At 48.2% G+C, this 71,889-nt stretch overlaps 1 long non-coding RNA gene across 1 annotated transcript; it reads right to left on the bottom strand.

Moving 5' to 3' along the window:
• Positions 1 to 31,049: 31,049 nt before the first annotated feature.
• On the bottom strand, positions 31,050 to 58,502 carry LOC123480453 (uncharacterized). Its single transcript, XR_006656466.2, has 3 exons — positions 58,232 to 58,502; positions 31,248 to 31,307; positions 31,050 to 31,153 (listed from the first exon to the last, which is right to left on the bottom strand). It is a non-coding gene; the product is annotated as an uncharacterized lncRNA (long non-coding RNA).
• Between the last annotated feature and the right edge of the window lie 13,387 nt (positions 58,503 to 71,889).

Below are 71,889 nucleotides of genomic sequence, written 5' to 3'. Positions count from 1 at the left end.
TGACCTCTGCTGCTCCACCAGGGAGGCCTCCCTTGGTGGTTGGCCCTTGGCGAACCGGGCAATGGAGTTACCAAGCTGGGAGGAGCACTTCGTTTTGACCAGTCACCCAGGGCCTGCAGGGAGGAACACCAAGTCCTGGGATTTTGACGACCAGAAGCAACAGTCAGACACAAGGACATGGGAGGGTAAGCACTGTGTTCCCACAAAGCCCAGAGTCGACGGTTCTTCGTTGTGTCTGTTCCCGTATTATCTCCCCAGGAAGAGGTGGTGGGAAGATGTCCCCCTTCACTGGTAGTCGGAAGGTTCACTTTGAGGGTGAGGATAAGGCTCTGTGGGCTGAGTAAGAAAGAAAGTGCCAAACACCCAATAATTTTTAAATTATGGGTTATGACATATTAATGAGTCCAGGATGGGGAGAGTCTCCGTTGGGCTGTATGATTCAGCCCAGCGAGAGAGTCAGTGCCTTCCAAATGTGCCAACTTGGGTCCCAACCCACGAATCCTCTAGAGTCCAACCAGCTGCTTCCCAGTAACAGAGCCTCCCAAGACAGAGCATGAATCACTCGTGCGGACTATGCACTTGAACCCTCAACCCCTTGGGGCTTGTCCCTCGTCGTGTGAGCATCGCTAACGTGTTCCGATGGACAGGCTGTTCAAGGAAATGAAGTGCAGGTTGAATGTGGTGCTGAGGAATTCTCTCAATTCAGAGCAAACTCACATCTCCTGAGCCGACCATGGACTCCAGTACCATCCCGGGGCTCACCTGCTTCCCTCCACCTGCTTCCCTCCCCGCGTGTTCCCTACTCATGACGAGGTTCTGTGGGTGGCTGTCCGTCACCGCTTTCGTTCCTCACTTGTATATGCTCCCTACAAGGGTTCGGTGAGAGCTGTCAAAGTTGCCCTGTGCACACTCCAGTAATGTCCAAATTCAGGTGACCGGTCAACACACTCCCCAAAACGTCAGCTCACTCAGTAAACGTCAACAGAGAATATACTGTGTTACAAGTCCTGGGTGGAGCAATGGATGCTGGGAAATGAATGAAACTCACTGTCAGCTGTCAGGGCTCCCATATAATTTTATATCCAGCTCCTTACTGAATTTTTCACTCAAACATATAGTAATAACTACAGCAATGATGATGTTTTTAAAACTCTGCTATCATTTGTTGTGAATCTACCAAACCACTCCGTGCCAGCGGCTCCACATGCCGTGTGTTCAGGCCCAGCAAGCACCCAGGCTCGGCTCGCGCCCTCCCAGGCCAGGTGGGGCTCAGGTGTGTCACCCTGGCGCACACTCTCCTCCCAGCCCAGTGGCCAGGCCACGGTAGGTGGTCTTGGGCCCGGTTCCATCTGGATAACGTGCGATTGATCATTTTAGCCTCAATCCTAAGATCCTGGTGGTTCTCATCTGACTTTTGTATTTATGATGAGAAATGTAAAATGTTAGTAGGTAGTCATTTAGGTCCGAAGTAAAAACGCCTTACCACTTTTGAACTGCCAGAGCAGTTGAGTGTCCCAGGATTGCAAGTAGAGATCTTTTGAAAAAGCTACCTTTTGCCACGAGTTCTCTGAGTAGATCATTTTTCTCAATGTTATATAATTAGAACAAATTGTATAAAACGCAAATTGAACTTTCCCCAATAACCCAAAATTTTTGTATTAATTAATTCATACCTCCTTATTTATTCCCAGTGATTAATTTTGTAACTGTTATAAGTTTGAACTTATACATTAAATGTTTGCTAAAAAAATGATGCTTTTATTCATTTTATATGCTAAGGTTCTTCATGAGATTTTGATGAAAAAAACCCAACAAAACAAAAACCTAGTGCCCAAGAAGTTGGAAAACCATGGCACAAACTGAAGGATTTAGCTCTGACGCGAGCCCCCTCCTGGACGGGCCTTGCCTGCACCCTCCACCACACATCCTCTCTGCCCCTCATACGTGCCCTGCACCCCAACATGCAGAGTCACCTGCTCCTCCTCCCTCGGCATCTTTCTTTATCATGCTGTGTCCTTCGCTGGAACTCGCCTCCCCTTTCCCTGAACGTCACCCCCGGGAGCCATCCTGACACCTGCGGACCAAGCTGTGCTGTGTGACCTCGCACCTGCATTCCTGCAGGAAGGCCTCCCCAGCAGCTCCTTTGTCACTGCAGGTTTTTTGCTTGCTTGTTTAGATGTCTGAGTTCCTAGTTGGGAAGAGCTGTAGCTTATTTATAGTTATTTACTTAGTGGCTAGCCCATTATTGGCTCATCATATATACTTAATAAATTTGCGTAGAATGAACAGATAAGCAATTTAGATAAGAGCCCAGATTTAGCCCTTAAAAAAGTTGAGCTTTTAAATTTCTAACATGTCTATACTTGGTATATAATGCTTACTAAACATCAGATACGGCTCCCACTGTCCATAGGAATTGCCTCATTCAATCCTGCAAACCAGCTTCAGGAGGTAAGTGTGATAATTCTTAGGTTAGTTTCTCAGACGAGGAAACTGAGGCACAAGGAGGCGACGTAACATGGCCTCATTCCTACAGCCAGAGTGAAAGGAAAGCCACACGCGGTGATGTGTCCCCTCCTCAGGGTGTCCCGGCTGCTGACACAGAGAGTGCCGTGTGCAATCGAACACCTGGAAGATACGACGATGGGGTGATGGTCCTCGAAACCAGATGCACCTGGGCACAGGTAAGGCCACTCTCCTCTATGCTTGAGGGCCCAGAGTGTGGTCAATTGTAAGTTCCAATTCCATCTTGTCCCCTTTCTTTTGCCCTGACCTTCAAGGCTCGCTTCTCGGGTTGCTTGTCTTTAGAAAGGCCAGGGAGAGATGCAGAGGAGACATGAATCCCCGATGTAGGGCCATCTACTGGCTCGCTGACCTTCTCTGAATCTGTTTTATCACCTTTAAAGTGAGTCCATAACACCAGCGTGACATTGGTTGACACGGGTGTTGTTAGAATAACATACATGCATATGAAATACTTAGCCTCACTTTCCTTTCTTCCTTCCGTTCTAATGGCTTGATTCTAACGGGCTATAGGGTTTGAAACCCAAGGCTGTTAGACGTGTGCCTAACACAAGCGTCGAACAGGCTTCTGACGTGTCGTTCCACAAAGCTTTAGGGCATGTCTTCTCCTGGCGGTCACTCCTGCAGCCCCGGGATCTTGGCTTTCTTCCTCTTCCAGACAGAAGGGGTTGGGTTCAGGACACATGAGGCGTCGTGGCAGTCACGGGTCACATGGCTCACCACTTGGTGGCAGCACCACACACTTCCTTTGTCCCCACTCTTACGTAAGGTGTGAAAAGGAGGCAGTCTACCTACTGGCCGCTCTCTGCTTTTCCAGCTCCTCCCTGCATGGATTTCGATGTCAATTATCGCTTACACTTTTAGGTTAGAGAAAATACTGTTGGTGCGTGTGTTTCTACACCCTCGTTTAGGATGACACGGAGCTCAGCCAAAGCAAAACGGAACACGTGTTATTAGGCCATTTTCCCTGGGAGGTTTTCCTTACACAAAATTATCTGCAATTAAAAATGTAGAGACATTTTCTCAGCGTGGCACAGCTATTTAAAAGACAGGGACAAAGCCTCTATCAAAAAAGCAATTTACAATGCCAGTGATTTTCTACCTCTGTCCCGCCATTGGGAAGCATAGCAGGTTAAAAGGCACTCGGCTCTGGTCTCGCCACTTAGCCTGCAGTCTCTCCCAGGTAATGGCCTGTTTTAACTTCATCCCATGGCCGTGGAAGTAATTATGCCACCGGCCCAGAGGAGCGATTTGCTCTGGAATCAAAGCAGCGATTGGATTCAAAATGAACAACAATCGCTACTATATGTGTCAGGGAAAGAAGCGTGATGAGGTGGGGGGAGGGAGCGGTCCAGGCAGCACCAATTCCTGTGGAAGAGCGCCGTGCCCCAAAGCTTTGAAATGCGCTATCACGAAGAGCACGACGAGAATGCATGAAGTAAGTGAAATAATTTTCCCGCTGTCCTCTTTGACTCTCCAATATTTTTCTACCGCAGCACACGGTTAGACGGCCCCAAATAAAGAGCTCCTCACCGTGCCAAACATTCCAAGTGAATACTTTTATGTCTTTCATAAAACCTTGAAAAAACATAACCCACGGGCTCCGTGGCCGTGGAGCGATCTGAAAGTCCCATCTTGTCCCATTCTCCTGTCTTCAGGGAGGTTCAAAAGGAAACTTTCCCAAGAAGATAAAAGTCTACACTGAAAATACCCTAAAATATTCTTTCTGAGGCCCAACACCAAGATCCTTAAGTGGGAAGGGTCAAATATTTTGTCAAGGACGGCACACGGGATCCAGAGTTGGGGGACCCCCCGGAAATCTCGGCTCTGGGGTTTGCCAGAGCCGACTTGGAGAAGTCATGGGACGTCGGCACACTCCAATGCAAAGATCATAACCTGTCACTACGTCACAGGCTTTTTCCGATGGACAGGGACACCATGGGTATGGAAGTGCTTTGTACACGGGACAGAGCTGGTCCCGTGCTACTTCGTGGTAGCTGTGCTCACCCCGTGGGTGGAGAACAATCCTGCAGCTCAGCAGTGCACATGTGCCACTGGGCTCAGCAGCCAGGAAGGAGGCATGAGCTGAGGCCAAAGGGGGGACGCAAGGCCCACGCACACCCAGCAACGTCCTGCCCCCTTTGGGGGAAGGGAGTCTGTGCATTTTCCCTGGTCCAGCCTTGAGCTAGCGCTGGAACTGTGGGGTGAGTGACAGGAGGTTCAGGTTTGGGCCGCTCTCTTGCCACAAGGCTCTAAGTCATTTATTTACTTAATTTGGTTACTCTTTCAGAATAAATGGTAGAGCCACAGGCTTTTACACTAGGTGGTCTGGATTCAAATTCTGGTTCCACCCATGATGCAAGGGGTTACTTGGGGATAAATGCAAATATTAGCCAGTATTTATTGAGCGTTGAAGGAGGCCAGCGATGTTGCAAATGCTTTGTGTGTATCAACTCATGTGGTCTTCACAGTAACCCCAGGAGGTGAGCCCCGCTAAGACTCCCACGTGCCAGCTGATAAAACCAAGGCCAAAGCGCTTCGGTAACGCACTCCAGGGCCCTTGGCTACTGAGTGGCAGCCTCACACACTCATCACACTTACGGCGAACTCCCCTGAGAGAAAGGTGTCTACACAGCTGAAGTGCTTACAGTGGCATCTGCCACTCGGTAAGTACTCAACGAGAGCTAGTACTTACTGTGTATTCAAGACCCATCATGACCCAGCCACTTGGCTGGATGCACAAGCCCCACCCCCCACACATCACAAACAATAACACCTGCTCTGATTATCCCCAGGTTGTGCTGGAGATCAAGTCAGAAAGGCAAGTGTGCTTCTGAAAGGGGGAAGCAACCGCATTTGGACGGCGGGGTTGGGGTTAGTTGATGTTAGTGGCCCGTGACATGATGTCCTCATGAGGGGAAAACTGAATCCGAGAGATGCATCATCACACCCTTCTTGTGGACTAAACATCCTCCGGTGCCGCGGCGAGCGTCTAGAACTCCGTTTGCCAAAATAACTGCTCTGGCTCTGTGGTTCCTCAAGTGTCACGCTGACTCCGGTGTTGTTGTCATAACTCCAGGCTTGTTTATTTTCCTCCAGAAGAGGACACTTAAAGTGATATAAAGGCCTGTTTTGTTTTCCAGGACTTGCTGGCCCTCTACCAGAATAGCAGAGAGCTAATCTTTCTAAACACGCTATCAACATGTATTTGCAAAACACTGTACTCACGGCTCTATTTGTTCATGCTTTCCTAAATTGATATCTACTATTTGGGGTTAATTCTGTTATAATTTTTATATTACAAGGTCATGGAATAAACCCAACAGGGTCTCCTTCTCCCTTCTGTCTCCAAGGACGTCTCACAGAGGAAAACTGAGCCTAATATAATTTGTGAAAATGTTAAAGAACACCACGGGTCTTTTAACCCAGCAGGCAAATCACTGAGGGAGCGTCATAACACGACATTAGTGTGATTTTAAAGGGCATTTCTTGACCGCCTACTCTGACCTAAATTCTAGAATATAATACAAACCGTGTTATGTTGAATGCGTTACTTAACTTTTTTGGACCTCGGTTTCTTTATTTGGAAAATGGCGAGGCGGGGGGATAAAATAACTTGTGAAGCACTTTCTAGGTATTGATTACTTCATTTAGCCCTCTTGAAAGCACTGCGAAATAGATGTTGTCCCCATTACGTCTGACGACACCGAAGCTTGGCTTCCTGACCTAAGGTCTCACAGCTGGCAAACAGCGAGGCAAACGCTCCGACGCACTTGATTTGCAAAGCCTGTGCTCCTTCCCCCAGCCCTGGGACTAGGAAAGCTCGCGGTGGGAGAAACCAAAAGCCCAAGCAATTGGTGCCAAGTTTTATTATCGTCAACTCCATTGTCCCTCTCCTGGTTATTTGGACACTCTGGCCCCAGAATTTCTTGGTATCTGTGTTTGCAGGTCAGTGCTCCGAGAACTTCTCACAAACAGTTTCAAAACACAAGTGCTGCACTTCAAAGGCAAGCCAAGCCAGACTGACGGTAAGGTCAGAGAGTTCCGTTCCCTCTGCTCCGTGACATGCTTTGCGTGCTAGAGGTCAAGTTTTCCCAGTGATAAGGGGGACTTAACCAGGAAGTCCTCAAAGCAGGAAAGTTGAGCACGAGCGCCCCAAAGGTCATCAGGGGGGACACGACCTTGCCGGGGGGGCTTTATCTGAGTGCACTTGCCACAGAGAGTCAGGCATGAGCAAACACACGCTCTTTTCGCCAAAGGTTGTACAATTAGGGAAACAGCTGACATCACTGGGGTTGCTTCAGACCACGGCGGGAGCGTGCAGTGGCGAGGCAATGCCAGTGTGCAGGTAGGGACTGAACTGAGACACTGCCTTGGGGGAGGGCGGTGGGGCTCAGTGCCTTAAATTCAGGACACTCTTATGCTCCTGCGCCCCCTTCCCCTCCTCTTCCTGCTCCGCCTCCTCCTTCGGTTCCTCCATCTCCTCCTGCTCCGCCTCCTCCTTCGGTTCCTCCATCTCCTCCTGCTCCGCCTCCTCCTTTGCCCGTCCTTTCACTCAACAGCAATTAGTTCATTTTGCTTCAATGCGTGGAACGCAGAGCCTACTCTGTCCTCTATGTTTATAATGTTTCCATTTTACTGAAACCTCATAAGACAGGCCTCACCCCAAGCCCTACTGGGTACCACTCGACGTGACGTGCAGCCATTTCTCTACCCCTGTTTGATAGACTCACTCCTGGAAATGGTAGCTCCTTCAGGTCCTGTTCTTTGCACCGGTCCCAGAGCAATGCTGACGAGTGCTGCCTCCTAACCAGGGGGGTGAGCAGAATTGGAAGGGCAGCAAAGGAAGTTTCAAGAGATGCACTTGGGATAAATACCTGATGAAGTTAGAAAAGTTACCATAGCCAAGGCAAGAGCCAGTTATTATAACCCATGAAGGTAACAGCACTTGCAATGAGAGCCCCGCCATTTATTTCTTTAAAACACCATGAAAAGGGTCCATATTCCAGCAGAATGGAGTGGGAAAGGCAGCAAAATGATGGTTCTCACTCCAGTCCCTTTCCTGTGTCCTTCCCAGAGCCTCTCTGAGACCAAGGAGGCCAGCGTGGAGCCAGGTGTACAGAGGCTGCCCCCAGCCCAGCTGCTCCTGAGCCCAGCCAGGCCCCAGGGCCACTTCTCCTGCTGTCAGGACGTGGCAGAGCCAGCCTTTCCCCAGTGCTGTCCCCACCCTGCTCTTCTGAGAGTCTAAGAGGAAGCCCCCTGCTTGATCAAATGCCGGTTGCATGCAGTCCTGGCAGCAGGTCCGCGGACGCTAAGGGGAAGGCCTGGCGTGTAGGCACAGCCCTGTTCCCTCTGTGCTGGGACCACAGGCCAAATGAGGTCAGGGCTGTGTCCACTTGGCACTGCGGCCATATTCACCCTCAGCCTTCTTGGCTGACAGATTGCAGCCCTCAGAGCCCTTCCCGAGAGCCTCCGTCACCGACCCTCTCCGTGGTGCATCTCGGAGCAATCCACAGAAAGCCTCCCCTTCTTTGGTAACGCGGTGGGGTCCTTTCAGATTTGTAGAACCCAAATCAGTGAAGGCTTAAGCCTTTGTCTACATTGGCTGCCTTTGGTGTTTAAATTCAGCTGAAACTTGTTTGGTTCCCTGATCTATTCTGTGTAGATTTAGCCTAAAATTCCTTAAATTAAAAAAGAATCCCCAGGATGCCTCAAGTCAATCCCAATGTCTCCCCCCACCCCACCCCCCAGTGCCCTGCATTAGTAGCAGCGTTACTTCTGCAGCTAGAAAGGGAGGGGAATCTAATTCTACAACCTGGGAAAGAGAGCATCTCTCCCGATTGTAGCGAGGGAGAAAGAGGTAGAAGGTAGATTATGCCATCGCTGGAGTTAGCATGTGACACCAGCGGAATTTCATAAAAAGAGCTCAGGATGAGAGATGGGAAATTTTTATTTTGTTTTGTTTTGTTTCGTTTTTTCATTAGAGACCCCTTTGAAGACCTAAAGTCTTCAGAACCTTCATCACATACATAGAAGAGTGGAGGGGATGGAAGATTCTGAGCTGGCCCTCAGGGCAACGATCCCTCCCAGTCTTTCTCCACCATCTTTTCTGGCACTAACACCCACAGAGTCCATTCATCTTGCTTTAGGAGGGAAACACCCTGGCAAGTGACATTTTTAATGTTCAAAATGCTCACGGCCCCAGGTAGCCTTGAGAGAAAAAGAGAACAGGGCTTGGGCGTCGAGTCAGCTGGTAGCTGCATCTTGTCCGTGGTTTTCACGGAACGCTAAAATTATCCGCAGCTCCGCAGAGTGCTCTGTGCGTTTCCATATGGTTCATATCCTAGCAATCTAGCAATCCATCAGTGTGTTTACATACTGATGTTATACTTAGATTGATATTTAACTCTGCCCAGAATCTGCACCTTGCAAAAGACTTACAGATGACTGTTCTGTGGTAATGGAGTAGAGCGTGCACGAAATAGAAACTAGCAATCGTTTAGTTACAAATCACGGTCCCTCTCTCTTAATTTACACACGCACAACCTCACTTTGACACACACACACAGGTAAAGCTGGCTATGTCAGAGCCCCCGACGTTGACAAAGATGCGAAATACTGAATGTTGAATTTTTTTTTTTTTAAACAGCAACTACTCTTCTGGATACAAACAGCCTCGAGTAAAAATGTGGGGAAAGCAAATAAACAGCTGTCAATACGCAGATAAAAAAGTGTACACTTACCGTTCTCTTTTTCTACTTGTTTTTATTTCACAGTATATGTCACAGTGGTATTTAAAAATCTGCCAACAACAAATCGCCTTTTTTTCCTACTTCTGTAGCTTTACAGAATCTTAACGTTGGAAGGATTTGGAAGGTCGTCCATGCTGTCCTCCGGCCCAAACGAGCGAGACTTCACTGGAACTCTTGGCCTATTGATTTTTGTATCTTAGGGACTAAACATTATGTTTCCTCCTATTAAATTTAAATTTTTTGTATGTCCATCATTCCAGTATTTCTAGATCTTTCAGACCAGTGACCTGAAAGACCTAGAGTTTTAAAAACAAAGACATTTTCTAGTTTCTGGCCTTCTGCATCTTTTCCATTCTCCGCGATTCTTTGGACATGTTCATATTATCCCATCGTATTGCGTTGTCTTTCCAGTTCCACATTAGTTTGACCCTTCCCTGTCGGAAAATCAGTTTTTATTGCTATTGAAGAAATGAAATGCACACAGGAATAGGAATATTGGTTTTGTTTGCAGCTACGTGATCCCTGAGTGGCCGAGGGGTGAGATCACCCGCTTCTGTTCAGGTCTCTTTCTTTCTCAAACCAGAGGAAACTAGGATTATCTCCACCAACCGCCGATTCGGTCATTTTGAAATAGAAAAGCAGAATTCTTCACTCACTTCTTCTCAAAGTTAGTCAGTCTGACTAGGCACACACACAAAGACAACAAATAATAATAACAGCAGCAGCTAATATTTATTTTGTACTTGATACACACCAGGCACTGGTTTAAATAGGTTCATCATTTCAGGTAATTCTTATAACAAAGTTATGAACTAGCCCTATTCACCGTCCCATTTTCAGGTAAAAATGCACAGCTTAGAGAGATCGTAGGGCTTGCTAAATGGCACCCAGAAAACAACCGCGCTCGGAGTCTAGCACCGTTCACGCCCTCCCTAACTCCTATTCTGCTGAGCACAGGGAGGAGGCAAGTTAGCATCGCTACTGAATTCGGCGACCATCCTGATATCCATTTCGCCCATGAAAAGTTAGTTCTTCTCACTGGTACTACTATTGTTATTACTGTTATTAATATCATTAAGTTCTCAATGCTGGTTAGTGGTACTGATGACCCGTGAACTTTGGATGACCAAATGGATACTAATAAACCCAGCCACCGGGCAAAGCAGACTTTGATAGCATCTAATGCCTCATGATGCATGGGCTGCATTCAAGTTGTGTTTGTAAGTTAGTTCAGAACAGCAAACACATCCCCTCACTGAAATAACCCTTCCCATAGGTTCGGCCCCCACACACAAAGCTGAACTACTCTGCACGTACAATTAGAAGAGTAGAACACAGGGCTTTTACACTTTCACAACCTGCGTTGTAGCTGCGCATTCTTCTTCAGTCTTTGCTGCTCCTGACAAATTGTCCTGAGCCGGCTGTGGCACTCTCTGCAATGAGGCGCATTCGTATTGGCGTCTACATGATCGAGCTCAGCTTGTTCTGGAGCACGGTCCTTTCTGTGAGCTCCCCCTCATCTGAGGGTGGGCACCAGGGAGCTCACAATAACTGTCTCCTGGGTGGATGAGAACAAGAGTGCTGAGGAGTTAGAGAACCCAGCGGCCCTAGGGTGGGAAGGAGCAATGGTGGGGGAGAGTTGATGGGATCAGATCCCAGGGGGAGCTAAACCTTCTTACTGGTATGGCTGCAACTCCTCTCTAACTCCTTTCTGGGACAGATGCAAGGAGGAAGCCAGTACAACTGGTGCTACGCCTGAAATTCTCAATAGGGGTTGATAATTACCTCGATATCCTGTGCCCAGTAGAGATTCCAGTAAAACAGTTTTAACTGAGAAACATGGATTTCCCCCTAAATGAGCCAAAAAGAAAGCTTATTCAGCCCGAGCGACCCTGAGGAGTCTGTTAGTATGCAGTCGAGCCATAGGCTCTACATTTTTCCTTACCTGCTCAAGATCAGCTGCCTGTGATTTGCAGAAGAATTCCTCAGGTGCATACAGATGACCTGCTGGGGGAATTGTCAGAATCCATGGCGATATTACTTTAACCACCCACACTGCCGCAGGCCCACTAAATTAGCGGTTGCCATCATGTACTTGTGTTCTTCCCCAGCGGCTCAGAAAAATAGAGTTAATTTTAATTTCTATGTGACAAGTGTCCTCAGTGGAAACAATAGCAGCGTCTTGCTCCGACTGGCCCTTGGTGAATTGGCAGGCCTGGGCCTGATGGGCTGATGGAGGAAACATTCTATCTCCTCTTCCCAGGGGTCCGCCAAGTCTCTCCGTCTCTGTTCACCTGGAACGAAATGAAATGCACCTTTTAAAGCCAAATATCTAATGGTCTGTACATACAAAACACTTCACAGGTGTTTAGGCCTTTACTTGTAATCATCAGAGCGGGGACTGTCTGGCGAATGGATGTAGAAACTGTGGTGCGTCCCTGCCCTGGACTGCAGCAGTACTGACGCACGTAACAGCGTGGACGAATCTCCGACACGTCTTGCTAAGTGAAAGAAGCCAGGCCCACAGGGCTGCGAACTGCAAGATTATATTAGCGCAACATTCTGGAAAGGCAAAACTGTAGGGACAGAAATTCCATCAGTGGTTGCCAGGAGCTGGAGTAAGGGGAGAGGTTGGCCACAAAAGGGACAGAGGCACTTAGAAGGGTGACGGAACGGTTCTCTAGGCTCATCGTGGTGGCGGTCGCACAAGAACACGTGTTTGTCAAAACTCATAGAACCGTTCACTGAAAAAAGGAGTTTCAATAGGTGTATGTTAGACCTCAATAGACTTCACCAAAAATAATTTTTATGTTCTTTTTTGTAAAGGAAGGAAGGGAGGGAGGGAGAAGGGAGGGAGGGAGAGAGGGAGGGAGGGAGAGAGGGAGGGAGGGAGAAAGGAAGGAAGGAAGGGAGGAAAGGAGGAAGGAAACCAAATGGCTAAGCGATGCCAGAGTACTCCTAACCCCTACGAGTGTTCAGATAGATACCTTTAATTGAGAATGATGAGAGCGACAGCCAAATGGGGTCAGGACTGAGCAGTATCCACCCACAGGGCAAGCTGTTTGCTGTCCCAAGAGGCCACAGAAGGCCCTTGCGGGAGCAGCATTTCAAACATGCCGACTTCTAGACCCTGCTGACGCGCTAGGTTGGGATGACAAAGGGACGGCTGGAGTGAAAGCCAAGCTTGGTGTCTGTGGGTGCATGTCTCCTAGTGCTTCTTCTCTTCCAGGGCAAAGAGCAGGTGCCTGAATCATCCATGAGCAAAAGTGTGATGTGAGGTACACGCAGTTCACAATTGCTTCCACACAGCATCTCACTGACTTCTCCTAAGAAGTTTCCAAGACGGGGGTTATCATCCCTGGAGTGCAGGTGGATAAGCTGAGGTTGGAGGGATGTGGCTTGGCTGGACCACAGCAAGGTTGTGGGCTGTAGGGCTGGGCCCTGGGGCTTCTGACTTCACACTTGTTTCTTTGTTTATTGTTGGTGGTGGTGGTTTAAACAGTACTTAACTCTTCCTCTTTGAGATGAGTCAATCATCAAAATAAGAAGAAAGACTGGGGGAGATTAAAAGTTTTTCTTTCACTGCAAAGACAAAAATCAGAATTAATTTTTAGAAAAGAGACATAGCCCTGGCCTGGTAACTCAGTTGGTTGGAGTGTTGTCCCAAATACCAAAAGGTTGCAGGTTCAATTCCTGGTTGGGGCATGTAGGACAGGCAACCAATCAATGTTTCTCTCTTTCTCTCTCTCTCTCTCTCTCAAACCAATAAGCACATCCCCAGGGCAGGATCAAAAAATAAAATAAAATAAAAAAGAGACATAAAGCAAATGGCAGGACGTCTTCCAGCATTGCCCTTCTGTGGCTGCGTGAAACCAAGCGTCCAGTTTACAATTGTGCGGTTCAGGACAGAACTCAGGTATTCGGACTACGCTATTGAAAACACCTGGATATTTAGTTCTGAGATGAGCTGCCTGACATTTTCCATGCCAGCCAGGCGTCCAGGTGTCTGATTTACATACCTTCTCAGGGACCCGGTGGAGGCACACGGCCATTGGATTTGTCTCCACGGGGCATGCATCTCGCAGAATTCTGTTGTTATATCTGATACCACTGGACTCGCCCAGACAAAAAAAATGGGAAATAAATCACAGTGTCACCCGCCTTCCTGGTCACGTGGATCCTGCTGCTACATTGCACAAGAAACATCGAGTGTGCAAGGCCTGGGTTCGGTATAGGAACAGCCTTGGGAATCTTCACACCGGAAGGGTCAGAATGTTAGGAAGTTTGTAAAAGGGACAATTCTGGCAGCTGCAGCTGATAAGCTAAATATCCTGACTTGACTCTCTCCTCTCTTTCTGGCACAAATTGGGTTCTGTGTGCTTCTGTAAGGTCACACAAGCAGATGGCCCCTCATACTGTGCCTCTGCTTAAAAGCCCTCCAAGGTTCCATAGTGCCTCAATGGGAAACTGAGGCCTGGAAGCATTGACTACAGGGTTAGTAAGTGTGGAGGGAAAGAGGAACAGACTGTGACAAGGGCTGTGTGTGCATTTACACATCACACCGAGTCCCCTCTCAGCCCCGACGTAGGTCAGGACAGCCAAGAGTTCAGAGGTGGCTGAACTGCACCCTGCTGCTTTCTGACCTGGGAGATTTTCCCCTTCCTCTCTTCCTCACTTTCTGTGTCTCAACTTTTCTCATCAAACCCTAGCAGCCTGCCCACCCCTTCTGAAGAAAGTGGAGGCCGTTTGGGAGGTCTCTCCTTTGTTCTTTTGTTTTTTCCTTTGTTCATCCAAGTGGGGGAGGAGCCAGGGGTGGAGGGGGAGCGAGTGGGAGGGTGAGGAGGCTCTCTGGAGACAGACAGCTGAGGAAAAGCTGAAGCTGGGAAGCCCACGTGCCTTCAAGGACTCCCAGCACATTAACCTTCATCCACTTCTCTGTTACGTGCAGCCGACCTTGTGCTTCAAGACTTGGAGCAAACGCAGTTTGTGACATTTATGACAACCTGGATCTTCACAGAAGAGAAATTATAGATTGAAACTCCATTAGCAAAGATATGACTTTGATAGTATAAATATCTCCCTTAAATGGCCGATGTTAAAGGCACCCTCTCTAGTGCATTTTAAATATGACTCAATTTCTAAAAAATGTGATCTTCACATAGTTCTATTGGGCAGAGTCACGCCTGCAACAAAGCCAAGGTTTCCAGAGGAGAACATTCTCCATTCCTTCCACCAGTTCCCTCAGTACTTGGGTGAGATTAAAGCAGAAGCAGTGACCCTGAGAGAGAGGCTGTGCTGAGCCAAGACCTCTCTCCTAGGGCACAAGGGCACCGTTCTGAACATTATCCCTGGCAAGGCTTACAGGGTGACAAGAAGTGCTTCCCTAGGCCAGAGTCTGTCTGTCTCTCCCACCGCAGAGTACAAGGCAGCTTTCCAGCTTCCGTGGAAAAGAGGGCAGGAGGAAAAGGCAGCAAGAGTGATAAGCCTCCTGATCATTCTACTTTCCAAAGCTCTGGGTTTTACGGGACCAGTGGGAGTGAGGCAAGTGCATATAAACTGTGATTGAAATGAGGCAAACCAATCGTCTTTCCCACCTTCTGTTCGAAATCCCATCTCTCCGGTCATGGCCAATTTAAGCTTTAAGTCAGTCTGTGCCCAGGTTGCATGTTACAAGGGTGGAGCATTGCGAATCTCTTGACTTGGGCTACTTCTTATTTACAATATTAAAATAAAAACAATAAATTCTATACAAATGATCGGCCCAGAGTTGTGCTTGGAATCACTAAAACTGCTTCAAGTGTAACAGTCATTCAGTAAGCAAATACTTTCGGGGTGCCAAAGCCAGCATGAGCTGACAAGGTGCCCGCCATGACTCTATCCTGGACCTTGACCTCGAAGGGTCTGCAGCCGCAGATGACTCTAAGGCTATGTTATAAGGGTAAACATGGGTGCAGAATAAATGCAGCTCGGAGGGAGGACTGGTCAAAGGAACTCTGGGGGCGGGGTTAGGAAAGGCTAGTCCTGGAGAACAGTGCCTGGTGCCTGGAGCAGCCTTGCAAGAGGAAGAGAAAGTGACAGGACCAGGAGGCCCCTAGTCCCGGCATTTTTACTCCTGGGAAAATCTCGACCCAAAGAGCCTTGACTTTTCCACCGAGCAGGCTGCCAGTGACTTTTCCATGAAAACATACACTCATACACGTACACGCCTTTGCCCTCCTCGGTCTCGTCGGGTGGGTTGCAGTTACTTTTTTGTTCTGTTTTCCCAGGTCTCAAATGTGTTTAGATATAAATTCCAAAGGTGAATAAAGAGCAAGGGCACCTCATCTCTGTGATTTCAAGCACTCTGGGGAAAGATTTAGGGTAGCAAATGAATAACAATGAGTATTTTTCCATGGGATTGGCAGATGAGATGGTGTTTGCTCTTTAGAAATAATTTAGCGTTCTAGTAAGGTTATCTTGCACACTTTCCAGGGTCCCCTGATATAAATAGACTAAGCAGTAAGGAGGAAATCAAAACAAGTGTGTGTTTGTCTGGAGCACGGTGACAATCGTGTGAAGTGGAAGAAGAAAAACACAAGAAAACAACACTTAGCACAAAGCTTTAGGACATAGCTCGTCACTACGCTATCGCTATGATATCTTCACCAGATCAACTGGTTGGTCATTAAATGCCAAGCTAGACATTCAGGTCAAGGTCAAGGAGAAACTATAGGCTGCAGTGAAATGGCAGTGGTATTTGGCTCTTCTAATTTATTTTTTAAAATTACTTCAAGTTCAGCAAGTTTTTTCCATAAAGAAAGAGAAAAGAAAACATCACTGTTAGTCAATAAAGAAAAATGGGTTCAGTTCCAAAGTTGTGTAGAGCTTGCCAGTGAAGTTGGGGATCATAAATGAAGACTGATCTACCCATACACCTTAGCTCCCTCTTTTCTTGGCAGGGGTATGGGGAAAAACTGTGCAGAGCCTGAATCAATATTTACCTTCATTTTATTTGTACATCTGAATCAACAATATGCCCTTTTTGACCTAGATTCTGCTAAACCAAAGGGGAGATAGGGTGAACGGTGTCGGGGTTTAGTCAGAACTCTATGTTTCTGAGCTGGACAGACTGGGATGGTTGGTCATCCTGAGGGAGAGTGAATTCCCAAACACAAGTAGCCATATTCTGACTGAAGGAATTCTGGGACGGGAAGGGCTATTTGTCTATAGGTCAGAGTATGGCACCTGCCCAATCAGTGACTTCACCTGTTATGTCTCCTTCCTTTACACATGATACCTGGGCCTGTGATGGAAAGGAATCAGTCCCTTCTCCTCCCATACATTCTCAGGGTCCGTGCCTCTTTCCTACGGCCAGATCAGTCACTGGCAGGCAGACACAGCCAATCAAGTTCTTGGTGAATGACCATTTCATCCACTTAGACAGTAAGATTGGCATTTGCAAGAGACGTTCAGATCTTTCCCCCAGTCCAGTGGGAAAAGGATCATCTGGGAACTCGTTAGACACGCAAATCATCAGGCCCCGCCCACGTCAGACTGAACCAGAAACTGGAGGGGGGCGGGCCCGCTTGGTTCTAGTAAGTCTTCCTGGGGATTCTGGCTCAGACTCAGAGCCACCTTGCTCTGCAGACTTTTCTCAAAAGACCGGACAGTCTCGGTGTATACTGATGTACCTGTCACAGGGGAAAAGGAAGTTAGAGTACAGGACATGAGTTTAAAGAACTTCTATGACAAATACAACAAAGGCTAAATAAAAGTCCAAAAGAATTCAATCAGACGCCACCCTCTCCCCTCCTTTGTCCCTTTTCACACCCTCATCCTCACCACTCCCACCCTTTTCTCCCCCTAGAACGGGAGAATCCGATCCTGGGGAGAGAGCAGGTCCCTTCAGTGCTTACCCCATTAGGTCAGCAACAGGTCTCCTGAAGGCCTGCTGGTCTCTGCCCTCCTGGGCAAACCCCATTCAGGGTTGCCCAGCAGCCTGGCTTCCTGGCCTTTAGCAACGGTGATGGATTAGCTCGGAACAGTTGGGGGGAAGGGCTACTGAGCTCAGGTGCTGCAGAAATGGCAGGTGGTTGTAGCTGACTTGACAGCAATTAAATGTACAAATCTTTGATTAGGCTCCCGGGAATGGAGTCATTAGCAACCCAGAACGGACCAGCTTGCTTTCCACTGCCTCATTAGCCGCTCCACCGATGTTACTTCATAAAGCCGAGGGGAGGGGAAAAAAAAAACCCTCTCCAACATGGAATTAGGCAAGTTGAGTGACAAAGCAGGGACGGAGGGGAAGGAGCCAGTGTAAGCATTTCTAGCTGAGCAAACAGGTCCCCTGCTTTTTTGCACTGCGGTTGCTGACACGAACGTGCGTGTTTGCTGGGCTGTGAAATAGCCCCTTACCTACCTGATTGCTCTGCCCAAAAGGGCTCTGGGGTTTTTTTAGTCTGATTTTTCAAACTCCTCACTTGATTCATCCTTGCTAAAGCCTCCGCATGGTGGCTCTGTGTGGGTCAGAGCCCAGAGGAACCAGGTCGGATGCAAAGCTACTAGCCTGCCCCAGGCGTTGGTCTTAGGTCCACAGCCATCCTGTGGGGCCACAGACCTTTCTTGGTGGCCATATTCTGCACCCGCTTCATGCCCCTGCCTCCCTCTGTGATCTGGGTTGACTCTAACTTCCCCTGCATTACTAGAAAGCAAGGGGCTGGCTAAAACCAACCTCACGTGTTAAATAATCCTCCCAACAGGGAGCTTCAGAACAAAAGAGGAATCCTCTCCAAAACTTAACATAAAATCTTGTGTAACCGTGTGTTTGATATGAGCCTAACTCATTTCACAATCTGTCTTTTGCATTGAGATTCTCAATCTGCCAATCACTGCATTACTATTTCTAAAGCATGTTCCACCATTACTTGGTCAGCTGTTATAAACCTCATATTATTTGCTCTGGGAAAACTATAGGTAACACGGTGGCCTATCTTTGATTCCAGAATCTTCTAGAAAGAAGCATCATACACACTTCCCATCAGTTTTTCATTTATTTATTCAACAATAATGCTTAGTTTAAGCATTGCGCTTGTCAACAAAAATTCAAAGGGCAATAAGATACAATACAGTCGACCCTTCAACAAAATGGGGCTGAACTGCACAGGACCACTTAGACGTGATTTTTTTCCCCAATAAATATACCTGTAAGGTGCCCTTACTTCTGTGAAGCGATTGTTTCATACTGGTTGCATGAGGCTAGCATAAAGTCGTAATAATACTGCAACTCCTTCACTATCAATGCGTGAATTGTTAACCTGTAAATAAATGTGAATTTTTTCATATTAGCTTCTCATTTTTGAAGTCTAGTGTTACTGATTGTATGGCATCCACACTGTTTTGTATCATACAAGACAGTATGGATGTGGGCACTGACGGATGGTTTCATCCTGCAAACAGACTATACAAACTTGTGCACTATTGTAAATGTATTTTCTCTTCCTCGTGATTTCCTAATAATGTTTTTTCTCTACCTTACTTTGTTATAAGAACAGAGGATGTAATACATATAACATACAAAATTTGTGTTAATCGACAGTTTATGTTATCGGTAAAGCTTCCTGTCGACAGTGGGCGATGAGTAGTTAAGTTTTGGGGAGTCAGAAGTTACGTGGGAACTTCTGACTGTGCCGCGGGTCAGAACCCCTAACCACTGTGTTTTTCAAATGCCCCTCAGATTGCTTACTGCCTGATAAGCATTTTACATGTTTTAGCTCATTCAGTCCTCGCAGCGGCTCTGTGAGGCAGGCACTGCTACTGTCTCCATTTGGGGGGGAAGTGACTCGCCCAAGGTCGTGCTGCTGGTAAACGACAAAGCTGGGGTCCAAACCCAGGCGGGCTGGCTGCTTAGCCACTGTGCTATCTGTTCCTTCGCCTTGCTCACAGCTGGATAGAAAAGATGAACATCAAAAACAACGATTTCAATACAATAGGATAAGCCCATCTGTGTAAAATAGATAAAAAGTATATAAATGTATGTAAAAAGGGAGAGGGGAGAAGAATTCACAATGGAAATAGTGCTTGATCTGGGTTTTCAGTTAAAAAGAGAAAAGCCACAGCTTTCAAGAAGTTATAATCTAATTTTGACACCATCACATAGAAGAAAAAGGGATTTTACAGAAAGTAGCTTCACAGGGTGATCTGACTATAAATTTCTAAGTGGGCAGGTCGAGGTGGGTAGTCACACTGCAGGCCTATAACTTCTTTAGTGAAAAGTTTTTCTTTGCCTTAAGCAAGCCCTGTTCATTGGTCTTGTTCATCTAGGTGAACTCACGTTTGAAATAAGCGTAACCCCCCAAAGAGAGAACACAAGCACTACCCTGTAGTCCAGTTCCCGCCTTCATGGAATCTTCCTTCCGTTCCCTCCCAAATTTCAAATGCATGACAGAAGCTGCAAAACTGTCATTCTCTAGAGCATTTGAGATCTTACTTCCTGGCAATTGTCATCAGTTTTTGGCTCAAATAAACTTTTATAAAAATCTCTCTACAGGTTTGGACATTCCTTACATCAAGAGTTATGACATAGTTTTTGAAACAAAGATATCAAAGATATTGGGAGCCTTGAAAAGGAGGCGATCATGCCTGGATACGGGAGTACTGCAAGAAAAATTGTATGAGGCGGTAGCTCAGGGAAGCCTCTATGGACTGGTTCAAGTTTAGGGTCCAGCCTTGTTAAGCCGAGAAGTCAGGAGAATGTGTCCAAGGAGTTGAGGCGAGGAGATAAGGTGGGAAGAATGATTTGAGCAGAAGACTGGAGGGCGTTGAATGAAAATCTATCCAATTCCAGAAATCTACTGAAGGCTTTAGGAGGAAAGGGGGTGAAATTAAAATGACTTGGAAATAACAAGGGAAAAAAATAGAGAAGTCCAATCAAATCAGGATCATTAAAAAGTATACTCTGAAGCTAAGAAATGGGAGGGGTTGTGTTTTACTCTGTGAAGCTCAAATATGGTGACAGAGGAACTGCTTTGTAAACCATCAGGTGCTGTCCAGATGCAATTTTTATTTTAAATAGTCTGTTTGTGTGATCTCTCATTCAGTTCTGTTCTGTCCAAAGTCAGGATGACACCCCAGCTCTTGGCAGGCCCCTATGGCTAGTGAGTGGACAGGCCATCACGGAGCTTTCTCTCTTGACGTGGGCAAGCAGCAGAGGCCTTTCCAACACGCCTGCCAGCGGAGTGAGCCTGGACGCGCGCTCTCAGAGCGCCTTGGCCTCCCCGGGAAACGGCCGTCCTCTTTCTCCACCCCATCCAGTCCAGTAGCGAGAGGGCCCGAGCCTGGAAGGGGAAGCGATCCCTCCTGCTCTGACACCAACAACTGGAAGAAAATGGTTCTGATTAAGTTAAGGTAGCGGCACACTCACTGACGACATGTTCATTTGTCCATCCAGCCGATTGACTTCCATGACACCACAGCCCAGACTGTTTCTCTTTTGTTAACAGTTCACTTTTATTGTATTTTTTCCATTACCGTTTATACCCCACACCCTCTTCCACCTCCACCCGCCTCCGCAATCACCACACTCTTGTCCCTGTCCACGAGTTCTTTCGCTTTTTTCTTCTATTTTGCTTGAATCCTCCACCCACCCAACCCTGCCACTCAGAACTGTCAGCCTGCTCTCCATCTACAAGTCTGTCTCTACTTTGCTCATTAGTTCAGTTTGTTTATTAGATTCCACGTGTGAGTGAGACCATACGGTGCTTGTCTTTCTCTGACGGGCTTATTTCACTTAGCATAATGTCCACCCATGCTGTCACAAAGGGTAAGAGTTCCTTCCTTTTTAAAAATAATCTTTTTACCTCTCTTGCCCTACCCTTATGGATATATTTTTTTGGAAAAGGGTGGTGAACCGGGTTCATTTTCACCACATGTTCCAGATGCTTCTTTGTTAAGTGACTTCCCAGTCTTCTGTCACTTCTGCCTGGAGCTGGACGGTCTCCCCTCAGTGGGTCTGGGGGAAGGTCCCCTCCTCCTTTGCTAACAGTGCGTAAAGGCCATGCTACCCCAGGTCGCTGGGGAAAGGCCTGATCACTATGGGAGGTCATCCAATGATCATGGACTTTCCAAAATGTTAAGCGGATCATGACCCCAGGACAAGGACAAGGAGACATTTGAAGTCAAATATATTGTTTTTCATGATTGTGAATCAGAGCAAAAATAAATCTGTTAAATAACAATGATTATAAGACGTGCACGATTTCTTCTGACAATATTTCTTTCCCCTGAGATTCACTGGGATAAACAAGAAGACAGAGTTATCGTTTGCTTCCTGAGCCTATTTCCTGGCAGGTTCCCTGACACTCCCACCGCGCCCGCACGCCCAGCTGCCTTGCGTCCCTTCCTGGACTTGTGCTATGCTTAAGCGGCAAAGCTCCAACCCTGCCTGAACACTGCGCCTGCGTTTGCCTTCCGATACTCCACTCCTCAAATACCTCCCAGCAGTTTCAGTGGCTGCTGCCACAAATCCGTGGTCTTCCTCAGCTGGGTTTCAGAGCCACAGCTTGTCCTTGCTCAGCCCCTCTCGGGTAGAATTTCCACTTCCTCACAACGCTCCAGAAAGGTTTAACATTCTCCTCTACCCCTCACCATACGGCCTCCACTTCTACACTTTTTAAAAACCTGAGACTGTTAGGTGCAAACTGTAAGCTTGTTTCCGCCTACAAAAACTTTCATCCGCTCACCTGCCTGCGTACAGTCTCACAAAAGATGGAAAAGATGAGCTTTTTGTTTGTTTCTTTTGCCCCTATCCTATTCTAGACCTGTCGGGGGGCTTTAACGCAGCCCCCCAGGTTCCGCCACGGACGAAGAAAAAGACTACCAAGACATGATCTGCTTGGGGTGGAAAGGTGGCCGTTTCTCTCAAGGGGAGAAGGGCCCCGAACCTCTCTCTCCAGGGGCTTTTATTAGGTTCATTCGCATAGGAATACGGATAAAGCTCATCAATCATTGTCAGCCAGTAAGGGTTAAACAATACAAGATTTACAGAGAACTCTGAGGGCTTATTCTGAGTTACAGCTAATTAGTTAGAGGGCCATAAAACTTTAGGCACCAGACTCATCTCAGGTCTGGACCCTTATCTCTTAAACTGAGGGTACAAATTAAGTAGGTTTCACAGGAATGTATGTATTTTTCTTAGGCCTGATTCCCCAGGGAATCCACCCCTCCCAGCACAGGACTGCACCACCCTCTGTTATTGCTTCAGGCTTAAGTCAGGCAAGGAAAGTAAGGCAGCCAAGAGATTAGGAGGCTTCTTGCAGACAGAATGAGGACTCAGGCTATTTCAAAGCTGAGGGGCGAGGGTCCATCACCCCCTTTTTCCACAGCCCCCTGAGTCCTTCCCTGTGGGCCTCTTCCGTGACCAGAGCCTGTCTTAGGTTGATCCTCCCTTGAGGATTCTTACCCGTCATTGGCTAACTGGCCAAGCTCAGGGCCAAGCAGGGTGAAGTGGGCAGAGGTGGTACACCTGCCAGGGAGACAAGCTTTGTCTCCTTAGTGGCTTATGGTCCCAACTCTGACTCAGCCTTAACCATGAGGGGTTACAGCCTCTGAAACCAGGCAGGGCGGTTCCCAACATAGACCAAGCTTTTTCCTCTTGAGTTCTTGGTACCAAGTCCATCTATCTCCTTTTTGGACTTCGACCCGTCAACAATCTGCTTTCTCTCCTGCCTTTACAATTTCTTCCTCTCCATGAGTTCTTTCTTAGAAGATAGAAACTTAAAAAATCTCTCCCACTCAAAGAAGAAGAAATGAAGCTTCCTCTCTGTTGTCCCTTCCTACCTACAACTCCTTTACTTTTTTTCTTAACAAAATATTCACAGTCACATTCTCTGTCTCTATTTTCTCACTTCCCACTCCTTCCTCCCCTCCTTGCCATCCCACTTGCCAAATCAATTGGCCTTTACCCTGTCCTACCTCGGTGGGCCGCCACACTGCATATAAGATGGTTGATCTTTCCCTTCTTCAATCCACATTTTGTGGCTGTGCTTATGTTCGCCCTTCTGCCCTGAACGTCCTCTCCCTCCCTGCCTTTCCCTTGCCTGCCATCTCCTGCTTGTCCTTAATCACTCAGCTTAGACTACAGCAGCTCTAGGAAACCTCCCCGAAGCCCCGGTGCTGGGTCAGGTGCCTGACTCTGCACCCCCACTCTCACCCCGCACCCATGCATTCAGCGGTCTTTGCACTTACACAGTCTGCTGGAATCATCTCCTAATTATGCATCTCCCCCACCAGACTGTGTCCGATCCACCTGTGTGCCCCCAGGGCCACATGCAAGTCCATGGTAAAGGTATAAGTGGTGAAAGCTGGCCCATCAGGAACCTCCTCCCCACTCTGAAAAATAAATGGACATATTCAAGTGGCAAGAGAATTATGGCTAATCATCTCTGAGAGCCGTGGTTTGAAGGGTTCGTCTCTGCAGCATCGTTGTGCTGAACCGTTCATGGCCTTGCACCATAAATGCCCCTCCCCTGACCACCCTCCACTGCTGCCCTGCAAGTAACTGTTCAAACACGGAGTCAACGGCAATGGAGAGCAGTCCCATGACCAGTGGGAAACTCAATATACTTCTATGTTTTTATAAAAAATTCATTATTTTATGCAATGAACTCCCCAGCCTATATTCCAGGCCCCTTCCGTGGGTCCACCTTTCTAGCCTTCTGTGCAGACATTACTTCCCAGGACTCCAGTTTCCAACACTGGGCCTGCCTCTGGCCGGTTCCTCTCCACACTGTTATTTGCACCATTTTACATGTCTTCTCCACGTTTGCAATTCCTGCCAAAGCTACAAAAGCAGCTCAGGTTGTACTTTTTATTTAATCTTCTGCTTCCCTGCAGCTGAAGTGAACTTCTAACGGCTATTCTTTACATAACCCGTTTGGAAAGTCACTATACACCAAATTAATGCTATCCTGTCATGAGCCATCCTTCTTCATAGCCTGAGCTGACCTTTAAATCAATCGTTCGTCATCCACGTTTATGTATATCCGTGTCTTTTCTTTCTCCAAGGAAAAGGCAAGTTCTCTGAAAGCAAGAGCGTGTTCTACACGTGTGTCCCACAGCACAGTGCTCAGTAAATAGGGGCCTAATGGTTTTCTTCCCTTTAAACCCCCGATTCTTCCCAACCTTTCCAGTCCAACCGTGTCCTCTGACTCCAAGCCCAAAGAGGGCACTTGTTTCATTTCTGACCTTACCCCAGACCCAGGCTGTTACCAAATCCACCTGCTCCTTTCCTCATACATCTGACTGACCTACTTTATCTGCAGCCCAGCAGCCCTGGACCAGCCCTCCTGCATGAACCCAGTGCCACACAGAGTGTGTCAAGTGGGAGCATCCAGGCTCCTTCTCCTTCACATTCTCCAGTCCCCAAAACCACCTGCGCGACGCCCTGTGGCCACTGGTTAAGCAAATACCCAAGGCTCGTGTCCCGTAGTAACACTACAAGGGGAGGAGGTAACAGCCATTTACCAAACACCCGTGACCCTGAGGTCATCGGAAAACCCCCAAACAATGGGAGAGGTAAATAGTACCTGCCTTGACCAAAACCTTACTGTAAATTTTCATCTAGAAGCAAATCACATGGAACAATTCAAGCACCCTTACAAGGTGTGATAAAAACAGCTTGTTTGTGGTTTAATTTTCCATCCAATATGCTCTTCTCTTTTATGGGCCATATAACTTTGTGAAGCAGTTATGGCTAACACACAGACTCAAGCAGGAGGCAGGCACCTGGGGGTTGGTTTCAAAAGACTTCCACATGGATGGGTCCCCTATGTGGAGAAGTCAGGGGATGTGGGATTCGGGTAGAAGGGGTAGCTGGGGAAGTGTCTTGGATGAGGAGCTGGTAACGAAACTAGCATTTGAATACAATTACTTGAAAATTCTGTCTGATACGTGATAAATGGAAGTGATCATTTTCTGGCCAAAATTTGATATTACCTCATCATGGAATGAAATTGCAGGTGTCACTCCCCATCGCTGCCTTTGCGGGCGATTGCCACGTCCAAGGTCAGCCCTCTGCATAGGAGAATAATTGTGCCGAGCATTCACCGGGCGCCAGGTACCGTGTGTGTTGAGAGCTGGTAATTTTAACTTGTTTAAATTTCTCAACACCCCCCTGGTATGATTATCATCCACTTTATACAAATGAGGAAGCGGAGGCTGGGGGGTTTGAGTTTCTAGCCGAAAGCACCAGGACGTGGCCCTTGGCGGCCCGACATAACCCCATGGCGCTGCTCCCTGGTGCCCGACTACTTGTAGGTTCTTTCCAGGTTCTGCGTCTTCAGCGTTTTGTGGACCCTAACTCTTAAACCTTGCAACAGCCCTGTGAAACAAGAACTGGTTTTGTCCCCAACATACAGATGAGGAAACTGAAGCCCAGGCAGATCACGTGACTTACCCAAGGCCACGGGGCTGGAGAGGGACAGGGCTCAGAGGGAAAGAAGGCCTTCTGGTCCTGAGGCAACACCCCTGAGCACTGTGTTGTAGGACCCCACTCACCTGCCCCAAGTGACAAAGGAAGGGCCACCAGCAAATAATGGGTATAAGGCATTGTCCCAGAAATGGCCCAAGGGTGTGCCCCACCCCACAGCCTCACCCTCATTTCCTCTGAAGACTGCCTGTCACACCACCTTTTCTCTCTCTCCCTCTTCTCTGCCGCAAGGCGTCCTGGTACCTTGGCTCTGGCTGCACTCCTGGGGCAGGCTGGATGGCAGCTCTCCGGCTGCCTGCGGCCAGGTTTTGTCTCCACACCCCTTGGAAGCCGAACTGTTATTCCATCACGTGGTTCCGATATGTGGTTCTGTTAGAAAGGGACACGGTAGGACTGAACTCCTGGTGTGTCTTATCCCTTTGTCTGCGCGGGCTGAACGGCCAGCCCTGCCTGGGCTAATGCTCCCCCCCATTCCTCCCTTGTAGTCTGTTCACTGAACCCCATTTTTTTGGCCTGCACCTCACACTGTTTGCCCGTCAGCCCACTTGTCCTCAGTTAATAATTTGGAATTGATTTGGCAGCTTCACAAACACGGAGAGTCCCAATTCTGTTTCAACACTGGGAGGGGGTGGTAAGGTGGAGGGTAGATGGGGGCTCCAGATGCCCCGTTTCTGCACGTGGTCCAGGGAAGCTTCCCAGAAAGGTAGTTGAGAGAAGGGTGAATAATGTTTGGCCTAAAACCTTAAAGCCTGGCCCCCTGCTCTTGGGGCAAACATTGCAGAATTTCCAAATGATAATTCTAGGTGATTTGCACTTGATGTAAGAAAGAATAGGCCATGATAACACTGTAAATGAACAGAAGATGGGGGCCGTGGTGCTTTCAGATTATGCTGCTCGAAATGCATTTGGTCAGGAAAAGAATTGAAGGGGTCACGTGCAGGGTGTCCAGGGTGGCCCTGGAGCCTGGTCCCCTGGGCTCCTGCCCCAGCTCTCTCTCTAACCTTGAGCCATGTGCCCTTGGGCTAGAAATTAACATCTCTCTTCTCTGGCACCCACCTCTGCAAAATGGGCCAGTCAGTGCCCACGGGGTGAGGCGGGGGGGGGGGGGGGGGGGGGGGCAGGCTGGGAGGGTCACACTAGTTATTAAAGCGCCAAACCTGCCTGCCGCAGAGTCACTCTCGGGAAGGGTCGGTGGTCATTGTTATGCATGAAGGACGTGGCGGGTGCTTCCGCAGGTGGTCAGGAAGAAGGAATTGTTGAAAGGTTCTGCCGAGAATACAAGCTTCACTCCCTAGGTTCTTCCATACTGCCTGGCGGTTAACCTGTGTTTACCTGGGAACCATCAAGAACTACCATGTGAACAGTTCGCAATGCTATTCTTTAAGCGTTTTTACAATAAAATGTCATGAAAACGCTAGGATTTTGTTAGGGGTTAATTTTTGTTTAAAATGTATTATCTTCTTTTTAGAAACTATTTTTTAAAAATCATGTATTAAGGTTAATAAACCAGAAAGAGAGGAGGAGAGCGGGATCGAGAGGAAAGTGTCCGCAGGGAATCCCACCTGAGGGAAGCATTTCAGAGCCAGACCAGCCTGGACCTCCTACAGGTTCGTGTCTTTGCGCAGTGTTCTAGCGCTCGGTTATTTGTTTCTTCTTTTCGTAAAGCAACACGAATTCAGCCTTCTGCCGGGATCGCCGGGAGTCTTCCACTAGACGCTACCTGTCGTTCCCCCAACTAGCCACACAGTAGCCCCCCTAAACTCTTCACTCTTCTTTCCTGCAATCGTGAAGTAGAGAGTAAGGGACCAAGTGGGTGGGCGGGGGGGCGGGAGTCCGGAGAATGAGTTCTGCGGATTGGGTGACAAGTTGGCTTGGACCCCCTGTTGAACTGGGTTTGAAGCAAAATTGTGGAGGAGGTGTCAGTGGTCTGGGCTGCTTTCCTTGGGCCCCTTCTAACAGGAGCACTTCAGAGGAGAGAACGAGATTAATTTATTCCTAGGAATGGACCAATGACAGGTTTTACACATAACGACTTGTGAGATGATTTGCATTTCATCTTCTGAAAAGCCTTAAATCGAAGGAACAACATGCCCATCGTGGAATTTCAGCAGGCCGTGTGGAGGGCAGATTGCATTCTTGTTTTTAGTGGTGTGTGAGGGAAGCAAAGGGAAGGCTTTTTTGTTGCTTTTGAAACACGCCGTATTCACAGAAACTTTATTCCAGCAAAACGTGCGGGGTGAAGGAAGGGGAAAATGACCAGGTCCCTTCGGGTGCTACTCAGTCTCAGGAGTTGACTCCCGTGGATAGTGGGGCACCCAGAAGGGTCCCAGCCCGGCAAGAAACCAGGCAGGAACCCCCTGCCCAATCTCGACGCCCAGGATGCTGTGTCATCAAGGCCGAGGACAAGCGGGAGGGGGTAAGGAGAGGGTCTAAGTGAGCCAGGTGACACAGGAGTTCTCAGGTCCCGTCCCTCACTGCGCGCTCACAGCGGTAAGCAGAGGACGCTCTCGGCTGTGTGCACATGGTAAATAAGGCTCCGCGTAGGCCCGGCTACAGGGCCAGCACTTCCTAGCAGGAGGTCAGCTGCGCCAGGACCCAAAGCCCCGCTGACTGGCTCCATGAGGAGCACCGAATCTGCCACAAAGGACGCAATGGGCCTGGCGCGTGCCCGGGGGGCCCGCCCTGTGGTCACTGGCGGCCACTGTTGCAGCACTGCTGGCTCTGGGCTCTCCCTGGTCCCTGTGTCTGCAGAGTTGAGAGAGCGGGGCCAGTACGGCTACTCCTGTGGCCATGCTTCCTTTATACTCCTGAGTCCAGATGGCTGGCTTCCACTGCCTCCGCAGACCTGCCTCTGTGGGAGGCCCTGTTCCGGCCTGGCCCCACCCACAGTCTGCAGGAAGGTGATGTTTCCTGTCCTTCCTGCCTGCTCTCTCCGCCCCCCACGCTCTGGAGCCTGGGGCCCAGGCTCCTCTCCTCTCCTCTCCTCTCCTCTGCTGTGCCTGCTGGTCTGTGTTCCACATCCCTCCGGAGAGCTTGCTTTGCTCTCTGGGTAAAAACACAAAAGGTGGCTTCTTGCAGGCACTTGTAGGCCACTGTTCTTGGGTGGCTGTGGAGGAAAAAGAGTAGGAAGAAGATGGTGATCATGGCGATGATGATGATGATGATGATGATGAAGAAGAAGAAGAAGAAGAAGAAGAAGAGGTAAGCCCAAACCAATCAGTCCACCCCAACCCTTGGGAAAATATACCAATGAGCAACTATTTCTTTTGTTGGGGCTTTGGGATAAATATCCCACTGTCATTTGCCCTGGGACATAAATAATGTAAATCAAATGTGATCAGGACAGGCAGAAAGCGCCACTTCCCCATCGGGGTTGGGAGGTTAAGAAGCAGAAATGCCACCTGCACATTCTTCTTCTCCCCATGGGACGTGGCAGCAGCCTCAGCAGTTGATGGCCTCCAACCGCACCATTAGGTATGGGCTCCTGGGGTCACTCCAAGTGTATGCTAATGACGTGACTCGTGGTGGGCCACTAGATCATTCCAGAGTGAGGGCTGGCTGTGCCACAAAGACCAGCCGTGTGACTAGAGAGTTGGAGCTTTGAGCCATGTGGTCTCCTCCCAAGCTCCTGACCTTCAAGGAGAAGAAGGAGGCTGGAGATTGAGCTCAAGCATGTGGCCAGTGATCAGTCACTCACGCCTATGTAATGGAACCCCAAGAAAAGCTCTGGATCCCCACGCTCAGGTGAACATCCTGGCTGGTAAATACATCGATGAGCCGGGAAGGCGACGCACCTGGTGCCTGAGGAGAGGAAACGGAAGCTCCTTCCGCGGGATCCTGCCAGCCCTCTCCCCACAGGTCTCTTCTTGTGGCTGGTCCCGATTTGCTTTTTTTTTTTTTTTTTTAAGACGTTATTTATTTATTTTTAGAGAAAGGGGAAGGGAGGGAAAAAGAAAGGGAAAGAAACACCAACATGAGAGAGAAATAACGATTGGTTACCTCTTGCACGCCCTGAACCAGAGACCAGACCCGCAACCCAGGCCCGTGCCCCGAACAAAAACCAAACTGGCAGCCCTTCACTCTGTGGGACAACACCCGCCCACTGAGCCACACCGGTCAGGGCCTCATTTGCATTTGTCGTAAGAAAACTTAAGTTCGTGTTTTCCTGAGTTCTGTGAGCAATTCTAGTGAATTATAAACTTTGAGGGCATCGTGGGAATCTCCAAGTGTGCAGACATTGTTGAGAAGTATGGGTGGCCGGGACCCCAGAACACAAGGCTGCTGTAGCCTTTGCTGTGAGGTCTGTGCTAACTTTGAGTGCATGGTGTCAGGTTGGTGGCGGTGTAGCATGTTTTTGAATGAACTGATGGATCTCCTACAGTCCTGTGAGGGAGGTGAGAGCAAACTAGAGTCCCTCTCCTTGTCAATCCTTGTCTCCTCTGGAGACAAGGGGATGCCATGACTCAGCGCTCCTGTCAGCTCTCTCTTTGGGTTAAGTGACAATGACAATTCCGGCCCCAGAGCCCATTCTCACAGGAAGCCTGAGAGTGTGTTTACAGTCTGCCACCAAACTGACACATTTGGAGTCGAACCAGCTGTTTCGGCTGATACGACCTGCTAGTGCTAAGGAGTGAAAGGATTGATGAATAATCCAGCTCATTCGTCGTTTTAAAAATAGAGCTAATTTCACAGAATTCAGACGCAGCCCGATTATTTCGTTAGGAAACGTGAATTGGCTTGGTCCTCTGCAATTCGATCAGCTGCCTGGCAGTCAGTGTGCCCATAGTTTGAGCCTCTCCACTTTTTCTCTGCGATTTAATTGTAGCATTGGAATAGAAGGATAGTCCGCCCATCTGCTGTCTCGGATTCTTCAGGCTTAATGTTAAGAGATAATTTTTTGTTTATGTGTTTGCTTGTTTTCCTTCCCAGACTAAAGGAATCCAACTGCTATTTTACATCCCTTTTATTTCCTTTCTTCCACCTTGCATCCCCCAGTCTTCTCCAGTATCTTTTCCTTTTCCTTTCCCCCCTTTTTTCATTAAAATGTCTGGAAAGAAAACTGAATGTAGTATGAACTTAGCCAACCAGGCTTCAGGTGAGCGGGCCGCGAGCAGCGCATGGCCTGTGAGCAGGCAGATGTGTGAGACAAGAGATAAATTCAGACACTCCAACCTTTTACAAACAGTGAGACAAAAAGACATGTTTTACTTCATGGTTAAGATAGAAATGCTGGGTTGGGGGGAGAAATAGTGCCCCTGATCATTTTCAGGTCAGATTTCTGCGCATTGTTTTAAAAAGTCAATGAGAGAACAAACTTATTTATATAGCCAAAAATTTCTGTGTACTCACTCTAAACGGGCAGACCAGGTCCTTGTCTTCAAAGAGCTTACAGTCGACAGGAAGTCAGGGTCTCACCCTGTCACCAAAAGACAGACACATTTAGAAGTGTACATGGGTGCTTTGAAAGAACAGCATCCCGTACCACGAGAATGATAACGAAGATCACTCACCGGCATGGAGGTGATAGGCGGTCCGGAAAGGATCCCACGGAAAGATATTTGTGCTGAGATCTGGAGGCGAAGATGGGGAGAGGGCTCAGGCTGAGGGAGTGGAGGGTGTGAAGTTTCCAGGCTGGAAAGGAACTCGGCATTGCAGAGAACACAAAGGAAACGATTTGTGTGGGATGGGGAGTGAGCAGTGGGAACAGACCGGCTGAGCAGGTAGCAAAATGCCCCTTTTCCGCGCCGAAACCTTTGGGGAAATCCAGCCAAAGGAAACATGGCAACCCACAGGGACTCGAAGACGTCGGGCAGGCTAGCGTTGAAGAAACAACAACTGAAAGGAAAGCGTTACAAAACAAAAAGAGGAGCTTTGATAAAAGAAGGAAAGAATTTCTAAACAGGCTGGCTGTGGAGGTCCACAGCACTAAATCTGCTGCCGCGTCGACTAGGGGGAGACTTGATCACTACTGGATCTAAACACGGTCACCACCGGTCATCTCGTCAAAACCACCTCCAGGGACTGGGTGGGGCGAAGCCTGAGGGAGCTGAAGAAAGGGCAGCAGCCGCTCCGCAGAGAAGAGAGACGGGGCGCTAACTGGAGGGTGAAGCGGAGTCAGATGCTTTGTTTTTAGATTCTTGTAAAGCGCTTAGCAGTTTGGGGCCCATTCAAATGTTCAATTAAATAATTTCCTTTCCTTTCCTTTTTCTTCTCTTTCCTTTCCTTCTTTCTTTTCCTTTCTTTTCTTTTCTATTCTTTTCAAAGAGAGTAAAATCTCCTGACATGTAGGAACAGGAAAAATCTCTGTCCAAAGGTGTCCTCGTTGCCAGTATAGCCAAGCAGCTCTAGCCTTTGACTGATCTGCTAGGTTGCGCATTCAGCAAAACTGGGCTCCGTTGCTATCTATCCCTCGCGGCCCCTCGCACTGCAGCACGGCAGCAAGTTTGCCACCGCTGAACTCAGGGAGAACGTGCTGAGCTTCTGGGATGCGCTAGCGCAGGATATGTGCCGAAGGCCCAACAATGAGTAACACGCGGTGCTTGCATTTAAGGAGCCCGCACCAGGCCAGGAAACAGACCTGAAAACAGATACTTACAAAATAATGCTGTAAGTTATAATAAAACTATAGCCAGAAGACAGTGTTAGGAGGGGTCGTGAATAGAAGCCTGCCTGCCTCCCGAGGGGTTGGAAAGCATCCGGGACAGAGTTGCTGGTGTGAAGAGTGTGGTGATTCTTGTTTTCAAGTTATCTCAACTTTGTGCCATTTTTTTTCCTTGACATTCTCGAATCTGGTCCTTCCTTGAAACCAACAACATGAATTTGTAAGAGATCTAACCACTGAACACAGAGAAGCCGATTGGTTGACATAAATAATCCATTTCCATACTTTTATGAGCACCCTACTTGCAATACTTAAAAAAAATGTAATATACTGAAATAGTAAAATGCAAAACTTAAGACACGTGACTTCCTCGAAGTTTCACATGTTAAAGTGCAAAACACATTTGTAAATGCTTAACACAATACATAGCTAAATGGAAGCGTACTTTCCTTCTTTGGTTTTAAATTCCTTGCACTGAGTTTAGGAGGATGATGGTGGGCTTAGGCAGAGAGGGGACAAGAGGTGGGACCGGAATTGATAAGGTGAGGACAAATTACTGTGGTTAATTAGGCCCACAAACTCAAAGTCAAACCATTTACTCAAGAAAGACTCAGGCCTTAAAAAAACAAAAAGAAAGACTCGGGCCTTAGGAGAGAACTTCTTTATGAATCTCAGTAATCTTTCTTCACATAATAAAAGTTAATTATGCGGCAGCTTTAACGACTGAGTTACCTGGCTGAGAAGTAAAACTTAACTATGTAAAAAACTTAAAAAGTTAGAAAATGACTGTAAGAGTTGACTTCTTAGTGAGACCCTGCACACCAAACTGTGTCCTGCCTAATCACGCCCAGCTCTACGACAGACGGCGAGTCTCCGGAGAGATCCCCTTGCCCTTGAGTGAGAGTGACTCCCAGACTGGAGAGCTGTGTAAGGGTGGGGGTGTCTGGACCCAGTTAGGGGATCTGCCTGTTTCTATTGCTGCCTGAGTCCTTTCGAATGTTCCCGGCACCTAGGAGCTTTCTCCTGGGGTGTCTGTCCGCAGACGACGGTTAGGTGATAGCGTCACCGGCCTCCTCCTGGCTCCCAGGGAGCAGGCGACTCCTGAGTCTGAACCATGAAGTACTTGTCAACACCCTCAGGTAAGAGGTTCCGAGTGTGCACGGATCCAGCACCTCTTCTGCCCTCAGACGTGCTGATGTTTATTGTGGTGTGTCACATGCCGTCCTGACACAGCGATGTTCTTAGGTCCTTTTGGTGCCATCTTCTTCAACTTCCGGCCCTCAGAATCACCTGGAAATCTTAAACCCAGATTACTGGCTGCCATTCCCAGAGTCAGCGATTCAGGAGAACAGAAGGCTTTGCTTCCCTAACAAGTTCCCAGGGATGCTGATGCTGCTGGTCCAGGGACCCCACGTGGGGAAGCCTGGTCCTGGGGATCCTTGACCCTCCTGAAAGGCCGTGCGCAATCTGTACAGGTGCCTGTGTGGTTTTGTCCTAGCACAAGCTTCATCACTTTCGTCAGAATCTCCAAGTGAGTTAAACCACAAACAAACAAAAGCGGGTGGCTTGAAGAACATTTCCTAAGGCACAATGCCCGAGGGAGTGCGGATCTGAAAGACCCGAGAACTCACTGTGGCACACAAGGAAGAAGCTCACTGGACAGGACCAGGTTACTTCCCCTGTAGGTGCTCAGGGTCACTGGTTAGAGCTGGATAATGGTCAATGGGCACAGACAAAAAAAGAGATTTGAATAGGAATCAATATTCTCACCCAATAGGAATTTATTTTTAATTATAGATAATTGTGCTGGATTGCAACAAGATGATTGGAAGCATTACGCTAATGCAGGAGTAATAAAGCATGAATCGCTGATGCAATCTTTGGAAATGTCACATCAATCAACCAACACTGGAACAACAACAGACAAAAGGCTAGGATCTCGCATTATTAGTTGATGGTATCGTAGTTAAAACTGGCCTTTAACTTACTCTTTAGGAGCCCCCACAGGGCAGTGGGAGGCCCCGTGCACAGCCAAATGAAGGTCTACCTCCTTTTAGGCTCTGTTCCCCACCCCTGCTCTCAGAACCCCTTGCTTCTTAGCAGCAGTGGAACACAGGCGATACGAACACAGGCTTATGTCCACTCAGACCTCGGTTCAAGCCCCAGCTTTGACCTTTGCTAGTTACAGACCTTGAGCAAGTTTCTTCCACCTCTATGAGCCTCAGCTGCCTCAGCTGTAAAATGGGAATGAGACCTTATGCACCTTACGCTTTTCTGATGATTAAGTGATGTGGTCCGTCAAATCTCTGACACAGTAAAAATTTGACAAGTGGTCGTGTAAATCACGTCTTGCCCTGACGTTGCTGGTAGAGTCCCATTTGGCTATTAGGCTTCGAAACGAGCACCTGGCCTTCCAGGGAGCCCCTCCAGACTCGGGTTTATTTTCTAGGACATAGTTGTCCGCCTAGTTTTCATATGACTAACATTTCATGAGGGTTGTGGCTTAGTCTAAGAACGGTTCTCCAGCTTGCAGATCAAGTAAGATGCTTTGGCCAGGGCTGGGCTTGCTGACTAAATGTCTGCCCCATATGTATTCTGTCTCCCGAAGCTAGGAGACCACAGACTGAAGAAGACAAACTGGGGGGTGGGGAAATGGAGGGAAGAGGTAGATGACAAAAGTCTCCCACACAGTGACTGCTAATTTCTATAGCAGCAAAGGTGATGACTAGTTCAAAGCGAAAAATATTTCTTGAGGAAGGAGGAAGAAAGCAGTATTGAGGACCATCTTTGTGTATTATTGCACAATGCTTTTTTATAGAAAAAAAGAAACAGAAAAATATTACCCAAATTTATAGAGCCAGCAATTGGTAGAGTTGGGATTAAAATGTTCAGACCTGTCTCACTCTGCATGTCACATGCCTTTGGTTAAATCATGCTGTCTTTACCAGAGTAATTGACTTCTACTTCATAGCCTTGCTGTTTTAGAAGAAGAGGCAGATGGTGGGTATATGGGGAAGAAAAACCATAATGTACCTACAGTAATTGCAAGTAAGTCAAGAAAAAAGCACGTCTCCACACACAACCAGAACAAAAATTACTGATCAAACACACAAAATCGCTTGACAAAAATACAAGCTCCATCTCAGACTGTGAGACCTTATTTTCCTCGTCTGGAACAGAGAGCCCATCAAAGGGCAGAGGCAATGAGACCATGGGCCTGCTGAGGGCAGCAGAGAGTTGGAACTTGGTGAGCACCTTTTCTGGGCTGACATGGAAGCCAACCCATAAAGTTGCCTGGCGAGATTGCATTGACTTTTGAGATTCAGGCTCTGTATGTAGGTAGACAGAGGTTACGGTAGATCTGAACGCAGGTCTTTGCACTCTTGTCCAGCCACACGTTTGCATGTGGGTCAAGGTGGCAAAAGGGTCTCAACCAGAGAACAAACTGCCATAGCTGTGAGTTGGGGGAATAAGAAGAGCCGTTGGAGGTAGGGCCTCAGTGGTGCACCGTGTCGGGGCGAACGTGCTCGGCCCTGCTGGCTCTTAGAGGACAGACAGGCTTGGCTTCGTGGCAAGAACATGGACCTGGGTGGACAGTCTTACTTACTTACTTGCCTGGCCCCAGAAAGCACAGGAGTGTTTGGCTCTTGGCTTTAAATGGGAGATAACTTTTGAACCTGACAACACCCATTGTAGATGTCGTAGACATATGTGGAATTCAGAGCCTACACAATGGAATAGACCCATGGAGAAAATGTACGTAAAGAATAAACACAGTGTCCATGTTCTCATCTACACCTGAAATTTAAGGAGCATCCATCGTGGGTCAGATCCTGTGCTCAAGCTAATGAATGCAAAGACTGAGTAGTGGTGTCACTGGGGAGATGGGACTGGCATGTAAGAAGGTTTGTAATCCTGAGTCGGCATCCAGTAAAGGCCAAGGAGGAGTGTAAACAATGAGGGGCAGAGGTGTTTTGAAGTTCACGGTGGCCTGGGATGGTTTCAGTTGGCTTCACGGAGATGGTAGAACATTAACCGGATCTTGGATAGAGGTTAGGCTCAGATGGTAGAAGAGCAGAAAGGACAACATTCCAAGAACAGGAAGTTGTGTGAACTAGAGAGAGCCGGCGCAAAGTCACAGGGCAAGGCCAGGGGTGAAGAATAGGTCAGTCGGACTGAAGTGGTGAATTCGTGTGGGGAAAATACACCGAGGAATTTAAAGAATAATCCCACATTCGGATTTGTGAGACCATATATGTATGATACCATGGCCCCTCTCTTTAATTTGGTAAAATATGATCATCATCTGTCCCATCCATTAATTCTGTTAAACCCCTTGAAGCCAACAAAGTAAGTCCTGTTTACGATTCTGTCACTGTGTCCCTAACCTTAGTATTTGCCACTTGGTAGGCTAAACGAACCAACACAACTTGTCCTCTATACTTTGAGACTTGTATTCCTAACGAATAGTTAGCTATCAAACATCTCATTAGGGCCTGAAGGGCTGAACTTTGAAATCCGCAATTACAAAACTATATTTTTCCTTTTGAAATTTAAGAGCGTAGCTTAAAAAAGCGAAACATCATTGAGCAAACTCACCCAACCCAGCTTAAGTGAGGCATTTCTTCTCCCCTTCCCATTACAGGGAATTTCTTTTTTAAAAATTTAACTTTTTAATTTTTCTCATCCACTGATGAGCCAAGTAAATCACAAAGCTTCTCCAAGCAGCTGTGTGGCACGAGTGTGAGCATTTTGTTTTTCTCCTTAAGGAGGTATGACGACTGGATGGTTTTAGAAGGCAAATGATTGAAACTATTAACAGCAGATGTAACCCATTGTTTTTAGTGAATTGATCCCATCATCTGAAATTCTTCTTATAAAAGCTCCGCTGTAGAAGAAATGCTTGTCTTTGTGACTGGGCCCCCGATGAAGATGTGAACGGACGAATTCGTGCAGGTGGAATGTCGGTGACCACACTCAAGACGTCTGGGCAATGGAGCGCCTGCGTCAGCATCGGACAGAATGCTGATTTTACATGCCTACTTCTTAAAGATAAGGCTTGGAAACCTGCATTTTAACAAGTTCCTGGGTGATTCTCACAGCTCTAAATGCTGTACCACCTGCTGTGGAGTAGGGAAGGAGCAGACTTGGGAAGACCTGGAAGCTAAGCCGAAAAGAGTCTATAGTAGACACTGATGGTAGGGCGGGGAGAGGTCGGGAGAGAGAGCCTCGGTTACTTTCCAGAGCCTCCTGCGGGCAGAAGGGGCCTGAATGTGAGCTGTGATGAGGTGACCTGCACAACAAGGGGGTCACAGGAACTAGAGAACAGAGTTAGGTCTGGGATGGTCAGACTTGCCTCCTAGGATCCAGACAGACAGACTTACCCTTGCAGCACACAGGGTGACTGCTCCCAGGACAATGTGTCTGCCTTGGGTCAGCTGTGGCTCTTCACATCCTTCCAGCCGCACACCAAGGCAAGCTGCTGGGGTGTACAAAGCTCCTGCAAGCAAGGCAGGACCCCAGAAGGACAGGCCATAGCAACCAAGGAGCGGATCCTTCAGGAAGAATACCTGGCTTTAATAAGCTGTTTTTGGACTTCTTTCTCTAGGTAACAAGGATCACAGCATGTTAGGTTTTTAAGACAAGGGCTGCTGTATCCAAAAGGGCACTTGAGAAGATGAATCCGAGGAACATGTGCTAATTGGATTGGAGAGGGCAGAAATCATAGGCAGGGCATCCAGTTAGGAGACCTCTACTAGGGTTTACCTATTATAGTCTGCCTGTTCTTTTGACAGCTTTCCCATTTCCTGCCAGCCCGGATTATTTCCATCTCTCCAAAGGTGTGGAGACTACGTCTTATCAATCTCCATGTTTGCTACTCGGTATGGTCCCAAACGGAATCAAGCAATCTCAGTCTACCATCTCCTAGTAATAAAAATATATTTTATTTTTAATTCAAGGCACATCATATTTATCAGCCTTTTTACATTTTAATTCAACAAAAGAAATACTTATTGGACACATATTTGGGGCTAGACATGGGACTAAACCCCGGGAATAGAATGATGAGCAAAAGAGACGTGGTACCTGCTGCTCTGGGGCACGCGGTCCGCGGGGAGAAAGACCCAAAAGGCAGCGTGTGCAAGGGTGTTTCAGACAGAAGAGTAATACTAGCAAAGGAGCAGGGGCCACAGAGAATTGTGTCCCCCGTGTAGGTAAAGGAAGGGTCACGTGAGGTGGAGCGGTGGCTGTGGATGAAGAGCAAGCCCGAAGCCCCGCAAAGGAGTTTGACGTTTAACTGACAGGTGGTGGGGAGCCACTGAAGGCTTTCCAGCAGAGGAGCTGATTGGCCTGATAGGGATTTTAGAAAACTGAACAGGCCAAAAGGACCATGTGGAAGATAAAATCTATCACTTTTGTCACTGGCTGGAAGAGGAAGAGATTAAAGCTGGCGGGGGGGGGGGGTGTTGAAAGTTTCTCTGTCCTGATGACCACACGGATAAGAGAATGTCATTAATGCAATATGCCACAAGAGGAAGAGTCTGCGTGGAGCAGGCTGACATTCAGTTCTAACTCATCCCTAACATTACAGTTAAGCATCCCATTAAACTCACGAACTTGGCCACAGCCCTCAGCTGCTCTGAGCTCCCCAGGGGACACCATTCGTTCCCCTCATGAAGTACAAACTCATTACCTCCTAATCCAACCAACATTTGTTGTATGACTGTTTTGTTCAAGTCACTTCAGGGAGGAGTGGATGAAATGCTGAATTAAGATGTAGCTCCTACCTTTATCGAGCTCACAAGATAAGAGTCATCCCTCTGTCCCTGAACCAGATCATGTGCTTGTTACTGTAGACAGGGAGCATGGGGGGGGGGGTCTCCCCCACTGGCCACAATGGCACCAGCGGAGGTTCTTACACTGAGTGCACCAAAAGCTAGAAAGATGGATGGACAGGGCCTGAGCATGCCAAAAGCTAGCAGCAAGTAATGGGATAGAGAAAAAAAACCTCTTCCCTCCCTATTTCTATAGGAACTGAGGGCTTGAGCAGGAAAGGGGGATGATCTTAGAGATAGGAGTTCACCATCCTCCCGGGTCATGACACCTGAATAAACCTCTCCCCTTTTGCACCAGATCCTGTCTCACGAGTTTGGCTTTCTTTGCAGTAGGCAACCAAACCCACATTTTCAGTTATAGTTTTTGGTGACTCAGGACGGTAGACCTCAGTAAGTCTCTGAGGGCCCAGACTGGTGTCCCAGCTGCCTGTGGCGGGCTGACCCCAGGAACAGGGCTGTGGGGCCTTCCCAGAAGCTGCCAAGAGCTTTCCTTGGGGAATCTCCCTGCTCTTCTTCTCCAGGCATCAGCCACCTGAAGCACCTGACTGGTGAAAAGAAACCAGTTTTTGGAAAGCAGACAGACTCCAAGACGAGGTAAGTCAAACTGGTGTGCACACTGGGGGTCTTCTATCCCTGCCACTTGGGCTTTCTGCCACCTGCGTCTGGTTAGGACCATTTGCAGTGCCAGTTGGTAGGCCATCCTGGGCTGTCCGTGCTACATGGGCTTCATGTCACTTCAGCTTCATGACATTTGGGCTTCGTGCCATGTGGGTCCAGTCAGGACCACTTGCGGTATCGGTCAGCAGGAGATAAGACACTAGGACTTGCTTGTGAGCACTCATTTGAATTATGGACCCAAATTTTGTTTATATGTCCTCACTTTGTCTGGAGTCCCACTTTTTCTGGGTTTGTACTTTTGTGCCATCAGGGGTTGTTCTGTTGCAACTCCTGAAGGGAGCCCACTAGTTTGAATTTTAACAGATTGGTCCATGTACAGTTATGATCCGGTGACTAAGAAGGAATTGGATTTCTATTGTAACCCTGCTTGGCCTATGTCTACTTTGGACTACAAGGAAAATAGTCCCTAAATGGTTCCCTAAATTACTACACCATCATGGAGTTGAAATTGTTTTCCCAATGGTCAGGGAAAGGAAATGAAATCCCTTATCTCCAGGTGTTTATGGCTTTATACAATAAGGATTTGGCAAGGACAGGGAAGACACTAAAGATACAGGGAAGGGAACTGGTTTCAAACTCCCACCCCCCTGATACTAAGACACAGGATGGGAAGGAAAGTGAGGAGATGAATCTCTGTAACGCTTTGAACCCAGGGCACCCAGGATTAGGAACAGAAAGATTTGCTTCACCACCATCCTGCTGCTCGATACACCTGAAATAGGCTCAGAGGGGTGACAGCCCCACTCCTGTATGATGAAGGGATGAGCTCCCCCTCGAAGACCTGGCAGGGCACCCAGTTTGGCCAGGGAACATCCTTACCTGGAGAGGGACAATTCCCTTTGAGGCAATACCTGATAGGCAAAATAAACCAGGAAGGGCCCCCACTGGCCGCTACTGGGCCCATACTCTGTTTTCCACTTCAGATTTACTGAACTGGAAAAATTCCAACCCTTCACATAGGGAGAATCCTCAGAAAATGGCAGATCTTGTCACCTCCATTTTTGCCACTCACCATCCAAACTGGGAAGACCTACAGGCTCTCCTTAACATCCTGCTAGCAGCAGATGAAAGGCACCTAGTTATGGGGTAAGGCTAATGAAGAGGCTCATCACCTCCATCAGGAGAATCCCAACAGGACCCCCCAACCCAGCTGGGGCGACTCCCTTGATTGAGCCCCACTGAGACCTGAATAACAGGGACCTAGTTTTCCTAGAACATTAAAAAAGGTGCATATTGGAAAGTCTTACGAGAGGGCTAAGTAAACGAAAGAGCCTGAGTATGCTCTGTGCCACTCAACAGAATCCAAACAAAGATCCTTCTAAATTTTTAGAAAGGATCCATCAGGCCTAACGAAGACACACTGAAGCCGACCTTAAACAGTGTTTTGTGGGCCACTGTTTTCTTAGAAAGAGTGTGGGGAAACCGGAAGGAGAGGCAGGGCAGGAAAAGGGAAAGACCCACTAGGCACCAATCAATGTGCCTGTTGCCAAGGGGAAGACCAGTGGCGGAAGGACTGCCTGGAACTCAAAAAGAGAAATAAAAAGGATGGAAACCCTCACTGAAAAATGTTAGGAAAGAATGATGAATCTGATGACAAATGAGGAGGCCCAGGGTCTCCCCTAGACACCTCCTGACCTATTCCCACTTTCCGACAGGAGGCCCAAGTACAAGGACAGTGGGGGACAAGCTAATTGACGTCCTCATAGACACAGGATCTACATGCACAGGGCTCAATAAAAAGCTAACCAAGAGAAGTTTGGCTGCGGTGTCAGTTACTGAAGTGAGCAGACAATGACAAAAGTAGGTGTTCCTTCGACCTCTAGAATGCCAGCTTCAGAATCAAAACTTATGCATAATTTTCTCTACACGTCAGACTGCCCCATTCTATTGTTGAGCTGAGGTTTACTTGGCAAATTGCCTGCACAAATAACCTTTCCCCTGGGAAGCAGCAATTATGGTTAGGAGTCCCACCAGAACATTCTCTCCAGCTCCAGGTATTCCTGACTTTTCTGGAAGGACCCAGAGGTAAACTCTTCTCACCTGAGATCTATGAACAAGTCGGGAAGTCAACCAGTATTGCCAAACTTCTTAAAATCAGGATTAATTTGGCCACGCCAGTCTCCCCGTAGCACTACCATTTTGCCAGTCAAAAAGCCTCACTCTGATGAGTATCGATTTGTATAGGACCTTAGGGCCATAAGTGACATTGTGCAGCACATTCATCCTATGGTTCCCAACCCTTAAACTTTGTTGACTGTGGTGCCCAGGGATAGCAAATGGTTTTTAGTTCTAGACTTGAAGGATTCTTATTTCTGCATCCCAACAGATGAACAGGCTCAACTATTATTTCCCTTTGAATGGCAGGACCCAGTAACTAAAGCCATGTTCCAATACTCTTGGACTGTGTTTCCACAAGCATTTAAGGGTTCCCTGACTACGTTTGGGGAAATATCAGCAAAAGATTTAAGGGATATTCAGTTGAAATCGAGAATTATTCTACAATATGTAGACGGCCTACAAATAGCTAGCAATACATACAAAGACTGTTTGCTTAACACCACCATGATCCCGAATCACGTGGCAGAAAGAGGATATAAATTATCACTTCACAGGGCCCAGCTTTGCAAACATGAGGTGGTGTATCTGGGACTCCAGCTGCAACAGGACGCTAGGATCTTGATGGCTGATCGAAAACAAGCCATCGCTACAATCAAAATCCCAGAGAGTTGGAGGTGGCTTTGTGGGTTCTTAGAAATCACAGGGGGTTGCCAAAATCGGATTCCAAACTTTGGCCTTATTGCAAGACCATTGTATAATTGGTTGAAAGGACTAGACTCTGAACCCCTTTAATGAGCAAGAGGCTCTAAGACAACACTTAACACCTGGAAGGAAAAGCTGGTTTTGGATTCTGCACTAGGATTTCCCTATGTATGGGAACCTTTCAAATTACACATTCACAAAGGCAAGAAATTAAACTTGGGGTACTAACCCAGACCCTGGAAAGTACCTCTCAACTCATAGCCTGCCCCTCAGAAAAACTGGATCACGTGAAGAAAGAATGGCCGCCATGTGCCTGGGCAATAGAAGCTACCCGTGACATCTTACTGGAAGCGGAGAAATTCACTTCATTTGGGGGGCCCTTATTTATAAAGGGCCATTCAGAAGATTATCCAAGCCTGTCAGATATGCCCCAAAAACAATCCTAAGAGAGATGGTCCTCCAACAGAAAAGGGGGGTGCAATATAAAGGGATATGCCCATTTGAGGAATGGCAAGTTGACTTAACACAGATACCGAAAAACCACAGAAAACTTTAAATTTTTACTAGGCTTTGTAGACACCTCTCCTGGATGGGTATAAGCACACCGCACTAGAACTGAGACTACTGAGGTAGCAAAACTTCTACTCAAACAACAACCCCTAGGTTTGCACTTCCTTATAGCATTCAACGCAACAGTGGGCCATCGTTCACTTCAGAGATCTCCCAGATGATGGGACAGGAAGTACAGATTCAGTGGAAACCACATGCATCTTGGACACCCTGATCTGTGGGGAAGACTGAGAACATGAACCACGCATTAAAGAAGACCCTGGCAAAAATATGCCGGGAAACACATTTGAAATGGGACCAGGTGCTCCCCATTTTCTTGCTCCTGATTAGGGTAGCACCCCGATGCAGTCTTCATTTCAGCCCTTTTGAAATAGCTTATGGGAGACCCTTCCAAGTTTCTGTTTTAGGAACACCTCCTTTAGATTTAGAAAATGAATAAAAAAATCAAACACAACATTTAGGGCAAACACTAACAACCGTGCACAGGTTTGCTCATTGCAGGTCTATCTACCTGTCTGATGAGACTTTACACCCCTTCCAGCTTGGAGACCGATTCTTACTAATGACCCGGAAGACTCAAGGTCCTGCACAGCAGTTAGCCAAGCAATGGGCCAGTCCCTCTGCTGTCCTGCTGACAACATATTCCCTCAGGGGAATCAAGCCTTAGACCCACCACCCACAGATAAAGCCGGTACCTGCTGAGGAGGACTCGGATCTCGCTGCCACTGTTAGTGCTGCAGAAGAAACTGAACTTGGACTCCTGAAAGAGATTTAAAATTTCTCTTTTGGAAAGGGACAGTGCCTCTCAGAGCTAAGTGACAATGTTAGTTTTTATTTTTATTTTTTGCATTTCCCAGATAGTAGCTTCCTCAGTAAATTTATCCCGATGGCAGGTATGCCATCCAAAGCCCCACTCGGGATTAGATTATAGGGATCCTTTAGTCTCTCCTGTTTCTGATTCCACTCCAATTCCCCCTGCACTACTAGACTTCCCCTCACTGAATACATGATTGCTTGTCTACATAGTAGATCTAACTTTGGAGGCCCATCTACAACACTGCCACTTGAAATTTGAAGCAGTCTACCGGCTTCTCTTGTCCAGCAGTGCCCTAGTCCAGACACCATGTGTGCCCCCTTCCAAAGACAGAAATCCTTCTCCTTCCCATAAAGGCTTCCCTCCATGCTTGACCCCCTTCTTCCTTTAGGAGACAGCAAGAATCTCTGGACCTGGGAGTAGGTAAAACTATGTTGCGTGACAGCAGGAAGAAATTACAGAAGACAAGACCTCCATCCATTTACCCTTGTAAGATTACAAGAGTAAGATTTTTACCATAGACAGTCAGAGTGCCAGGGAGCCAGGGAGTCTCTCCCATTAGCCAAGATGATGCAGGGGGAGTTTCTTTTTTATTTTTTAATCCTCACCTGAGGACTTTTTTTTCCCACTGCTTTTAGAGAGAAAGAGGAAGGGAGAGGGGAACATCCATGCAAGAGAGAAGCACCGATGGGTTGCCTCCATCGATGCACAGACTGGGTATCAGTGCCCAGGCCAAGAATCGCACATCAGACTGGGGGTCGCACATGCCTGTGCTTGGACCAGGGATTGAACCTGCAACCTAGGTATGTGCCCTGAACGGGAATCAAACTGCATCCTTTCAGTTACAGGACGATGCTCCAACCAACAGAGCCACAGCAGACAGGGTGTGGTGGGGGAAAGTTTCTTACACTGAGCATACCAAAAGCTTGAAAGATGAATGGGCAGGGCCTGAGCCTGCCGAAAGCTAGCAGCATAAGATACATTGGATAGAAGGAAAAAAAAAAAAAGGCCTTCCTCTCCCTATCCCGGTAAGAACCGCAGCTTAACCGGGAGGGGGAACGGTATTTGAGATGGGAGTCCACCATTCCCCCAGGTCACAGCACCTGAATAAACCTCTCTCCTTTTGCACCAGCACCTGCCTCATGAGTTCAGCTTTCATGGAGGCCGGCAGCCGGACCTCCGTTTTCAGTTACATGCTGGGCACTTGATACACCAGATGAGTAACTTTCAGTGCCAATAAATCCACACACAGAAATAAATTCCATGTTGATGCCGCCGGAACATTAACATGGACTCCTCCAACTCATACTTCCAAATGCTGGCTCATGGAGACGATTCTATTTTTCTCATTTATTATTTTTAGGCAGGGGAAATTTATTTTAAACATAAACATTTAAACATATCCGTGTTGTGTGGAGAGATCACACAGAAATATTTCACTTGAGAAAACAATTCTGCCGTTCAAAAGTGAAAGGGTAGCTTGATAAACTAAAAACCACTCGACTGAAATGTGGAGGCTCCCTGTCCCCCTGGCCATGGGCATGTCACCTGCTGTGATGACAGAACCACCGTACAATTTCCATACAACTCGATGTCCCAGTCTCAGCTTTGGGCAAGTTCGTCTAGACCAAATGTGAGTGTCCACAGGATGCAAAAAAAAAACCCAGCTGCTTGATTCAATTTAAAAAATTCAATCACCCAGATTTTTTTTTTTCCTCTAAGACACCAGCCAAGTGTGTGGACTGATTTTTTTCCAGAGAATTTATTGGTTCACAGCACATAGACAAGAACTCTGTGTCCAAAGAACTCAGAGTTTCAAAGCAAGGTGATGATGCAATGCAACGTTGTGACCGGATTCCATCCTGGATTTGATGAAACCACCCAAACCCAGAGGAGTGGCTGCTTCTGGTTCGAACCAGTTCTAGAGGCAGCGGTGTGTACTGCAAACATCACGGCCCTAGGAATGTGGAAGCTGGTGTTTTTGCCCTTTCTCTGCTACTAACTGGCTGCCAGACCTGGGCTCGTTCGCACAGATTTCCTCATCTATTAGTGAACGATTTGGGCCAGTGGATTTCGGAGGTTCCACCCAGCTCTTAAACGTCGACGATCCCAAGAATGTCTCTGAAAGAAAGTTCTCCGACTTCACCATCCCGGGTAAACATGATCTGACCATGCTGAAATTTCCTGTTCTTGGTAATTACAATTAATTAGCAGAAAGCTATGGCATCCAGAATCCATCATAGCGCAATGAGGATTATAAACGCTAGCCAGATGGCGAAGAGATGAACTGAGAGAAGAAACTTCCTTTTGATTTCCAAAGCCCTGTTTCAAGTGTCTGCAGGCTTCTCTTTCTTGGGCGATGACCAGCAAGTCATTAGTGGTTTCTGCAAGCAGAGCCCAGCCTAGGCTTGGCCTGGCTTTGACAGCCTCCAGTCTGGTCTGAAGTTTCATCTGGAGCCTGGTCAGAAACATGCAGTCGACCGTGGTGCGATGTACCTCTTCCTGTGTTTGAGGACAAAGAGTCTTCCGATAAACAGAGTAACAAGAAGGCTTCCCAGTCCAGACAGAGCAAGCACATCAGCTCCAGAGCATCTCCTGCTTGCTGTAAAGCAAAGAAGGAGGAGTTTCAAGGGGGAAAAAAAAAGGAAAGCAAGCATGACTTGCTGAAGACCTCTTGCTGTTTGACGGCGCCTCACCCTGGCTAAGAAACAGAAGAGTTTTATTGAGTTACCCCTTCGTGTCTGCATATCGCAGGAGTGGCCTTCTGCTCGGAAACTCTGGGTTAGAGTGTGCTCTGTAAGCAGATCTGGTTGTCTGAAGTCCCAGTAGACTCTGGGGTCTGCCCTCCTGGTGTTTATCCTTAAATCCCATGCTCTGTCCTCTCTCGTTAATTAATGAGGCAGGTTCTGGTCAATGGCTCATGTGGAATTATTTTAAACGTCGGAGTAATTTCTGAGTAGGAATAAAGCCTTCGAGGTGAATTTGATTGTGTGAAGAGTGGCACCTTCTGTCCTCCAACTTGGATATTTATGATTTTGCTTTACAAACTGGATCCATTCATTCTTCACCCTTGTGCGTGGCCCCCTCAACAAAGGATGGGGTTTTATATCACAAACAGAGACCCCCCCCACACACACACACCTCCATTTTCACCAAGGGTTTGGGCCAAATGACTCTGTAGGAAAAGGTCTAATAAAGCACATAAGTGTTGAATCTAGCTCCAACAAATGATTAACTAAAATGTGAGGAGAAAAACAATAACAGGAAGCAACAAGGGCACGAACACAGATGAGTCATCTGTCAACCCCTCGTGATGGGCTGCCGATGGTGTTTTACAAGTTAAGGACAAGGTGACCTCCAGGGCCACGGCTCCTGCTTCTTTAGATGGTTTTCCTTTTCCAGGCACCACCTCTGAAGTTGTGCAAACACTCGGCAGGGGCCTTCGGGCAAGCTGGGTCCGAATCTCAGGGCTGCTGCCCTAAGGGGGTTGAGATGATCTGAACTTATTCTAAGGGGCAAGAAAATGTCAACAATGTCAAAACTTTAAAACAAAACTTTGTGTGTATACTCCCTGAATATCTGTATACATGTTTGACCCCTGTCGTTCTGCGTCTGTCACTACCACTCTTTCCTGCTCTCTTTCCCTGAATTTCCTGACACGCATGGATTTGTCTACTGTCTGTCCCCCACCTCCCCAGAATGTAAACTTTTCGAGAATAATAGGATTTTTTTTTAATGTTTACAACATGAGTCTCTGCTTAGCACACAGAAAGTATCAATGAATGAATGAATCCAATGGAACACCTGTATGAGGTCATTCACTCAATGGGAGTTAGCAAATAAAGGGATAATTAAGTCTTTAACAAGAAGGAAAGAGGCAGATTTAATGACGTTCTATAAAGGACATCAATAACTGTGAACTAACAATATCTTCATTGTTTCTGTCACTACTTAAATTACCCGTCCTGATTTTAGATGCCATCTGACACCGGAGACAATGCCCTGGAGCTCCCCGTGGCTGTGAGACAAGCCCTGAGGCTGGCTCTCTCCCACCCAGAATCTGCACACGATCTTTGTTTGGACAGGAAAGCAAATGCCTGTTGACCATTCAGGAAAGTAAAGGCAGTGACCAGGGAACAGAAGCTTTATTCACAGCAGAATCTAGTTCGTAGGCAGCCAAAAAAAAAAAGGTGGGAATGGATTAATCAATTGGTTTAGAGAACATTTTGAGATTTTAGTTTCTTTAAATAAAACACATTACATATCTATCCGATTTGAGATGGTTCACTAGGCATTCCTTTAAGAAAAAAAAAACAAGTTTCAAAAAAATTTGAAAGCTTTTCAGTGTTCAGCTTATTATTAATGCTTTTACAGAATTCCTTGATTCAGCTAAGTTCCCGTATTTAATAAAGACCAAACAATGATTATTAAATAAGTGAAACTAATCAACAAAACAAACAAGTGAGCAAAATAGGACCAGACACACGGAAATAAAAACGAACTGGTGGTGACCAGAGGGTGGGGGAGGGGGATGACAGGGGAAGGGGCGAGCAAAGGAACAAGTATAAAGGGCCCAGGGACAAAGACAATGGGGTGGGGGTGGGGGTTGAATGTGGAAGGTGGGGGTGGGCAGGGCAGGGGTGAGTAATGGGGGAAAATGGGGACGACTGTAATTGAACAATAAAAAAATTAAAAACAAAACCAAAAGCCATTTCATTAGGGAGATGTAATTTTATGATATGGTGCCACTCCTCCACGGATGATGCAGTTCTGCAGCCTGGGTCACCTGAGCGGGCCTGCTCTGAGCGGCCTCGGGGGCATAAGGTGGCTCTGGGCCTCACAGGACAATGCTGTGTAGCAAGGGCCCAGAGGAAAGTGGGCACTGGCACGAACGGGGGATCACACTGGCTGCAGAGAACACACTGAGTCCCTTGGCCCTCGTGACCCTTGTCACACCGGATCCTAACCCGAGATTCCAACTACTTGGGGAGGGGACGCTGGGAGGACAGCACTTAGGATGTTTTGTCTCCCTCCCCATTCACATGAAAGTGACAAGTGAGCCCTGGGGGGAATGTGGAGAGTTTGCAAGTATTTCGGGCTGGAATCTCAGGATGACTAGGTAGAGAGAGTCAAACAAATAGCCCTGGCTTTTGGTTTTTTAGTGGGTGTGACTCAAGAAACTGAAATTATATAAATACATAAGAACATTAACATTCGAGACTTAAACTAAGAATTAGTTCACCAACCTCTTGGAGTTTATTTAGATTTGGGTAAGAAGAGGTAGATGACAAAAAAATGCTTGGAAAATACAACTTCTAACACAGAATAAAAAAAGTTCTAGTATCTTTCTCTTCGTCATGAAGACCTTCGCGCGGAGTAAAATGAATCAGGGGCTGCTGTTCAGATTCTTAGTACGAGTACGGGATGGACTGTGTACAATTCAAATGCAGCCTGAGTCAGGGCCTCTGCCTCAGAGAGCTGGCCCTGCCGACACTCTGCTGCACACCCTCCCCGGAGGCAGACCTTCTGAGTCTGGCGTACTCTCTGCACTGTGAGCAAAGGGCCAGCCGGCTCTAACACTCTGTGGTCATAGATCTAGTTTTCTCATTAAGGCCAATGGTCAGAACTACTAAGATTGCCCCAGAGGCCTAGGTAGTCCAGATAGGGCAGGAATATCACCAAGGAATATTCAAAGGAACTTGCAAAAGTCCATAAATATAATAGAACCATTAGACTAAAGGCAAACCATGGAAGGAAAGACAGAGGCAGTAGGGGAAGAGTTAGAGAAATCCAGGTAAAGGCACATACTGCGATTGAGCTTCCTGCTAATCAAATAAAAACTTGTACCAAAAAGTTCATCACAACATTATTTTAAAATAAAGAAGATTTGGAAACACCCATGTCACCAATGAAGGGGAGACAAGTAAGAGAATTATGGCTGTATCAGTCAGCCATTGCTGCATAATGGGCCAGCCCTAACCTCTCTGACTTAAAACAACTAGCATTTAATTGCCATTAAAACAACAAGTCCCTGTCTCAGATGGGCTCCTTCATGCAATTGCACTCAGCTGACTGGTCAACCCAGAGCCGATTGGGCCGTGAAGGCTTAGCGGTGACCTCTGGGTTCACTGGTCCCTCCCACCCGCCCCACACAAGGTTTCTCAGTCTCTAACAGGCTAGCTTAGGGTTTTTCTCATGATGATAGTCCACAGCAGAGTTCCAAGAAGACAGGCAGAAGCACACAAGTGGTCTTGAGGCATAAGCTTAGAATCTGCACATGGTCCCTTCGGCTACATTCTCTCATCTAAAGCAAGTCACAAGATCAGCCCTGACTCTGGGAGAGAGAAAATAAACTTTACCTCCTGATGGGAGGAGCGCAGCAATACACTGCCTGCAAAGGACTAGAAACAGGGCGGGGACGTGAAGAATGACCTTTTGCAATCTACCACAGCGGGTTGTTATGTTCTGGATTATTATCCAGTCATTAAAAAGGAAGCCTACGCCACCAGCGGGTAAAGCTAACAGAACAAAAGGAAAAATTATGCTTCAACTGTCATTACCACCATATAAATGGACACACCAAAAGTTAGAGGAGAAGATACAGATAGAAGAGTTGCATAACAATGGCGGAATTTGTGTTTTTAACTGTTTGAGGGAAAAGTTATTCTGATAGATTTAGTGGGGACCCCAGACCTCACGTCCCCTCTGCCTACAGCATAAGCTACACTTGCCTCCTTCAGCTGGCTTTCCTAAAGTACCCAGTGAAGGAACAAGAGAGTTATGGAGAGGAAGAGCAAATGACCTATTTTTTTTTCCCTTTGAGACAAAAGGATTCAACCCCCAAATTTCACGTCAGATGGTTCAGCTGACAGAAGGAATTTAATGTGGCGTTGTATGCTTGCTATTTCTAGGGAGATGGAGTTAGCGGGAGGTGTCAGAACACAAAGCAGAAAGTCTACCTGTCCAGGTATCTAGCACAGGAGTGAAACCTCACTGCATGACTCGCCAGTGCAGATGATCCAGAATTGCCTTCTGTCTGCAGGCACCTGCTCTTGCCTTCAGTTCAGGAGCAGAGTCCTCAAGTGAATGACTCAACTCAAAGTAATGCCGTCCCGACGTTACCACGGAGATACTGATTTCATGGCCTTTGACCCTTGCTGAGGTCAGCCACTGACCGGTACAGTGAACTCCACCCCATGGGCTGACGTTAGCCACCAGTAGTATTGTCCTCACCTGGCTTGCTTAAGTGACGCTGTGATTCTAATACGAACCTTCTCTGGAGTCCAGTTTCTTCAGGATCATTTTAAACAGGACCTGCCGGGGGCCCGGGAGGTAACTACACCGTGGTGTAGCACAAGGGAAAGTCAAATGCAAGTGTCCACCAGTGGCGAAGCCTCCTCACACGTGGCCAAAAGGCACAGTTCTCAGCAGACAGCAAAGGCAACCAGAATAAAAGAAATTCAGAGCAGGGAAGGCAACCCAGCCTCCGAGGACAGTCAAGTCCAGGGCAGTGTGCTGTTTGCATATGTTTCTGCCCTAAAATTCATTGCACCGAGGTTGCCCCAAACCTTATCTCCCTGGCGCTGTTGCAGTGCAGTGGGCACCGATGCCCCCAAGAGACTGTGGGACTAGGCTGAGCAGGAGAAGAGTCTCCATGTTGAGAGAGGACTCTGTCCCTCCCCAGTTCACCCGGCCTCCTGCTTCCTTCCAGGAAGATTTTTGAAAGCGGCCCAGCCCCGGTCCCTCCGCCACCCTCCCCAGACTCTTGGTGTAGCCCTCTAGCCCAGCCTGGATCCTGTGGCCCTGTGTCTCCCCAAACCCTCTCCTCTGTGTTCCCGGCAAAGCAGGCACTTGGAGCCTCTTGCCCAGTGACACAGAATTTATTTAAATCTCAACAACGTGTGAATCCGGTTCAAGGGATTTGCATGTTTACAAGGAGTGGATCTTAAAGAACTGGGACTCTTAAGGGTCAGACGTCCTATGTGAACCAGGAGGGGAGGGGCAGGCAACCAAATGGCTAGAGGGCCTGGCAGGCAACTTGAAGGAGTGAAGCAGGCCAGGGGCAGGAGTGACCTGGTTAACATGAGGGTCACGTGCCGGTTCAAACAGGTTCACAGGAGAACAGCGCTCAACTGAGACCCTCTAGAATGGGGGGAGAAGGCTGGTGTCCTTTCTACGTCGTGGCCACTCTCTCTTCCCGCTGGCGCCAGAACCAGGTCTTGCTTCTTGGGGACATTCTGGTCATACGTTTCTCTTTGTGATTTTTTTCAAAAGAAGCTGGAGATCTGGGTTTTCTGTGGAATCTTCTGGTTGTTACCTGCAGGGAACTAACTTCAAATATGGAAATTCTTTGCGAGGAGGGGGACCAAGTAATGTCATCTGTGGGCTGAATCTGGGCCTCAGGATGCCCTTTTGTGACCTCTGCTGAGGGAGGACAGTTGGAGAAAAGTGGGACAAGGTGCCACAGAGCAGATGCCCTCCAAATCATAAAGCAGGAAAGGGGGTTTTGGGGTGTTGGGGGTATGATGGAGGCTCATTAACACCTCCCAGGATGGAGCAAATTGAAGAGGTGTAGGATTTTTGTTTTATGTTCTTCAAAGAGAGGCATGATTTTTAAAAGCTGTGTGGCCACCCAGGGGGGACCGTGTGGGCCATAAGCGAAAGGGTCAGGCAACACAAGGCTGAAAGCCGCAGATTTGGGGTCACCACACTGCCTGTGCTTCCCTGTCTGGGCCCGCCCTTGGACTGTTTCCTGGGTGTGGGGCAGGAGATGTCCTCATAGAGATGCTCTGATCAACCTCAGCGTCGTCTGTTCAACCCTGATGTTTCACACAAATCAACTGAGCCCAGCGAACGGGAGACTTCCTGCTCTCCATCTCACATGGCTATTTTATGGCCAAGCTGAGGCCGCCCGCCCTCCCCCCAGGCCCCTGCTGCCCCATGTAGAGCCCATCTTGAAAACCTTCCCTGTCCCTCGCTTTGTCCTCACCCCAGGAGGGGGTGTCACAAAGGGCACTGGGGACATGAAAAAATCAAATACAACTTCATTTTGTATCTTCCTAAGACTTTCATATCAAACATTTTGCAAGGGAGGGAAAAAAACCCTTCTCAGATTCTGCATCCCTGTTTGGGGCTCAGAAAAGAGAGATATCAAATCATTTGACGCTTTAATTATGATAAAGAGCTTAGAAGGGCACATGCCTGACACTCCACAGGGGTGTCCAGCCCGCGACTTAGGATGGCTCTGAATGTGAACCAACACAAAGTTGTGAACTTACTTAAAACATTATGAGATTTTTTTGTGATTACGTGTCGCAGTGTATTTACTGTGTGGCCCAAGACAACTTTTCTCCCAGTGTGGCCCAGAGACGCCAAAAGGTTGGACACCCCCGCATAAAATGTCACTTCATTTGATCTGCATTGCTTCCCCCCTTGACAGGTGGGGGAAGGGAGGGTTTGGGAGGCTAAGACATGTGCCCAAGTGATAGAGCAGCATTCGAACCCACATAGTCTGATCAGAGCCCTAAGGTAATAAGCACAGTCCTACAGCTGAGCTTCACCCCTGACTCAAATCGCAAGAGATATTAAACACTCCACAGCTCCACTTTTTCAACATCCTGGCATCTGGGGGCAGCCCCTGTCTCTTATGCAAGACACCCCCCTGAGTCCCTCTATTATACTTTTCTCTTTTCAGCCTTCAAAAATGTGGTCTTCTCTCATTATGCCAATCAGGGCAGGAAGAAATGGACTTCTCTCAATAGTTAACCACTCAACATTTATGGAAGAAAGTTCTGGAAGGTTTATTTTAAATATGGAAGTGTCAGCCCAAAGGAAAAAGTGTAGAAGAACTCTTGAGGGGGCCGGGGAACAGCTCTAGAGGAAGACTTTCTGCACTTTAACCAGGTGTCATGGAATGTGCACGCCGGGATGGCGGGGTCTCCTGATCCCGGAAGAATACACGTACACAGAGGAGGTAATTGGATTCATTGTTTTGACACCTGAAAGGGTGACAAGAAACCTTTGACTGGCCAGTAATCAGCAGAGCACACCGTCGTTGTGTGGTATTCAACCAGACTACGGGCCACCACATTAGTGGGCTGGCTGGCCGGTCATCGGAGGCACGTAATAGTTCCACAGACTTAGCACGGAAGTGGATAGAATTCAAAACAGCCTCCTTGTCTCTGACATGCATCCAAATTTTTAATAGCAGCTAAGTACCTCACTAAGCAATTGAATAAAATAATGCATGTAAGCCCTAGAAAACCTTTTCAGGCCTCTTTTTATGTCTACATTGTACTGATGGAAAATTGGTTGTAATTCAAATTTTTCGACTTGGGCATGTGTTGCACAATAGATTCTTTTTTTTTTTTTCTCTTTGTAAAACTTGAGCATGGTAAACTATTGGAGGAGTCCAGCAATTTTGGTCATTCTGAAACTAGCTGTCAGATTTAATCTGTGCTAAAGAGAGAGAAGGCAAATGTATTCTGAAGCTTGTTATGTAATTTACAGATTATTTCTACAATTTATATTCCATCAAGGAGGGTGGATTAGGTCTCAGAAAGCAAGCAATGAATGACCAATTAATTTTAGCAGAGCGATTCTGGTGGCGCGGACGGGGCAGAGATGATTAGACCCTTTTCTAGCCGTGTCCCAAGGTCAAGTCACCACAGAGGACTGATTACATTTCCTAATGGCTTCTCTACGCCCATTAAAGAACACGCAGCTCTTCAGCCTCTCCCTGGGTCACGACATTCAAAATTTGCTCGGATGGCTCCCGACAAGCGAAAACGTATTCTCTATTCTTGAACCACATAAACAATAGCTAACCACTTCTAATTGACTTTAAATTGATTTCAGGTGGCTTCAGAGAAAAGCAATTTCTCCAACAGATTAACCTCTTAATTAAAGTATATTAACAACACTGTCAGGTGTAGAAATTCTGCTGCAGCAGAAAATTAAAACCTCATTGACATTCGTGTATGGAAGAATTGCTGTCCAGTCCCCCAGGGGCCAGGTTACTTATTGTGGTTCCTGCCCCACCAGGTCAACTCAAACCCGGCTCGCTGTGGAACTGCAGTCCTCCCAATGGGTCGGATGTGGGGAGGCGGGAGGGGGATGGGAAATAGACATCGTTCGGGGCATGCGTGACGCTGTCCTGGTACTTGTGGCTGCAGGAGGTTTCTTTTCTCAGGGGATGAAGCCTTTCCGTAATAACCATAGGCTACCTCAAATGCTCCGAGACATGAGGAAGAGCAGAACCAGGTTTTGGGGAGGGCTCTTCTGTACATTTCAGGTAGATGCCACCCGTCTCTGTCCACTAAGTCCTTGCTACGCAACAGGGGTCCTCAGATCAACGTCACTTGAAGACGGTTAGAAATGCAGAGTCTCGGGCCTCTTGGGCCCCGCCCAGACCTACTGAAACAGACGCACCATTTGAGCAAGATCCCCCCGAGAGTGCTCTGGAGCTATGACAGTTTAAGGACTGTTGCTCCAAGACAATGCTAGGTTGTGCCCCATCACCTAAGGCTGCATGTATACAGTCTTGGAAACATTGCATCATTTGGGTGAAAACAAACAAAAAAACAATGAAACTGATTGCTCAACCTTATGCAAACCAAACAACTTCCTTGGTGCTTTCTACTTTTCACCTCCTCTCTTCCAATACCCTCCTAGCCTGGCTGTGGAGTCAGTCCCACTGGGATATGGGTCAGGCAGGGTTCCTGACTTGGGCCATAGTTGGTTTCAGAATTCAGCTTTATCCCTGCACCGGCTCCACAGGCCCCGGATAGTCTGACCCTGGTAGTTTGCCCTTTTGGGGCTGAAGCCTGTGGTTCATGCTCTTGAATTGGTCCCACATCTGGAGATTTGTTTTTAAATCCTCACCTGAGGATATGTTTATTGATTTGAGAGAGAGAGAGAGAGAGAGAATGTGAACAGAGAAACACTGATTGGTTGCCTTCCAATCATGCACATCGAACAGGGATCGAACCCACAACCTTAAGGCGTATAGAACAGTGCTCCAACCAACTGAGCCACCTGGCCAGGGCCGAGTCCTGAGGATTTGTTGCTGCCTTTCAAATTTGCATTTTTGACCTTGCCCACCTGGCCCTAAGTTATCTATTTCCCACACTTACCTGTCTAAACTTAGGGTTGTGGCATTGACCTCTCACCTATCCCACAGGTGGCAGCCTATAGCCTGCTTTAATGTAGCTTGAGGTAGTTAAAAGGAGGAAGCTACAGAAAAATGCAGCTGTCCTCCGCACCCAGGTGTCATTGGAACAATTGGTTTAGAACTGTGATTCTCAGGTTTGGCTGCACGTCAGAATGCCCTGAGCAGACTCAAATTGTCTAATGCCCCGGGTCCCGTCCCAGATCAGCTCAAATCAGGATCTCCTGTCCTAAGCGTGAGTAGTCACACAAAGCTCCCAGATGATTCTGACAGGCAGCCATAGTACACGTTAGTGCAGAGCAACTTCCAGGCCCAGCCGCGCCCTGTCCTCTGTGCTTCACAGCTGACTTCCCCTTCTATTCTGCTTCATCTGTCTCCCCACCCGCAGAGCGTTTAGACAGTAGTGAATGAAGAACTTAGGGCTTCTATGTGTGTTAACGGGAGGAACGGATAGGACAAAAGGGGAGGGGGAGAAAGAACCTGCATGCGTTATCAGTCCTAAGATGTTTCTAAGACATTACCCAGAAGGGGTGGTAAGCCAGCCACCCCGACTTCCTCCCAGTTAAGGTGTGCAACTGGTGCAGAAGAATCACAGAAAGGGGGACAGTGTAACCCAGTAACCCTAACCACTACCCAGACTAGAAGAAAGGCAGACACGGCAGGCGGGAAGAGACTCAACGTGATACCGCAGATGTTTTTCCACTTGCAAATACCCCCCCAAAAAAGAAAATACCCCTTGTTGTGTGCCCCAGTGGCAGTTAGTTCTCAACCCATCCTGAGCACCCTAAGTCTCATAGGGAAATCGGAGAGACCCCCGGTGCTGTCCATGTCCAAGAGTGGCAGGCGACGGGGAGGACAGCAATGGTGCCACCCACCCATGTGGGGGCCCCTGGACTGGGCTCAGTCCCCCGGGTGGGTCTGCCTGCCAGGCCAGGACACCTGCTGCAGTGAGCCGGAAGCCGGGGCTCTCCCCGGACAGGCTTCTACTACTCATAGGTTCTTCAATGTCAGGGGCTCCTTGCAACAGCCACGGTGAGCTCGGTTCTGTCTAGGTGTATCCCCCGCGCCAGCAGAGGAACTGCACTTGGGGACTTGGTAGACATGCAAATGCCCCAGGAGAGGGCCCCACCCCTGAGCCACTGCAGCAGAAACTCTGCAGGTGGGGCCGGCAAGCGGTGCCCGGGAAGGCCTGCGGGCAGGCGCTCTGTCTCACACTCAGGTTTGAGAGCCGGTCTTTCATTTCACTCTTCCTCCGAAAGGGCTGTGTGTCTCCTCAGGCATCTGCTTCTCCCGGTGTGGTAAGGGGACCTGGTGTGGTGAGGGTCCAGTGACACTGCCTGAGCAGAGGTGGCCGGCAGTCCCCCTTCCTGACCCTCTGAGCCTCTGCTTTCCAGGCTCCTGTCTGTGATTCCAGACCCCTGGCCATCCGGCTTCCTGGGGTAAACTTTGCCTGGTGAACCTGGGGGATCTGCCGGCTTCATCCTGCCTCGGTTTCTCTTCCACGTTCTAGCCCCCCTCCTCCATCTGGTCCTCCCCTCTCTGCTTCCTTCTTTCTTGAGAGCTGAGGCCCTGCCTCGCCCCCTAGGCATCCTGGGCTCTGGTGACTCAGCTCCAATTGCTCTTCCTGCTGGTTGGTGAACTGCTGGCCTGTTTCATTTGGGTAGCTACCGATACACTGATATTGGCAAACACTTTGATTGAAAGAATTGAGCACTTTTTGGTTTCCAAAATCCTTCCACCTGTACTATCTCATCGTTATAGCTCATTGTTAGGCTCAAACAAAAAACTCAGGTATTATTTCTATTTAAGAGCCAACAATACTGAGACCAACCGAGGTCCAGTTAATAGAGCAGCAGAACAAAGACCGGAGTTCGGAGCTCTTAAGTCCTGACTCAGTGCTCTTTCCACACTGTTAACCTCTCTCCCCACTGGCATTTCCCACTCCCCGCCCCCAACCCCAACCCAGTAGGGCACCGGGAACATTTTGTACAAGGCCCAGATCTGTAATCCACAGTCACCTACGTCAAGTACTGGTTTAAACAGGACGAACTGCGAAGGTGTTTTACCTTGTCACGCAGGTGCACGCCGAAAGATCCAGCAGAAGATAAGAGGGTGATGCTGGGGCCATGCAGAGGGGTCCCCTGCAGCCACCGTGATTGGTTCCTGAGGTCAAATGAGCCTCTGGTGACTGGCAGAGGTGATGAATGGGCCAGCAGCTTTTGCAGGGGTTGAGAAATCAAGAGCTTTTCAACTCGAACCTCTTATTGGCTCGCATTTACCTCTCATTTCTTAGGAGTATCAAGAATAAATCTGGACAATTGAGAGCTAATAGGTTCTCTTTACGGTCTTCTGCTGGAGGCTCCAGTCCCTGAAGGCTGGTGCTTTGCATAGAGAGGAAGCACCTGTCTGCTAGCCTGGGCCTGCCCAGAGGGTAGGGGTGGTGGCCCTGGGCTGGGACACAACCGCTCCCACTGTGCGCTGGGCGGGGGAGAGGGGTTGGGTAGGCCCCTTACCTACCCCTGGTTCTGGACCTGTGTCTCAGCCTCTCAGGGCAAGCCTGTGACTCTGTACTTGGATTGCGATGTTAAACTCAGGTGCCTGTCCCCTCAGCCACCGTGACAGAGGCCTTGACCACTGAGCACCCACCCCTCGCACCCGGGCCTCGGCTTGCTACCTGTGTAGACCTCTGAACTCTAACCTTACCCAGCCTGTGGGGAGGCCAGACCGGGACCATGCCTTCTGGTTTGGCCGAATAACTTGGACTCTGATCGCAGGTTTGCCTTTGAGATTCACATAAACTCCCATCCATTTCTCTTGTCGCCAGCTGGTTCTCGTGCTCCCTGTGCTTTCTAGATGACCCACCCCGCGGTCAGCCCGCCCTCGGTACAAGTTCTTCCTGGTCATTTCTGACCTGTGGCTCCTGTGAGTGGCCCCCATTCTCTCCAGCTCAGCCGATGGCCCAGTCTGCACTCAGCTCAATAAATGGTCATGGGGGAAAAAATGTCTGTGTGAAGAACGGAATGGATGGATGACTTGCACTTGTAGAAAGGGGACAATCAGCATAGCCAATCAGCATTGGCTTTTAACTACTGAGCTAAAAAGAACGTACCATCCCTTCCCCAAGCAGACTGGCCCTGAATGCCGCAGGTATCTCTCTGCCTCGTCCCAGTGGGTCTAAATTCTCAGTTACTGGGAGAAGAGCCTGAACTTCCCTGGGCGAGCGGCCCTGGAGAGCATGGCCATGATGGGACGAGATAGAAAGAAGGAGGACAGCAGTGGTTAAAAAATAGCTTCTCATGAGCACTTTCCTCCGTCCCAGGTACTCTGCTGGACACACAGCACCCAGGGGCCCACTCAGTCCCTGCACCAATCTTAGAGCGTGTCACATGGCTCCCAGTGGACACTGTGGCAAAGCCATACTGTGCCTCCAAACCTGTGCTCCTACCTAGCTGGTGAAGTTTCTTCCCTCACAGGCTTGGGGCCTCTGCCTTTCAATTTACTTCACTCCTTCATTTTTGCCCCAAGAAGCTATGGCTTCTGCCGTAGATGGACCATAGGTGGTCCATCTGCCATCATTGTCCTCTGTGATGTGTTTTGCCAACCATCTTCTCTTTGTTGCTATGTAGCATCCATAGAATCCCCTGAAACACTGAAAAATTAAGTTGACTGGCTAGTGGAGGGATTTCAGCTCACGTGTCCTGAGAAGACAACTGGGCTTGGGTTTCATTCCCTGTCCCGGCCTGGGACTATAAAAACCACCAGCCATGTCTGAGCCTGCCCACTAGCATTCTATGCCTCTACGGTGCTGTTCACAAATAAAATGAGCTCTCGACATAGGAGCCCTCTTGTAAGCGGGAAGGCGCCACCGAAAATAAAAATTATCATGATGTCAAAAAAGCGGTGAACTCTTTTTTTCCACTGAATTCACCAGCTCCCTATGAGTCGGGGAGGGAGACGAGATCTTTTCTGGCTGGGCTCATTCCAACAACAATACTTTCTACAAACATCCATGAAGGTCCTAACGTGAGCCAAGAACTTTTATAGGTATTTTCTCTTTTCAGAGACCAGAGATAAGACATTTATGACCAAGTTACTGCTGCATCTTCTCACATTTGGGCGGGTATTACATCTGCCGTGGATTAAATACCCAGAGCTGGACATGACCAGATCAGTTACTGAGATGCAGACACCACGGTCTGATGTTACAAGCCCTAAATTTTTCTGATCCTGCCTCGGCCTCTTGCCACAGGTGAATCTGTGGGGCCTCTGAGACAAGGTCAGGCGGCTTTTTCATGGAGGCCACTTTGTCACATGCATTCCCCACCAGCGAGCGGGGATGAATCACAGCAGTTACATCCCGGGTCTAAAGGCACGCCCTGCTGAGCATGCGTCAGGCCCGGGCAAGCTTCTAGACAGTCTCATTACCAGCTGTCTACTTTTTCCCTTCTTGCTTTGCTTCCTGGGTGTGTTTAGGCCTTCGCTTTGTTGTTGGTAACTTTATGTGTATTTTTGACGCTTCTTTCTGAGTGTCCTAGTAAGAAAGAGGCGGCCAGGATTCTCACCCAGGCCTCTGAGTCTGGGTCTGTTTGCCCCCTCTGCGGTCATGGTCCTCAGCAGCAGCATCGTGAACTCCTTCAGGATAGGTCTCTGCCTCTCTGGCCCGTGGCTGCAGCTTTGCCTCGTACCAAAGGAGAAGCAGAGAACAAGTCCCTTCGACACAAAACATCTTCAGACACAGTCCAGACCGGAAATGAGGCAGAACGCACAGGGGCCCAGACTGCGGACCTCCACAGTCCAAAAGACTTGGCTTCAAACCCCAGATCTTTTTTTTTTTACTTGCAGTTGCATGGGCTTTGGGCAGTTACTGTCTCATTCTTGATTTCCCCCCACGTAGCATGGGGGAGAGAGGTCTACCTCTGAAGGGGTGTTAGGGGGTGAAATAAAGAGAGGCAGGCCGAGCACACGCCTGCCCAACGTAAGTGCTGCAGGATGTTCGCTATCGTTGACTATTTTACCGCCTCAGACACAGGTGGAAAGGCACTTGGTCAGTTATTCAGACAGTACAGGTTTATGGTTCCTACATACACACACACACACTGCTGTAGTTTGGGAGGTGGCCTCATTGGCCTTCTGTGATCATATCTGAGGTCCCCTGTTACAGGGAGAAGGGTTAAAGTGCAAGAGGGAATAAAGAAGGAGTGAAGCCTGCATCCTTAGGCAAGAGAACCCCAAGGACCTGGACAAATGGCCTGTACAAAGCTTGGCTCCGCAGGGGACGGAGGGAGGAGCCAACGGGGAGAGAGGCAGCCATGCCCCCGTGGCTGTGCTGCAGCGAACTGCTGACGGACAGGCCGCCTCTAGAAGGTTCACTGGATCTTGCAAAAACATGATACCATAGTAGGAAAGTTTGACAAATTATGCAATTTGTAGCAAAATGCTCCTTTCCATCCCCATGGTGATGTTCAGCTTCCGGTTATGCCAAAGTACTTACTGGCAAGAAAATCTTTTTTTAATTTAATTTTATTTTTTGGCATATAGCAAAAGGCAGGGAAGTCAAGAAAGAACCCTGGAGGATTTTTCTCTTAACTTTTATTAAAAGGATGTTCTGGATTTGGCAACGTGGCATGAATCCAAACACGCAACTCATAATGAAACTCGTTGCAAACCTTCTCATTGGGAGAAATTGCTTCTTGTACAAGTTTTGGATCAGTAACCTAACGTACAGATGCACGCTTATAAGCACAATACAGATGTACAAGGACACTTAGTGCAGCATTTTTTACTAACTTTGACGAACACCTGGGAGGTCCAAAGTGGAGAGCAGCAGAGTGTATGCGCACTAGCAGACCAGGGAACCACTGGATTAGGAGACTGTTCCTGTAGACAGAGGGGATGTGCAATGCGGTGTGAGCGGAACGAACAGGCAGTCCCTTAGACAATGTATTTATTATTTGGTTTCTTACAAATGTATGAAAATACACAATGCTCTATACAGATGATGTATTATAGGACTGTACGCTTGAAACCAATGTAATTTTATGAACTAATGTCACCCCACTAAATTTCACGTTGAGAGTGGAAAAAGTGTATAAAAAAGGCCTGGACAGAGGCACAAAATTGCACATTTGCCCTTGGGGAGGAGCCTGGGCCGAAGTCGGGTGTCAGGAGCTCCACCTGTTCACTGCCTAAGCATCTATACTTGATATTTTAATGCCTCATATATATTCTTCCTTGTGTTCACTCACTCCCTGCTTTTCCTCCTGCCGGTAGCCACTTCATCTCTCAGGACCCAGCTTAAGTCTCAGCTTATCTGGCCATTATGCTCACTCACAATCCCCACCTCCCTGCCTTCCCAGCTTCCCCTTCTTCCTTCCTTAGCACATTATGATCTCCTAACACGTTATACGAGTATGCTTTATTTATGTGTCTTCTTTACGTTCTGCCTCTCCCCCACAACAATGGAGCCTCTATGAGACAGAGGTGGCGTCTGCTCTGTTCTTGCTGCCTGGAATAGTGTCTGGCCCTTTGTAGGGACTTAAGCATCTGTCCCTGCATGAGTGAGTGAATGTTCATGCAGGACTTCGGCGATAAACTGTTAAGTGCCTGCGTGTACGTGTGGGTGTCACACATGTACACTGTATATATAGGTACATATTTATGTGTATATGTGTGTATAAAAAATGTAACACTTGAAACAGTGACAACTGCCAAAGGCAGGCATAAAGATTGAGGAGTTAAGGCCCGGGGAGGCCCTCCCGCACAGGGCACTCTTGCAGCCCCCTGTGGCTTCCTTACCCCTTTATTCGGAGTTAGCTTTCCTGCACTTCTTTCCATGGCGCCCTGGTGTCTAGCACATATGAGGCACTTAATAAATATTAAATAAATGAATGATATTATCACAGTCTTTTAAGACTCTTAATGAGGAGGGGTGAAAAAAACCCTTCCATGAATTCCAAGGAGGAAGAAAACAGAGGAGAAAGCAGAAAATGCAAGAAGTGCTAACTGCCACATTAGCTCGAAACGAGAAAAGTGAAAATCTGATGCTTCATTATAAAATGTGAGCAAAGGCGGTTCCCAAGTAGGCGCAGTACTGCGCCCTCAGGAAGCCGGCGGGTCCTGCGATGCTTCCTCACACCCCCTCAGCCTGTGCCCAGGTCCTCGCTGGGGGACAGCACGGTTTATCAGCCCTTCCCAAGAACCCTGCAACCAGAAACACTTCAAATGAGAGCACAGAGGAGTCAGGAAATCCTTGCCATGCGCAGCATCTGGGCAGAAAGAAGAACATCTGTTCTCAGCATGAACCCTATTAGCTTCATCATTCAGCTTCCAACGAAAGGAAGAAAGCGCGATTCTGATACACGGCAGTAATAGACGGCAAGGCAGCAGCCTGTGGGGTATCTTTTAAAAGGACTTCTTGCCTTGGCCGGTGTGGCTCAGTCGGTTGGAGGGGCATCCTGAAACCGAAAGGTTGCGGATTTGATACCTGGTCAGGGCATACACCTAGGTTGTGGGTTCCATCCCCAGGCAGGGCACATACAATCCCTGGTGCAGGCGCATACTGGAGGCAACCAATCACTGTCGATCACACATTGATGTTTCTCTCTCTCCCTCCCCTCTCTCTGAAAGCAAGGAAAATGAAAATGTCCTCAGTGAGGATAAAAAAATAAAATAAAAATAAAAATAAAAGGACTTCTTACCAAGTTGTTAAAATTTTATAAAAGGCATATAAAGAAGGGCATGATTTTAATATCCAAAAAGACAGAATATGCAGAGGGTTCACACTCCGTGGATGTTCATAAAACTGAAGAGCTGCTGCTGATATTAACGCAAAGACCCTCTCTTGGAAGAGGCCCTCCTGACACATGAACTTCTGTTTAATCTGGAGCAAGGTGTCCGACTTCTCCGAGCCTCAATTTTTTCATGGACCAAAAAAAAAAAAAAGTGATACTAGAACCTACCTCCTAGGTAGTTGTAAAAATTAACCAGGGTGACACACGTACACAATGCCCAGCACGTAGGGAGAGCCTCGCCGATGTGAACGAACGTTATTATTCTGTCTGCATTGTTACTTGGCAATTGTAGCAGACAGAGGGTGCGATGTAGCTGGAGAGCCATACACATCTGCCTCCTGGAAATCATCCAAGGAAAGTAGTCAAAAATATCAGCTCCCCCCTCCTCCCACTGTCCTCTTCACACCGGAGATCAAGTCCTCTCCCTCCCCATTGGGAGACCCTCCTGTCCTCCCCACCTGTTCCTCTTCATCTCTCACGGGATCCACCTCAGCCAAGTGCAAAGGCCTCTTCCTCAGGGTTCCTGCTGCTAATCCACTTGATTAAGTGCTCCATACGGAAGCTGCATCGCCCGTCTTCGGAGCCTTAGTTCATATTAAAATTGGATTCACCCACATTTTCCCAGTCTACTACATAACCTACTTTGCCATGTCTAATGTGCCCGTTTTTGCCCACATTTTTGAGGGAAAATTAAGGATGCACATTACACATGGGTAGTACCTGAAATACCTTATATCTGTTCTTGTGCTTTATAATTATTCGTTACATCAAATTTCTTGTACCATGATACATACAAAAATAAATACTGAAATTCCTTTACAATTCAAAAAAGGTGTCTCATATAAACAAATTAGAAATTGAATTAAAAAATTTAAATGAAAGTATTTTTTCCCCTGAAAGTTTGGACCAAAAACATGGGTGTACATTATACATGGCAAAATACAGGTAGTATAACCATGTGTGCTTTCATTTAAAAAATTATTTCAATGGCTTCCCCTTTGGTTAAACTGACACTCCCAAAACGTCCCAAAACTTCTCCAGCTGCTTCTGTAACTGATGCACAGCAGGGGCTTGGCATATGGCTGCAGACTTGACCCACAGAGGTAAGAAAATGCATAAGCTAAAAGTCTAGGAATTAGCCTCAGCTAGTGTGGCTCGGTCGGTTGGGCATTGTCCCATAAACCGAAAGGTCACTGACCCAATTTCCGGTCAGGGCACACGCCTGGGTTGCGGGTGTGGTCTCCAGTCAGGGCAGGTACAGAAGGCAACGGACTGATGTTTCTCTCTCCATTGATATCTCTCTTCCTCTCTTTCTCTCCACTTCCCCTCTCTCCCTTAAAAACGTTTAGAAAAAAGACTAAGCATTAGTATGAAACATCAGAACACTTGGCAGATTAGGAGGGTGGGATTATGGCTGTATTAGTTTTCTCAAGTAGAAGGACAAATGTCCTCTCTGACGGCGATCGCTGGAAATGCTAACATACGAAGGTGTGTGGAAGTATCGCCCAGACACCACGCAGCAGCTGTGAGTATCGGGTGCAGGGCCATGGCTGTTCTCGGTCGGTGCTTCTCCACCAAGAAGGAACAGGCACCCAGAGTCTGACAGATCGCGGCCACCGGAGCTCAACTTGGAACAACCGTGACTCCTGAAGTCGGGAGGAAATGCACGGTGCCAGTGTCCGTGTCTCACGGTAGCCCCAGCCTCGGCTCAGCCTGAGCCGAAGGGACCTGATGCGGCTCCAGCTCCCCTGCTCAGCATGTCTCCGGACTGGACTCTCCTTGGCTGCCTCCACAGAGACGTGGAAGAAAGACCACCACCACCTGCTTGCTCAGAGTGATGGACGAGTTCTGCTGTGACTCTCCAACAGGGGTGTCCGACCTGCAGCCCACAGGCCACACACAGCCCAGGGTGGCTGCGAATGCAGCCCAACACGAAACCATAAATTTACTCCCTGGCTGGGGCGGTTTAGTAGATTGAGTGCCCGACTGCGAACCAAAGAGTCACTGGATTGAGTCTCAGTTAGAGCACATGCCTGGGTTATGGGCCAGGTCCTCAGTGGGGTCGTGCAAGAGGCAACCACACATTGATGTTTCTCTGCTTCTCTTTCTCCCTCCTTTCCCCTCTTTCTAAAAATAAATAAATAAAATCTTTTTTAAAAATCGTAAATTTACTTAAAACATGATGAGTTTTTTTTGTGATTATGTATCACAATGTATTTAATGTGTGGCCCAAGACAACTCTTCTTCCAGTGTGGCGCAGAGATGCCAAAAAGCTAGACACCCCTGCTAGCAGCTTAAAGACACAAAATGTATTCCCGGGGCTTGCTGCCAAGAAGAGGGTTTATCCTGTGTCCCTTTTCGCCTGTAGTGAGGAAAGACAACATCAGATTTGTGGGGGCCCATGTCGCAAGCAGTAATTTATTTGCTCTTAGCAACCGTGGCTTCAGCTCAGTGATATCTGGGAGCCAAACATTCTCACGGAGCGTGTGTTGCCTTCGCCCGTTCGCCCTCAGGCGGCGGCAGGCTTGCTTGGCCTCCTGCTGAAGACTGACAACTCCCCCTGCACCCTCCTCCCCCTGAGGCCTCTGGAGCAGCAGTCACAGGCAGAGGGCACAACCTGTTCCGTACCTGACTTTGTAGCTCCTCATCACCAGGTAACGCCTGTCACAGACCTTAGTCATCACGCCCCATGGCCTAAAGGAGGAGGCTTTTCCTTGTGTTGAAAGCACCGTTTTCCTCCCTTTTTCAGTTTTGTTCCCTGTCTGCAGTTAAGAGCCAGCAAGGCAGACAGATGAGGGAAGCCACCGGACAGAGCCTGCGCAGGGGCCCAGCCAAATGAAGGTGGTTGTGGACATTGGTGCCTCAGGGCTCGAGCCTGGCCACGGGAAGCTGACGACGCTCAGCTCACCCACTGAAGCCCAGGACCTGGCCAGGAGGATTCTTGACGCAAACCACAAGAGGCCCAGGAACCTCCTGGGTTCTGCTGGATTTGCTTCAGGGTCTCTGGCCTTCAGACTCTTCTTCAGGTCTCAACAGCGAACAAAAAATAAATAAACAAGCAAACAAGCCATTCAAGATAAAATGCAAAGATGGAGGTGGAGAGGGCAGGCGTGGAAGTTGCATGACAGAGGTGGATCAGTATCCCAGGTCTTGCACTAAGTACCTGAGGGGTCCTGGACAGGTAACCTGAGCTCTCTGAGCTTTGTTTTCTCACCTGAAAAAAGAATGAGGCTAATTATGTGCACTTCACAGGATCGAAGGTTGGGGTTAAGTAAGAATTCATGCAAACATATAGCATAAAGTCTGACGCTTAGTAAGTATTGCACTTAATAAATATTAGGGGTTGTTAGTGCTTGTGCCATTGTTTCAAAATTATTGGTCAAGAAATGCACGAGGATGAGACATATTTCAGATGGGTTTTTGCCCTGTGTAACTTTGGCTTATGTAATTATGGTACTTGCATGAAAAGAGCCCTTATCCCTTCCCTGTCTTCCCTCCCCGCCTCCCAACCTTCCCGTCTGTTCTGGCCCCTGAGTCCCGCAGCTCTCTGTACTGATCCCATAACCGCGTTTGTCCTTGTCCTTTGCTCCTCCCTAGACAGTTCCTCCAGAAAATGGACTGTCCCTTTCACAGCTCAGTAGCCTTTTTAGTGTCTGGGAGGCTACTCCCCCCAGACTAGGTCTGCAACACTGCTTGCTGAGTGGAATTCTTGCCTTGACCCTGGCAACTTGGAAAATGAATTATTGATTTCACGGGCCGAGATCTTTGAAGATTTTCAAAGTCTCAGAATCTCTATCCAGTCAGAGAACTTCAAAGAATGGATTCACTGACTGGCTTATTCTGCTCTCAGAAGTCATTTACACTTCAGTCGAGAGTGACCAGGGGACACGCTATTCATGGGGGAGCTTGTGTCTCTTCACAGACCATTCCTGGAGGAAAGGACTATCCCCTGCTCTGTACTTCAGGACACGTGAACACCATGAGCAAAACCCTGCCCTGCCCATGGGCCCATATGCACTCGGTTCTTGCTCCGTACAGCAAGGGACTAGTGGGCATTGGAGCAGAAAAGCTGGCCTGCACCACCAGGCCCCATGTGGGGCAGCTTAGGGACCCAGCCTGGGGCCTCAGCCTCCTTTGTGCACTGAGAGGTTTGGGCTACTGGTCTACCCAGAGGCCGAACCTTGCAAAGACGACGCCACATCTCTAGGGCAGCTCCACTCCCTACGCTTGCTGCCACCTTCCAGAGTCTCTTCTTTCCTTCTGGAACCAGCTATAATTTACTCTCAGGGTTTTAAGGTGGACTTGGTGCTACCTGGATGTTAAGTAATGCCATTCATTTCAATTTACGATGATGCGAAGCCCTAACACCTGCACACGCACACGTGCCCACGTAGTAAGAAAATCCGGTGTGCAGTACATTCATTGAGAAAAGCCACATCACGTACAGACGTTCTGCAAGAAACGTCCCCTGCGCTGACCTGAAAGGTCATAGCCTGTTCTGAGCTTCCATACAAGACCTACATGGGAAGGCTGTTGTGCCAAACCAGCCGGAAGATAGGGAGATGAAGAGAGCCACGGGTCAGAGCCCACGGAGGGAGACACGGAAAACTCCAGAGTGCCCACTTTGGTGGCGGCTTTGGTGACAGGCAGTCCACGGTGGACAGAGGAGCCCTCAGTCCCCATTGCTAAATAAGGAGGATATAGCTTTCCTCCCCGCCAGGCCATATAAAACTAATTCTTGACAAGTTCTCCTGAGATCCACATAAAAAAATCATCAAGTGTCACTTCCCAGATGAAACTTGCAGACCTTCCAGGCAAACCAGAAGCTCGCCTCATAGCTTCTCAGAAATAAGGGCATTTGAGCAAAGCCAAGAGCCGGGGACTTACACAGCCGTGGATCGGACCCTGGCGCTGGAAGTGGACCACTTGCCCCTCGCCCTCTGTGCTGGCAGGGACCCCGGTTCCCGGAAAGGGCAGTGCTGCCCCGGCCCAACCGCTCAGGAAGTTTGCTCTCAGCTGTGCGCCCCTGTGTAATTGCAGGAAAACTGGTTCTGTTCATTGTGGATTTTTTGACACTTAACTCAGGAAAAATGAGTTGCCCAACAGTGATTTCATGCCCAACTAAACCTGGCATCTGGACTCTTAGCTGTTCCTTCCCCTTCTTGCAGAGAAAAGGGATCCAGACATTCTCCAGGGGAAAACAAACTCCCAAAGCTGAAAGACTGCAGTTTTGAAGTTTGCTTAATGTTGAACCGAGGGAGGGGACTCTCAAGTTGGCAAAATGCTTCCCTCCCACATGGCTGTTAAATCAGCACCAGCTCCAAGGGCTGTGACTCAGAGACGAGGGGCCCAAGCCGTGTCCCATAAACACGGTGTTTCCAGGCCCTGTGTTCTCGATCCCTTGTAGCGCAGGGCAACTCAGGGTCGGGGCAAATAAGGTGAGGACACCATTCCAGTTCCAATTCTGAAGCTGGGTTTTTTTTCCCCCTTCTGTTAAAGTTTAGGTAGAAGCCAAAAGGACTGTTTTTACTATTGTCTCAAACTCAACTGCTGACAACCGAGAAGTAGGAACACTTGGCCGAATATCAAACGCCATTGTTTCATGTGCTTTTACATGGCTTTTCTTTTTCTGTCTTGCAATGTGCCAGAAAGCTGGGGGCACTTTGTCCGTGCCCACACCCAGGGCTTCTGGGGCCTCCCTGGTGGCCCTCCAGGCAGCCTCCCGAGGCAGGGTTTTGCCAAGGAGGGTACAGGCTCTCAATGTGGGGGAGCACTGGGGACCCTCGGAGTGAGCCCAGGAACAGGTGTCCGCCTTCCTCAGGGACAGGCCCACAGCCTACCTGCCTGCCATGGGACCTGTGACCGGAACAGGTGATCGAGACTGCCATGAGTGTCCAGGACACCTGCAGACACTGTGTGAGTGGACAGGCACAAAACAGATCTGAGAAGGGTTCTCTCCCTTCTCCTCTTTAATCCTTACGTTTCTCCCAAAGTCTAGGATTGACGTGGGTTGCTTCCACCCGCATTCTCTCGTTCAGTCAGCGTCACCTCCTCCTCCCACGCCTCCCTGGCCTGTGTCCCCCATGACCCAGAGTTTCCCCAGTTCTCTTCTCCTATCAAAACCCCCCAGCTGTGTGTGGCATTTCCTTTGGGTTCTGTTATCATTCAATGGGAGCCGAGTTATCTGATAACATAACTGCTGCTTATGGGCCAAGTCTCCCAGGGAACGTAGGCATTCATTCATTTCTGGAGAAGAAGTGTTAACCCAAGATATGATTTTAAGCATGAAAGACCAGGGTTTGGTATTTTCAGGGTGCATGCATGATTTAGAAGTAAGTAGCAAGTTCATTGGCTTAACTGACACGGAAGGGGAGGGGTCACGCTGGCCTCAAGCACAGGTGGAGAGGAACTCCACCAGGACTAGCTGGCTGTCATCATGGCTCTTGCCTGTCCCTGGGCCCAGTTCTTAGCAGCTTCTCCACTCAGCAGGGGCCATGCACCTGGTGGGTCTGGGGCCACACATCCTTATAGCTCCCATGAAGAGAAATGATTTCTTCCTTATAGCCCCAGGAAAAGACTCTGATAGGCTCAGCTTGAATCACATGCCTATTTCTAAGCCAATCAGTATGGCCAGGGAATCTGGCCAGTAAAAGAAGAGAGTAGGAATGACAAGGGTGTCAATGAAGTGACTGCCCACAGCCACATCCCACAGCCATGCCCGACCTCCAGAACCAACCATGGCCCTCCTCCCCCAGTGGTCCCCCGTCATTTTCCTAATCTTCAAGGTAGCTCTCCAATGGTCACTACAAATGGACCCAAGTCGCGGCCTGCATTAAAACCCCTCGGTCATTCTACAGTTAGATAACTCCTAAGGTGCTTCCCAGCTTTGGCATTTAATATTCTAAGGTGCTAATATAGAGCAGTTGCTTAAGACCAAAGAAGACCTGGTATGCACAGAGAGCTGACTCATTCCCTCTTGAAAAGCTGTCTTCATTTTAAAACTAACCTGCTGGACTCCTCCAGCCCCTCCCCTTTTTCACCAGGTGGACTCTGGACTGAGTCAGAGGCTCCATCCAGATCAATGGAGAACTACCCTTAATCCTTTCTGCAGTGTTAGTCCCTTCCTCTGGGGTCAGGCCCCCCAGTGGTACCTGCGTTTTAATGCACCCCGGCGCCAGAGCCCCCAGTATCTGGTCCCTTTGGTCAGTTCCATCTCTCCGCCGTTCCCTTCTGCCTATGCAGGTCCATTTCTCAGTGGATTTTCAGGAGCTCATGATATAGTCTTTCCCATAAGTCAGCGGGGCAATGGCTCGCCTAGCTGCCTGCTGAGCATCCCGGCACCAAGGAATAGACGAGAGTCACACACCGTAACTATGCTATTCACTCAGCTTTTAGTGAATGCAGGTTCACTCAAAGTAGAACATCAACACACAGTAATATCCTCCTCACACTCTAACAATCAAGAGAAATATCACATATATACACAGCAAATTTATATGCCTGCCTTGACCCATCGTTGGCTGGAGGCTGGCCATCAAGAAGTAGGCAGGTTTTGAAGACAGAGTCTGTCTTCCTAGAGGGCGGTTCCCAGAGTGAGCTGATGGTAGAGAGCTGTCAGCCGGCAGCCCACTGGGAATCTGAGGCCACAGTTCCTTCAGCCCAGCTGGGAGAGCTGGGAGGAACCACATCCATAGGAAAAGAACAAAGTGGCCCTTCCACTTGGATTGTCTCTCAAGGTGCCCAGCGGTGCCCACTGACACTATGGTTCATTGTCTGTGGGCACTGCCGAGGCTGCCCTCGGAGTCTTGTACAGTCTGCAGCTGCTTCCCGTGTTGACCCATGGCCAAGTTTCTGGTGGTGCTCAGCCACGAAACGACCCAGAGTGGGGGACATAAGTGGCGTGGTAGGTTCATTCTGACGCATAGATGTCATGG

Source organism: Desmodus rotundus, chromosome 13 (assembly GCF_022682495.2).
Source record: "Desmodus rotundus isolate HL8 chromosome 13, HLdesRot8A.1, whole genome shotgun sequence".
NCBI lineage: Eukaryota > Metazoa > Chordata > Mammalia > Chiroptera > Phyllostomidae > Desmodus > Desmodus rotundus.
Note: the sequence above shows the minus strand (reverse complement) of the source record. Positions and strands in the feature narration are given on the sequence as shown.